At 38.0% G+C, this 72089-nt stretch overlaps 2 protein-coding genes and 1 non-coding gene across 7 annotated transcripts; 2 read left to right on the forward strand and 1 right to left on the reverse strand.

The window, feature by feature from the left end:
• Positions 1 to 2397: 2397 nt before the first annotated feature.
• LOC132625331 (small nucleolar RNA R71) lies at positions 2398 to 2503 on the forward strand. The gene has a single exon (XR_009576768.1). It is a non-coding gene; the product is annotated as a small nucleolar RNA R71 (small nucleolar RNA).
• Positions 2504 to 22673: 20170 nt separating this feature from the next.
• On the reverse strand, positions 22674 to 36432 carry LOC132624930 (LOB domain-containing protein 38-like). 5 transcript variants are annotated; one of them, XR_009576572.1, is made up of 3 exons: positions 36157 to 36427; positions 24727 to 27537; positions 23338 to 23363 (listed from the first exon to the last, which is right to left on the reverse strand). XR_009576572.1 is itself a non-coding variant. In XM_060339698.1 (2 exons), the coding sequence occupies exons 1-2, from the start codon at positions 23954 to 23956 to the stop codon at positions 22963 to 22965; spliced, it is 585 nt and encodes a 194-aa protein (XP_060195681.1). In that variant the 5' UTR covers positions 23957 to 24629; the 3' UTR covers positions 22674 to 22962. The 5 variants fall into 5 exon arrangements, 1 of the variants encoding a protein (XP_060195681.1); XM_060339698.1 differs by lacking the exons at positions 24727 to 27537; positions 36157 to 36427 and adding an exon at positions 23773 to 24629 and having other exon boundaries at positions 22674 to 23363; XR_009576570.1 differs by lacking the exon at positions 24727 to 27537 and having other exon boundaries at positions 36157 to 36432.
• A 3338-nt stretch (positions 36433 to 39770) lies between these two features.
• LOC132624303 (uncharacterized) lies at positions 39771 to 41519 on the forward strand. The gene has a single exon (XM_060339104.1). It carries the CDS (start codon positions 39771 to 39773, stop codon positions 41517 to 41519), a length of 1749 nt encoding a protein of 582 aa, XP_060195087.1.
• The last annotated feature ends 30570 nt before the right edge of the window (positions 41520 to 72089 follow it).

Consider the following 72089-nt stretch of genomic DNA (forward strand, 5'->3'; position numbering starts at 1 on the left):
TTTGCATTTGGCACAACAGTGATGCCGCCCTTCTTAGGAACACATTGGACCGGGCTCACCCATTTACTATCAGCAATCGGGAAAACCACGTCTGCATCTAGCCATTTGATGATCTCTTTCTTGACGACTTCTTGCATATTCTCTTAGTCGCCTCTGATGCTCTACACTTGGTTTGCTGCCCTCCTCCAACTGAATTTTGTGCTCACAGATCCCAGATGGGATACCTCGAATATCTGCTATGGTCCAACCAATAGCACGCCTATACTCCCTCAGTACCTCCAAAAGCTGCACAATCTGCTCATCAGTCAATAAGGCTGAAACAATCACCGGTAATGTATTGTCGGGACCAAGGAACTCATATTTCAGATGTGATGAGAGCTGCTTAAGCTCCAACTTGGGTGGTTCAATAATCGAAGGCTTTGCTGGAGGAGTTGTTCTATTTTCCAGATCAAGACTCAGCTTCTTTGGGTGGTATGTGTATGAGCCCAACCCAACAAGTGAATTTACTGTCTCCTCATAACCTTCCATGTCTTCTGCATCGAAATTTATCAAAATACCAGCCAAGGCCTCACCCAAACTCTCTTTTTCCATCTTGAACTCCACTGCTTCATCAACAACATCGAATGAATCAATTACCGAAATACTCTCGTAAGCACTTGGTAACTTTATCCCCTTGCTATCCTGAAAGGTCACTTCTTCATTGTTGACTCGGAATTTTATTTCATTCTTCTCCGAATCCATCAGAGACCTCCCTGTAGCCAGGAAAGGTCTCCCCAGAATGATAGGAATATCCCGATCAACAGCACAGTCAAGAATAACAAAATCAGCGGGTAACATAAAATCACCAACCCGCACAATAACATCATCAACTACCCTAACAGGTCTTTTGATAGACCTGTCGGCCATTTGTAATCTCATCGTAGTCGGCCTTGGCATCCCCAAACCTGATTGTTTATATATAGCAAGGGGCATCAAGTTTATGCTCGCCCCATTATCACACAAAGCACGAGCAAAGTCATGGTGCCCAATAGAACAAGGAATGGTGAACGCCCCAGGATCTCCTTTTTTCTGCACAATTGTAGTTGAAATGATGGAACTCACAGTATGAGTCAAACTCACGATGTCATGCTGCACCGTCTTCTTCTTGGTCAGCAATTCCTTCAAATACTTCGCAAAACCCGGTATTTCCTTGACAGCTTCCAAGAAGGGAAAATTTAGAGATAACTAATTCAGCTGATCATAAAATTTCTCAAACTTAGCATCTGCCTGCTTCTTCACCAACCTCTGAGGGAAGGGAGGTTTGGATTTGAAAAGCTGTGTCAAAGGGCGGAGAGCCCCTTTTACAGCCTGCTTGCTTGTGTCATCAGCTTCACTAATCATCTCTGGAACATCAGCAACCTTCTTGTCAGTAGGACTCTCATCAGTAATAATGGGTGCTTCAGACTGCACCCCATTCTCCTCATCAATCGGCTCAAGACCAATCACCCTCTCAGCAGCTCCCTGTATTGTTTTACCACTTCTAGTAGTAATGGCAAAGACATTGTTCAAACCGCCTCCCCCATTCTTCGGATTTGGGATGGTGTCACTTGGAAGTCCTCCCTTTTTAGGAGGGTGCTGCTCTTAGAAATATCTCTCATCTGCGACTCAAGCTTCTGAATAGCCGCTGTATGAGAACCCTCTGTTTCTGTCAGCCCAGATAAAGTCCTCTCAGACTTCGATTGATTTGCCAGAATCTTCTCCAGCATTGCCTCAACTTTCAAACTACCTTGCTCAGATGATTGCCCTTTCGGTGGTATATAAGGATTGGAACTCTTGTTCCCAAAATTGTTGCTGTTGTTGTAGCTCCCTTGGTTCGCACCACCATAGTTATTGTTGTAGTTCCCAGAGTTGTTGTAAGCACCTTGACCTTGCTGAGGTCTCCATTGATTCTGATTCTGATAGCCACCTTGATAATTCTGTCGTTGATAACCTCCTTGAGGGTTATTAACATAGTTAACATCTTCAACCTGCATAGGTGGCCCATCAAGGAACGGACCATCTTGAGCATAGTACATCCTTTTAGGCAAAACTGCATCATCCTCACAAACATTTACCTTCTTGATTTGAGATTCATCAAACTTCTTTGTCAGCAAAGAAATATTTGTAGCAAGTTCAGCCAATGTCTGTTGGGTATCTTGATTCTCCTTCACTATATTCTGGATCATAGCACTACCATACGGTACCACATCAGCATTGTTTGAGTGCCAAGCCTGATTATGAGTCGTCAGCTTGTCAAGTATGGTGGTCACTCGTCAAAAGGTCTTGTTCATAAAACACCCGTCAGCTGCATTGTTAGCTACTGACTGTGACACTGGATCTAACCCTCGGTAGAACTTCTCCATCAATATATTTTCCGGAAAACCATGATTTGGGCTTTTCTGCAAATACTCCTTGAACCTCTCCAAGGCTTCATATAGTTGTTCCCCCGGCCGCTGCTTGAATTCATATATCTTGTCGCGAATCTCAGCCTTCTTGCTAGGGGGGTACCACTTTTTAAGAAAAACAGTTACCATCTCTGCCTATTTCAAAGTGAAATTCATCATTGCTTACTTTTGAATGAAAAAAGGAATTGGTAATACTTGAATTGATGTTTGAATCTTCAAAAACTAGTGAGAATTTAATGTTCTAAGTCAAGGGACAAAAATATGATAACTGATGTATGTTAAAAATCCTACAATGACTATTTATAGGTTTTGAAAATACATAAGTTACAGATTTTGCACTTCAGTCCCGTCATGTTGAAATACGGTCCGTAAACTGGTTTACAGACAGTAAAGTCACTTTACGGCCCAATCGTCCTTCAGCTGCCTCTTTTGAAATACAGACCGTAAAGTGGTTTACGGTCCGTAAACTGCATGCTCGTCTTTCACTTTGCCAAAACTCAGCCTTTCTGGCAGGTGCTTGAATGGTTAAATACGTGATGGAATACGGACCGTAAACTGCAATACGGTCCGTAAACTCAGCTCGTAAACCACCATCTTTGCAGCTTGACTCTCTGTTGCTGAGATCCTTTAATACGACCATGAAATACGGCCCGTATTGTAGAATACGGACCGTAAACTTCAATTTACGACCTGGTTCTGGACTTCAACTGTGAATGTGCCGAATCTGTTCCTTTACCTGAAAAACACTAAAAACCACGTAAAATCATCTAGGCTTGCTTAAAAACAAGTAAAACTTATAGTCAAAAAGTGTCGATTGTGGCGTAAAATCACGCCATATCATGCTGCACTCCACACTTATAAACTAGAGGTTGCAGACATTTTAGGAATAAATGACCTTCTTTCTTCATAAGATCGTGCGATAGATCCATGATATAAGGATTTTTTTTCCTTTAATCGTGTGTTATGTATGTTAGAAATGCCTGTAAAGAGGAAAGCTACGGCAGCCCAAAAGGGAAAGACGGTGGTAGAAAAGCGGGGTGAAAGAGTACCGCCAACGGTTATAGAGGAAGGTGAGTCCCAGAATGAGGTTCAATCTCAGTCGTCTCACTCATTGCCTATTTCTGAGGAGCGTGAGGGAGCCTCAGCCCCAGCTCCTCCACTAGAGGTTTCGGGCCAAGAGATGAAAGAGGCCATTCAATTGTTGACTCAATTGGTTGCCGCCCAGGCCCAGCGGCACTGGGTCATGGTGATAGGGCGGTTAGTGCAAGAGCCTATGATTTTATTAGCTTGAACCCTCCGGAGTTCTTCGGGTTAAAGCCGGATGAGGACCCTCAAAACTTTATTGATGGAATGTTGAGGACACTTTGGTTAATGCATGCTTCCGACATTGAATCGGTGGAGTTAGCATCATATAGATTGCGGGATATTGCGGTTCATCGGTACACAGTTTGGTTGTCTTCTAGGGGAGTCAATACACATTCCCCGGTATGGCAAAAATTTGTTGATGCTTTCTTACGACATTACTTGCCCCCAGAAGTTCGGCAGGCTAGAGTCGACAAGTTTTTGAATCTTAGGCAAGGAAGTATGAGTGCCTTAGAGTATAGTCTCTGCTTCAATTCTTTGGCTAGGTATGCTCCGGCCATGGTAGCGGATATGGGTGATCGAGTGCACTGATTTGTGAGTGTCTTAGGGCCACATTTGATGGATAAGTGCTTGACTGCATCCCTTCAGGACAATATGGATATTTCTCGCATTCAAGCCCATGCCCAGAATTTGGAGGAAAGCCAACAATCGCAAATAGGTGAGCGTGAGTTTGACAGAGGTTATCACAAGAGGGCTAGATCTTCTGATCCGATTGGTGAGTTTAGAGAAGGGCAAAGATAGCAGTTTTCTTGGCATTTAGGACATTCTATGACTAGTACGCCTCCACGGTTTATGGGTCAAAGATTTGATAGATTTACTTACTCCGGGCTAATTCGGAGTTTTAGAGCTTCAGGTTCTCATTACAGAGGCGACTCGGGTCAGGCAAGGCCACCCATGCCACGATGTTCCCAATACGGGAAGTCACATTGGGGCCAGTGTCGATTAGGCTTAGATGTTTGCAATGCATGCGGCCGACCAGGCCATATCATGCGTGACCGCCTTTCGATTGGTGGTAAGGGTAGGATCCAACCTTCAGGGTCGGCAGCCGGGTCTTCATCATCTATACGCCTTCCGGGGAAAGGCTTTCAGACACCAGTTAGTCGCGATAGAGGTAGAGGAGGAGCTCCCAGTTCTAGTGGTCCCTAGCACCGTATTTATGCTTTGGCTGGACAACAGGATCTTGAGTCCTCCCCTGATGTTGTTAAAGGTATATTATCGGTATTTTCTCTTGATGTATATACATTGATAGATCCGGGCTCCACATTGTCATATGTTACTCCATATATTGCGGGTCGATTTAGGGTCAAATCAGAGTCAATTAAACCTTTCGAGGTATCGACACCCGTTGGTGAATCGGTAATAGCTAGCCGAGTATATAAAAATTGTGTAGTTGTGATTTGTGATCATCGTACTATGGTTGATTTACATGAGTTGAAAATGATGGACTTTGATGTTATTATGGACATTGATTGGTTAGCTTCTTGCTATGCTAATGTCGATTGCAGAACAAACATGGTTCGCTTCCAATTTTCGGGAGAACCAATTTTGGAATGGAAAGGAAATACAGCATCTCCGAGAGGTAGGTTTATGTCCTATCTGAAGGTGAGGAAAATGATTGCTAAAAGTTGTATTTACCATTTAGTCCGGGTTCATGATATAGCAGCCGAATCGCTGACTCTTCAGTCTGTCCCTGTGGTGAATGAGTTGCCGGATGTATTCCCGGATGAGCTTCCAGGCCTTCCCCCAGAGCGGGAGATTAATTTTTCTATTGATGTGCTACCGGATACTAAGCCCATATCTATTCCTCCTTATAGAATGGCTCCTGAAAGAGTTGAAAGAGTTGAAGGAGCAATTGAAGGACTTGCTTGAAAAGGCTTTATTAGGCCTAGTTCATCCCAGTGGGGAGCACCCGTGTTGTTCGTGAGGAAGAAAGATGGCTCCTTACGAATGTGCATTGACTACAGGAAACTGAATAAGGTGACGGTCAAGAGTAAATATCCGCTCCCAAAGATTGATGACTTATTTGATCAATTATAAGGTGACAAATGGTTTTCAAAGATAGACTCGAGATTCAGGTATCATCAGGTGAGAGTTAGGGAGAAAGATATTCCTAAGACAGCCTTCAGAACCAGATATGGCCATTTCGAGTTCCGGGTAATGTCGTTCGAGCTAACCAATGCACCGACAGTGTTCATGGACTTGATGAACAATGTGTTCAAGCCTTTCCTAGATTTATTTTTTATTGTGTTCATTGACGATATCCTGGTATATTCTCGGTCTGAGGCAGAATATGTGGATCATCTACGCACCATTCTTAGAGTTCTTCAAACTCGAGAGTTATTTGCAAAATTTTCAAAATGCGAGTTTTGGTTGAATTCGGTGACGTTTTTGGGGCATGTTATTTCAACCGATGGTATTCAGATGGATACCCAGAAAATTGATGTCGTGAAGACTTAGCCAAGGCCTATGACACCTACGGAGGTTCGTAGTTTTTTGGGCTTAGCAGGTTACTACAGAAGATTTGTAGAGGGATTTTCTTCTATTTCTGCATCATTGACAAAGCTAACTCAGAAATCAGCTAAATTTCAATGGACGGATGCTTGTGAATGTAGTTTTCAAGAGTTAAAGAATAGATTAACTTCGGCCCCGGTCCTGACACTTCCAGAGGGATCGGAAGGCTATGTTGTCTATTGTGACGCGTCAGGCATTGGATTAGGGTGTGTGTTGATGCAACATGGTAAGGTGATTGCGTATGCTTCAAGGCAGTTGCGAAAGCATGAGAAAAATTATCCAACCCCGTGATCTTGAGTTAGCTGCGGTGATTCACGCCTTGAAGATGTGGAGACATTATTTGTATGGTGTCCATGTAGATATCTACACGGATCACAGGAGCCTTCAGTATATTTTCAAGCAGAAAGAGTTAAATTTACGACAACGGCGATGGTTGGAGTTGTTGAAAGATTACGATGTTAATATCCTATACCATCCCAGTAAGGTGAACGTTGTGGTTGATGCTCTCAGCCTTAGATCTATGGGAAGTTTATGTGATGTTCAGCCAGAGAAAAGAGAGTTAGCTCGTGAGCTCCAGTAGTTAGCTAGCTAGGAGTCCAGGTAATGGATTCGGGCAATATGAGAGCTACCATTCAGAATTCAGTTATCTCGTCACTGGTGGTTGAAGTGAAAGAGCGCTAGTACGAGGATCCCATGCTAGTTCATTACAGAAATACATTCCCTCAGAAGAAGAAGTCATCCTTTGAGATTTCAGGAGATAGAGTTCTCCGATGTCAAGGCAGGTTGTGTGTTCCTGATGTTGTAGGATTACGCCACCAAATATTGAGAGACGCCTATTTTTCCCGTTATTCTGTTCACCCCGGAGCAACGAAAATGTATCATGATCTTAAATCCATATATTGGTGGAATGTAATGAAGAAAGACATAGCGGAGTTCGTGGCTCAATATCCTAATTGTCAGCAAGTGAAAATTGAACACCAAAAGCCCGGTGGATTGTTGCAAGCTATGAAAATTCCGAGTTGGAAATGGGAAGTGATAAATATGGATTTCATCGCAGGCTTACCTCGTTCTAAGCACTAATATGATTCTATATGGGTAATTGTGGATAGACTTACGAAGTCAGCTCATTTCCTACTGGTCAGAACTACATATGTAGCAGAAGATTATGCAAAGCTTTATGTCAGAGAAATAGTACAACTCCATAGTGTTCCAGTATCTATTATTTTTTATGGAGGGACACAGTTTACGGCTAATTTCTGGAAATCCTTTCAAGAATGTTTGGGGACTCAGGTGGTCTTAGTACAATATTTCATCCACAGACTGATGGGCAAGCTGAGCATACCATCCAAACTCTTGAAGATATGTTATGGGCATGTGTATTGGATTTTGGAAGTAGTTAGGATGATCACTTACCGCTTATCGAATTTGCTTATAACAACAGTTATCATTCCAGCATCCAAATGGCCCTGTATGAGGCTCTATATGGGCGAAAGTGTAGATCACCAATTGGGTGGTTTGAAGTAGGGGAGACTAAACTGATAGGGCCAGACTTGTTCCAGCAAGCTATAGAGAAAGTCAAGCTCATACAGGATCGGTTATTAACAACTCAGAGTCATCAGAAATTCTATGCAGATAATCGTCGAAGGGACTTAGAGTTTCAAGTGAAAGATTAGGTATTCTTGAAGGTGTCGCCAATGAAGGGCGTCATGAGATTTGACAAAAAGGGAAAGCTTAGTCCTCGGTATATTAGACCTTATGAGATTGTACGCAAGGTAGGCCAAGTGGCTTATGAATTAGATTACCTTCGAATTTGGAGTCAATCCATCCTATTTTATATGTATCGATGCTTCATAAGTGCATTAGAGATCTTTTTAGAGTTGTACCGGTAGATGATGTTCAAGTCACTGAGCAATTATCCTATGAAGAATTTTCCATTACCATTCTAGATAGGCAAGTACGGAGACTCAGAACCAAAGATGTAGCTTCAGTTAAAGTCTTTTGGAGAAATAAAAACAGAGAGGAAATAACATTGGAAGCGGAAGAAGACATGAAGTTCAGGTACCCATATTTATTTCCACCTTCAGAGGAGACTCAAGCAGAGACACCGTTGCCCCAAGGTATATAATGCTTTCTTCGATGTTTTTCTTGGTAGTGTGTGGCTATGGCTGTTGATGTTGTTGTTAGCCCTGTGAGGCGATATATTTTGGGTTGCTGTGACAGGATGTGCCATATTATAGGGGAATATCTGGTGAATTTTTTTTAGAATCCTCAATAGTCTATCATTTGAGGATGAATGTTCCTAAGAGGGGGAGAATGTTACACCTCGTAGTTTCGCTCGTTGAGATTCGTTAGGTGTTAGTTGTCCTAATCATGTAAACTGGAGTTATCTTCTAGGATATATGAGATTATATGTTCCTATATTATGGTTATGGGGGTTTAAGCTCATGAAATAATCTATGGAAGGATTTGAGGACAAGCGAATTAAGGAAATTAAGTTTATCGGAACTTTGGGAAAACTTGGAAAACTTTTGGGCAGGATTTTGGTCCAAATTGAGAGGGGCATATATCCTAGAATATTAGGAGTTTTGGTGTGTTTCTTTTGTCCAAATTGAAGTTCATTGAGTCTAGTTTCCAACGCAACAAACCATTCATCAATGTGACTTCGGAGTAAAAAGTTATAGGTGTTTTAAGACAAACTGCTCGGGCAAAACATTTTGACGGATCAGTTTGACGGACTGCAGAAATTTCTGCGGCCCGTGAAATTGTATTTTCCCAGTCTAAAACATATCCTTGAGCTCTCCAAAACCCTCTCTCTAGGTCTATAAACTAATTCAAGCCAAAATCCAAGAAAATCTAAAAGAAGTAAGAGGTTCAAGTGCTAGGAATCTTGCTAGCGTTTTTGGAACTCAAGATTTCTTATGATGTTGATATTGGAGACTTCACTTTAGTGGAGTAAGTTGATTCAAGACTTGTTTTTAAGGTAGGATTTCACATCTTTTACATATGGTTAAGGTTATTTGATTGTTATGCCATGTGGGTAAAGGAAGAAAAGAGGAAATATAGTTCAAGTACGAACTTGGAGATATTATGAGCCATAGGTTAACTTGAATTGTAATTCTTGGCATGTTAGGAGTATAATCTTGTTGTGGATGTTATAAATGATGTTGAGGAAATATTGTATGTAAGCATATATGGTGTTGTGTTGTAGCCATTGTTATGAATGATCATGAAAAAGAGTTTTGCGATTCGGTGATGCTTAACTTGAATGAAATCCCTTGATTGTGGTATTGTTGATAATGTCATTGTTGATTGGGAGTTGTTTTGGAATTTGGTAGAGGTAGATGAAATAGGGGAAATGCTGCCCAATTTTCGCTAGCTTATGAATTATACTCATTTGAACTTAAGGGTGCCTTTGAAGCCTAACCTTGGTATGAACCCTCTTAAATGTAGATTTCTCGGGCTTTGGAGGTGAACATTAAGTAGTTAAGAAGACATAAAGGTATGTAAGGCTAACCCTTCTTTCTTAAGGCATGATCCCATTGATGTATACGTTCATGTGAAATCCATAGTATCTTCCATGATGATTTCATTCCTAGAATCACTAAAGCTCATGATCTTGATATTCTCACGATACCATTGGTCCCATCCTACGATAGTTGATCCTCTAAGAAATGATATAATGAAAAGGATGGTGATGATGATGATGTTGAGGACATGTATTTACTCCTATGGATATGTATTTATTTATTAAAGTATGGCTACTAAGAACACCGAGCTTATATAGCCGGGTATGATATCTATCGCGCGCATACCACTGCAGTTGGGTTCGAATGACACTGAGCCTTGGTAGGGCCAAGTATGTGTAACACCGAGCCTTGTCATGGTCGGGTATATGACACACCAAACCTCTATGGTCGGGTATGATACTACTATATCTATAAATGGATGAAATGGAAGGTTCCCATTAGAAAAAGGATAAGTAAATATGATGAATGTGTCTAGAGGTATAAATGGCTCTATCAGCCCATGACTCTTCTTTCTTATGTCATCGCTCATGTTTCTATTATGTTATTGATTATGCCTTACATACTGAGTACATTATCCGTACTGATGTCCTTTTGTTTGTGGACGCTGCGTCATGCCTGCAGGTGGACAGGGAGATAGACTTGATCCTTAGGCTGCACATCCAGTGATTGCTTAGAGGAGTTCCATTTGATCCGGAGCCGCAGCTGTTGGTACTATTCTTTTTTGTATATATATGGGTATGGCGGGGCCCTGTACCATCCTTATAATGATGTTTCATACTTTTCTTAGAGGCTCGTAGACAGTCATGTATATTAGATGTCTTTTGCCTTGTCGACTCATATTTTTGGGTATATTATTTTGTTAGCCTCGTCGGCTTGTGTACATATATATGGGGGTAGTTGTTGATGTTGATATAAAAAGTGTTTAGCCGTTGGAAATGGTATTATTGAGGCATAAAGTTTGTTGATAAGTCATGTGGCTCACCTAGATATGAATGTGAATGTACGACAAGAGGTGCCCGGGTGGGTTAGCTCCGGGTGCCCGTCATGGCCCTCCAGTTAGGTCGTGACAGAATCTCCTAAGATCTTTAAACCAACTAGTGTTGTATTTGGGGTTTACAAACCAATGCTTGTATCTGCGAGAAATTAGAATAAGAAGAAGATTCAAAATGAAAAGAATGAGATTCATAACCCTGCGGTGGTGGAGCAAAAGAATCAAGTTGACACAAGTTGTGAGAAAGATAGTGATCAGATTGTACATAATAAGGAGACTCAGCAGGTAGAGGCTGAAACTCAAAGCAATCTGAATCCAAGGGAGATTGAGAAAGATTTGAATAACTCTACAAAAGACATGATGATCAAGAAGAAAGGCAGACCATTATGATAAATAATCCCAATGAGCTAGTAGTTGATTTGTTTGAAGGAAAATGGGAGGAATATGGATATAAGAATTCAAATAACAGATCAGGGAAGAAAAAAAGAAGCCCAAAGGAAAATGGTAATAATGATAAGAATAATATCATGATTACACAAAACAGTTTTGATGAGCTTATGCAGGATGAAGAAAATATCAGTGCTAACAGTGTTGAGGGTGATACTAATAAAACAGTTGAAGGAAAAGCATGACCAATGAACCTCACAAAGAAAATACTGATGAATGGACTGATATAACTTCATCTGCAGAGGAGAATGCTTCAGATGAGTCTAAAGATATGGAAGGGGAAGATGATGAAGAAGAGGATTCAGACAATGATCAGGAAGAAAATCAGAAAGAATCAAGCAAACATGATACTTCTAAGAAGAAAAGCAGTATGCCCTTAAAAGATCAAGGAGGGACAAGGGAAGAGATAAATAAGGAACCCCATAACTCTAGAAGACAAATGCCGAAACTACAAAACTCTTCCAAAAAAGGGTTTAAATGATCAAGCTTCTTAATTAGAACACTAGAGGCATGAAATCCTATGCCTCTACAGAAAGGGTAAAGTTTCTTACTGCAACACATAGAATTCAACTTATTGTATACAAGAGCCTTTTATAACGGAGGATAGAATTGAAAGCTACAAAAGAGATTTAAATATGCATGAATGCTTTTCTAACTGTAGCAACAAAACATGGGTTTTTTGGAATCACAGTCTAAATTGTTCTATTTATGCTAATGAAGAGCAGATGGTTCCTTGTAAAGTCTATGAGAATGACAAGGAATTTTACATTTCTGTAGTCTATGCAAAATCCTCAAGTACAGGAAGTGAAGATTTATGGAATTATATGATAATTTTTGCTTCTACTATAAATGCCCCCTGCACTGTTACTGGGGGTTTTAATAATGTCCTGGATGGAGAAGAAAAGATTGGTGGTAACCTAATAAGTTGAGCAAAAGTATTCCATTCATGGAATGCCTTTAGTGATTATGGTTTAAGGGATAGTGGTTACACTGGAGATTGGCGGTAGCCCAATAAGTTGAGCAAAAGGATTCCATTCATGGAATGCCTTAGTGACTGTGGTTTAAGGGATAGTGGTTACACTGGTCACATTTTTACTTGGTGCAATGAGAGAAAAAGCCAGGATATAATATCGAAAAAGCTTGACAGAATGGTTCATAATGAAGAATGGGAAAATCACTTCTCAAATGCTAATGTTCAACATCTTCCTAGAGCTGGATCAGATCATTTTCCTCAATCTATCACTATGGATAACCCCCAAGTTTCACATATCAAATACTTTAGATTCTTAAATCTTTAGGTTGATTGTGAAGGTTTTCAAGATGTTGTCAAAACCAGCTAGAAATCCAATATTAAAGGTAATATTTTATGGGAAGTTCAACAGAAACTCAAGAACACTAGCTCTGCTCTTAGATCTTGGTCCAGGAATAATATTGGTAATATTTTTGAGAAGACTCAAACTTTAGAAGACAGAGTTAGTATCCTGGAACAGAAGTTTGTTGAGAGCTTGGATCCAGATGCTAGAATACAGTTGAACAGGGTCAAAGCTGAGCTAATCTCTCATCATAAGAAAGTGAATGAATTCTGGAAACAAAAGGCTAATTTGAAGTAGAACCTTGAAAGGGAGGAGAACACGAAATATTTTCACTCCATTATGAAAGGTAGAAGAAAACACCTACATGTTCAAAGAATTCTGGATAATGATATATGGGTTGAGGGAAATGATGAGATTGGGATTGCTGCAGAGAATTTCTATAGGAATCTGTTCTCTCAAGGTGGACAATGCATTAATATGAGCATTATGGACCATATCCCTAAGAACATCACTGAAACTGTCAATCAGATGCTTCATAACACTCCAAATGAGGAAGAAATCTTCAAAGCAGTTTTGGATATCAATCCAAATAGTTCCCCAGGTCCAGATGGCTTCAGTGCTTTATTTTTTCAAAAGACTTGGGAAACTTGTCGAATAGATATTACTAAGTTGGTTCAAGCAGTTTTAATGGGGATCAACTTACTAGATACTACACAAACACTTGTCTCATTCTTATTCCCAAGGTTAAGGACCCTCAGAATTTTTCAAAATTCTAGCCCATCAGTTTAAGCAATATTACTCAGAAGATTATCTATAAAATTCTTAACTGCAGACTTGCAATTCTTTTACCTAAAATTGTGTCCATCAACCAGAATGGCTTTATAAAAGGAAGGGCAATTGGAGAAAATGTATTATTAGCATAGGAATTGATCCATGATATGAAATACTCTAACAAAGGGGGAATGTGGTTTTCAAAATTGATATGAACAAAGCTTATGACAGAATTTTTTCGCATTTCATATGCTTTGCTATGAGAAAGATGGGCTTTGATGAAAAGTGGATTCATATCATCTGGAATCTACTATCCAATATATGTTATTCTGTTGTCATAAATGGTAAAAGACATGATTTTTTCAAATCAGAGAGAAGAGTCAAACATGGAGACCCTATATCACTTTCGCTATTTATAATTGCTTTTGAATGTTTATCTTCTCTTTTAAATAACTTGTATGAGAATCATGAATTCAATTGTTTTAGTACGGAGTCTAATTGTCCTCAGATTAACCATCTTGCATATGCAGATGACTTGATAATTTTTTATTCAGGAAAATCTCATATTTTGAATCTAGTTGTAGACTGTCTAAAAAGATATGAAGATAACTCTGGTCAACTCATTAATAGGAATAAGATCTGTTTTGTTATGAATGATGAAATTTCTCAAAACAAAAGAATAATAATTAGAATAGTATCTGATATTCTACAGGTGAGAAGGGAAACTTTTCTTATAACTTACTTGGGGCGTCCTTTGTTTGCAGGAAGGAAAAAGATTCAATACTTTGTAGATATGGCCACTAAGATCCTGAAGAGATTGAACTCTTGTCAAAGTAAACAATTATCTACAGGAGGGAGGATTATACTGGTGAAACATGTTTTAAGTGCTATACCAGTACATCTTCTATCCATATGTCAACCCCCCAAAACTATTTTAAAGTAGATGGAAGGGATGTTTGCTAACTTTTTGTAGGGAAATTATAATGGGAAACCCAAATTTCTTTGGGTTGCATGAAACAATATGTGTTACCCAAAAGAGGAAGCACGAATAGGTTTTAGGTCCTTGCAGGATATTGCTGAATGTTTTGGGGCAAAATTATGGTGACAGTTTAGAACCAAAGATAATATATGAACTCAATTCATGAAGGCTAAGTATTCCAAGAGAATACACTCAATGGCAAATAAATGGAGCTATAAACATTCTCATACTTAGAGAAGATTATGGAAATTAGAGATAAGATTGATCATTATATCTTATGGAGAATTAATAATGGTAGTAGCAATTTCTGGTGGGACAATTTGTCAGGACTTGGGAAGATGAGCCAATATACTTCTGCTCTACTTCTATCAAAACTAGGGTATCAGAATATATTGAAAAGGGTCAATGGAACATGAGCAATATTAGGCAAAATCTACCACTGAACATTGCCAAAACTATTCAAGATGTACAAATTCACTCTACTGCTGATGATGATCACCAATATGGACTACGGGAAAAGATGGGAAATTTAGCTGCAAATCTACTTGGGATATAGTCAGAAAGAAATAGATGGTTACCATGGTCAATAGAATGACATGGCACAAAAAGCTTCCTTTCAAAACCTCTTTTTGTCTATAGAAGTTACTAAGACACAGTATTGCAGTTGATACTAATCTTATTAGATTCAAAATCCATTTACCATTAAGATGTTCCTGTTGTATCAATCCCGACCAAGAAGAAGGGGAACATCTATTCCACAAAGGCATGATAGCTCAAAACCTATGGAAATTTTATAACAGAATATTTGGTATTTTACAGGGTAAAGGATGTTTGAGACAACAAATAATATCGTGGTGGATGGCAAAAGCTGGGAACCCAGTACAAATGATGCTACTTCAGATTCTACCAGGGATTATCACTTGGCAAATTTGGAAAGCAAGATGCAAGCAGAGATATGAAAACAAGAAGATGAATCTAATCAAAATCAAGTATAACATCAACACTCAAGCTGTTATAACAGTCCACAAACAATTCAACATGATCAGTCCATATTCAAAAGGAGAAGAGCTTTATCATATTACGGACCAAACTACATAAAAGATGTGTCACATTCTTGTGAAATGGGAGAGACCTAAGGTTGATTTTGTTAAACTTAATTCTGATAGTTGTGCAAAAGGGAATCCAGGACCTAGTGGAGGTAGGGGCATTATAAGGGATGAGCAAGGAAACTTAATAACTGCTTATGGGAAATTCCTTGGCCATATTACTAATAATATGGCAGAAGTCTAAGATGTTGAAATTGGAATTGCTTAGTGCAAGGACAATGGATACAAGAAATTACAGATTGAAGTTGACTCATAACTGCTTGTGGAATGGATACAAGACATTGCAAAAGCACCTTGGAGTCTTTGGAATTCCATCAAACACTCTAAGGCTGTTCTGGAACAGATGGAGGAATAGAGTATTAAACACTGCTTCAGAGAAGGGAATAAGTTTCTAATGGATTGACAAACTGGGGTTTGAGATGAAATCACACTACCTGGATTTCTAAATTTCACCTACTTCCTAAAGAGATAAGGGGTTTACTCAACATGGATAAATTAAACTTGCCTTCCTTTAGGACTAAAAATGTTAGAAATGCATTTTCTCTGAATAGAAACATGTATAGAACTTACTCTTTTGATGTACCTTGAGGTTGAATATACTTAGAAATCCTCCTCAATTTTTTGAAAGCTTAACTGAAATCCTACTTGTTCTATAATTGGAGCATGTTCCAATTGAGTAGGTGCAGGGAGTTTCTACTCCACTGTTGTGTAAATCACTTTTGATTAATGAAAGGCATCCAATCATGGAGGTGGATAAGTTAAAAAAGAAGTGACTATTTGCCCTCCCCTCATATTTTACGTAAGAAAAAAAGCAAAAAGTAACTCATGACTTCTCCAAAATCAACATGGTATTGTTAGAAAAAACTCAATTTCTTTTTAAGTAGAAGCACAAGCAAGTCTTAACAGAAATATCCAAACACAAAATTATTTCTTAATTTTTTTAACCCAAAAACTATTCGTAAAAACAAAATTGAGGAGACCACACCCACAACTCACCATTTAAATCAGGCTAGCAGAAGGCTCTTGATAAGATATGATACGTTCTATGTTTTGATGATGACTATCAAACCGTGGAGAACCAGAGCGAGACCTAGTCTTCTATCTGTTCTCTCTGTACACTTTGCAGTCAACAGTCACAGTTGTAAAGCTGCAACTGTTCACTATGTGCAAGGACAGCAGTGTTGCAGCGGACTAAAGGTCAAACATAAAGATGAGTTTTGTTTTTTAATCAATTTCCCAGTAGCTGGGATTTCATTATCAACCAGAATCAATTCTTTACATAGAGGTGGATTTACATCCAAGCCTCCACTTTGTCAACTGCATAACAAAATTAACCTACTATACAGAGGTTCTTTTAATAGCCTACATTAGTTAGTTATTTATCGGCTTTATACAATCACCAAAAGTTGAGTTTCCTATGTTTGAGTCTCAGCGAGGGCATCTATACTTGGTCCAGTCTGTAAGGTCCTCTCGCACTTGGTGGTAGCTCCTCCAAGAAGAAGAAATTATGGTCCAATTTTTTGAAGCTCTATTTTGCTAATGCATCAGCAACTTGATTTGCCTCCCGAAAACAGTGATGAAATTAACAGTCCATGGTTTGAGCAAGTCTTTGAGCTTCAAGAATAGTATCTTTTATATGCCAGGGTGGGGTTGTTGTGCCTTTCAACATGTTGATGATCAACAAAGAATCACCTTCCAGGATCAGCTTCTCAATACCATTTTGATTGCTCCATTTTAATCCCTGAAGAGCAGTTTTGGCCTCAGCATGGTTACTATTTATATTTCCCAGTGAAGAAGTAAAGGCTGTAATTATATTCCCAGCTTCATCTCTATATATGTCCCCTGCTCCTGCTAGTCCATCTTTAATTTTACTTCCGTCAGTGTTCAACTTGACACAAATTCCTTCTGGCTTTTCCCAAGTTATCATTGTGCACTCAATCCTCGGAGTCAACTGCAAAATCTGATCACAAATAGCAAACCAATTTGTCCCCCAATCTCTATTAGGTTTAATCTTGTTTAGGATCCATTTCATATGAGACAAGATCTGGTATTTAATTCTCTTCATAGAGCACTTGGTGTTGCTGTATCTCTCTGCACATCTAGCCTTCCAAACTTCCCAACAAACCACTAAAGGGGTGGTTTGAAGGAAAATTTGATGCATTGTATTTTTAGGCTTCAGGTTCCACCATCTCTTCAAATAAACTCTAATAGGAATCTCTTCCCATCTAATACCAAGAGGACTCCCATAGAATTTCCAAAGTTCTTTAGCAACATCGCCAGCAACAAATGAGTGATGGATACTTTGCAGTTGAGGTATTCTGCAACAAAAACATTTTGACACTACATTTTGCTTAAAATTTCATCAAAAGGCAGCTTATTCTTCAACAATTTCTACATAAGAAAGGACATTTTGAAAGGTACGAACTTATGCCGAATTTTCTTTAAAAGAGGAGATTTCTCTTTTCTTTGCCTTGCCATATCCCATGCTGAAGAAGCAGTAAAGGTTCCATGACCAGTAATGGTCTAAATAGGCGAATCAGACTCCTTAGGATTCCCAATATTGATAGAAAGGATTTGTTCAGCTACGAATTCTGGAAGCTGCATATGCTTAATATTCCATTCTCCATTATTCATGATCTCTTGGACAGGAATGTCTAATGGCGGATTCTTAATATTCATAGTTAGAGCCATTGCCCCTATGTTTGTCCAATTATCCGACCATAAATTGCAATTGCCTTCATTGATCTTCCACAACATCTTGTCCTCCATCTGGTCCCTGCTTCTGAGCATCTTCTTCCATATGAGTGATTGGGTAGGTATAATCCTCTTAGCCACTGGTGATATGAACCTACAATGTTTGGCTTTTAGAAATTTGGTCCACAATGTATCTGTGGTCCTAAATTTCCACCCTAACATAAAGATGAGTTATCTCCATCTCACTTCTCATGTTTTCCTAGTATATAAGCAAACATGTTACAAGGTCTTATGTGAGCCGTGAAAAACCTAATTCCACTACATTAAAGATCAGCCGACACAAGGTTCTTCAAGTGCCTCCAATTGCAAAGCTACAACAAACTACAAGACATGTTCCCTATAAGTGAAGATGTCTTAGGTCTTTAAGTTTGTTGAGTCTTTGTCTTTTGTTCTATAAATTGTAAACCTACTTTTCTCTAAAGGAAGTTGTTGTGTAGGTATTCTGAATTCTCAAAAGTTGCTTGTAGGCAGTTTATCTTTACAAGTTTTTGAGTGGTACACCTGTCTAGAGATAGTCAAGTTGTATTAGTTGGTTTGGCTAGAGGTAGTCAAATTTTGTTGGGTGCTTGGCTAGAGGTAGTCAAGAGTGTGTAGCTTACAATAGGGTTATTGTAAGGGTGAGGGATTAAGAGGTTAATGCCTATATTGCGAGAGGTTGTAATATGAAAGTTGCTCAGTTAGTGGAATTGAAATCCTATGTGGTAGGTCTTGGTTTTTAATCCCTTGAGCAAGGAGTTTTCCACAGTTATATCCTGTCTATTTTACTTACTGCACTGCATAAGGGAGCTGGTAGATAAACAGGTCCCTCATATACTGTTTGGTGGACGTATAGCCTACATCAGCTCTTCATTCCCGGTTTTCCTCGTCATTTTTCAGTTTCTCTTTCATAGTTATATAATAATAGTTAACCTTAGTTTTGGTTAACCTAAACTATGTAAGATGAATTGAATTGTGTAACTATTCTTTTTCTTGGCCCAAGCACGTGAAAAACCTTTTTCATAATGGGTGATTGTGCGACTTAAACGCAGGACCTCTCTCTGCTCTGATACCATGTTGAAGTGTTTGATCATTTCATCTTAAATTTTAAGTTATTGAAAAAATATCATTACTTTTAAAAAATATAAGAACTTAAGTTACCTCTTCTCATAATAAATGTCAATTATTGGCCAGAGATTCAGCAGCTTGAGCTGGGAATGGGACTGGTTTAAAGTGTGCAATGTGGTGGAACACTACAAACCTCCTATTTTTAGCAAGATGGTTCTCTGGCTTAAACCTGATCACAACTCTTAGAAGCTCAATACTGATGGAAGTTACATGGCTAATGGAAATAGAGCAGGGGTAAGTGGTATTCTTAGGAACCACCATGGTCATATGATAATGGCATTTGCTTCTCCTATCCAAGCAGTTTCCAACAACTTCTCAGAAATTCAAGCTGCTCTACAAGGCATCATATGGTGTTGTGATCATAATTTTACTACACTAACTCTTGAGCTAGACTCTTTGCTTGCTGTGAATAGGATTCTAGGTACATACAAGGTCCCATGGAAAATTTCATAAAGACATTGCAACCATTCAAGGAAAAATGCAGCAATATCACTTCAATGTAAAGCATACATACAGAGAAATGAGTCAACAGACTTACTATCCAAGCACGCCACAAGCCTAAGTGTACAAAAGATTTTCCTGATGGAGATGAACTCCCACCTGACATAAGAGGGACCTTGAGGATGGAAAAAATTCAAGTCCCCTCTTTCAGGATGAGACCCAAGAAACACTCACGGTGGCATTTTGAACCCCCTTGAGTGAGCTAGGAAGACAGGATGTTGTGCCCCGTCCCCCTTTTTTTGGTGCCCCATACTCTAAGCTACCAGTACTTCGGATTGTGTAAGCTTTGAGTTTTATCCTTTGGAGGTTTTGGTCTATGTCCCCCTCTAAATGTAATTTCATTTTGTTGATTAATATACAAGGTAGGGGTCAATGTCTAACCCCCAACACCTCAGGAATCATATCTTGGGTGATTGGATTAAAAAAAAAAACGTCAATTAAGGCTTACAAATTTTTTCGGACAAAGTTATAAAATGTAAAATATGCAACAAGATACAAGACGATTTGTCAATATGTGGAAAAGGGGCCAAAAAAAAAGGTGAAGGGGGCGTAGGTCTAGAAGTATAGATTACCCACAAGTTCTATGTAGTAAGTCATTACACAGTTAGTTGTCAGTGTATATAAATATTTATCCTATCAGATTATTCAAAGTATAATTAGAGATAAACTTCCTTAATGAAATTTGAAATTTTAAAAATAAGTTAGGTTACTTTTTATAACAAGTAAAATGACGTTATGGTTTTAAAAAAGTTCAAAACTTAAACCCATAATTTATTGGCTTTGTGTAAAGAAAGAGTTGTCGTAACGCATATAAACCAATTAGTTTCTTTCCATTTTTTTCTTTTAAGAATTAGTATAAGGAAAGTTTCAATGCGCATTTTCCTTTTCAGCAAAAGTAAAAAGGAACGTTTGAATATGCATCGAGCATCTCAAAAGATATAAATTTCAATGGAGGCAACCAGCAAAGAAGTTTCCATGCATGCATACTGATTAGCTGAAAGAAAAGGAGGAACTAATTCTGGAATGATTCCCAAGTTGAAGTGATGCAAGATGCGTGCTTAATGAACAGTATTGGAATATCATACAAAGAAAAACTCATCATCTAGGATTTACAATCTAGATACAACTCTATTTTGGTCATTTTCCCTAGATTTAATACTCCCTGTAGTTCAAAATTAGTGTTCACTTAGCCTTTAGTACATCTCTTAAGAAAATACTAATTCCTAAAAAAAATAGATATTTTGATTAACCATTCTTAATTAAAATTTGCATATTACTATTAACTTAACACATTTGGTCACTTAGCATATAATAAGGGAATATCTAAAAAAAAATAATTAATTTCTTATTGATTATGTAAGTGAACATTTATTTTGATCAAAATAAAAAGCTAAGCGCACACTTGTTATTACCGGAGGGAATAGTAAAAGAGCCATAGATTGCGCAGCCCAATCAGACAAAAGAAGGAAGAAGCCCTTACTGCAAGTACTATATGATATCGCTAAAAATAAAGGGAGTAATATATAGTACTCTTTCCATTTCAATTTAAGTGTCTTAGTTTCTTTTTTGTTCTGTTTTTGAAAAGAGTGTTTCTTTTCTATCTTTAATAATTTTTCAAGTACCAACACTCTACATGGCATATTTAAGAACACAATATTTAAAGAACTACACGCATCTTTAATTTAAGACTACAAGATTCAAAAGTCTCTCTTTCTTCTTAAACTTCAATAATTTGTATACTGCTACTCTTTCACTTTTATCACTAAGGATAATACCACTGAGTTCTGAATGGTAACTCTGCTATTATCTTAGTCAAATGCTCTATTACCACTTTTGTGGGATACTCTTCCGTTGTAGTCTAGCTTCCGAGTCGTTTCCCTTTCGAGGGGACCATACTCCACTGTATTATCTTATCTCATCTTTACAAATTTCTCAATTAAGTGGATATTGTAATCTTTTGGTCACTTAGAACTACTTAGAAGTACAATATCCATCTCGATAACTTAATTCTTGGGCTGTACTTAATTTAGATCAGGCTTGTACTCTACGTTTGCTATGAAAGGAAAAGGTGAGCTAAATATTAAGATTCTTTTTGTAGCTAGGTACTGAAGAAATTATAAGCACTTGTGAAATCAAAATCGTATTTCTTTTTTCTTTAACTAAATGTTTTGGATAACTATGTATGGATTCCCCAATGCCACAATTGTGTCGCCACGCAATTCCTCATAGTCATTGGCTATGATCAAATTAGAATTTTTGTGTTATCAGCTTGCTCTTAACTAATTAAATTGAAAACATGGTTGGTAGTTTCAGCCTAACGACTGGAACACTAGCTTCTGGCCTTTTTTCAAAGATAAAACTGGATTAAGATTACTTTGCGGACAATGAATTAATTAATCCCAAGCTTTTGGTAATGTAATGGTGATCGACTAATGTCATTATATCCAACATTTTTATATCTTATCTAGGACTGGGTAAACTTTAAAATTTATAGATAAAGCATCTTAACTTTATATTAGCACCGTCCCCTTCTATTGTTTTCTTCCTTTTGACATATCAAGTAGTACAAAATCTGTTTTGAAAAACGTTTTTCTTGAGTTGAGTGTCTATCAGAAACCCTTGAGTTGAGTGTCTATCAAAAATAACTTTTCTATCTCACAAAGGTAAGAGTAAGGTCTGCATACACCCCGCGACTAGATATGTTGTTGTTGTACACAGAGGCGGACCCATGTAGTAATATTTGGTGCTCGAGAACCCATTAACCGTGGCGGATACTCTATGTTGACATATAGAAAATATTGAAATTTTGGTATAAAATAATAAATAGCACCCAAAAAGTAATAAAAGATCATGGTGCTCTGGTTAAAAGTTGGTAAATTTTAGGCTAAGTCACGGAGGAACATTTTTGTTGATTTTCAGGTGAGCACCCAGGCCAATTGAATCCTGAGTCCGTCCCTGGTTGTACTTATACATATCAAGTAGTATTTCTACTAGATCTCTCTATAAAATATCGGCAGGGAGAACATAACATTGGGTTATATATACGATATAGCTAAAACCGTAAGGACAATAGGATGCATTATGTCATAATTTAACCATATGATATTTGAAACTCACTGTATCATTTCTATTTATGTCCAACATTCATTATTTCATTAGACTGGTTATACAACACCAAACGAAAGAAAAAAATACAAAAAACAACAAAAGAGAATAAGGAATCACTGGGAAACTTTCATTTCCCCCCTTGTTTCTGTATTACTATTCATAAGAAAGAAAGGGGAATCCTGCGCCAGTGATGTACAAAAAACTCACCAGAATCTATTTCTGTGGAAAAAAAGAAAGATTTAACCAAAAAAAGAAAGAAAAAAAAAGGAAAGGTTAATAAAAACCTATGTGAACAAGCTCAGTAGTGCGGGTTCTTTTCCTTGTTGATCTGCACAACACATAGTCGTTACAACAGATTCCTCTGAGTTCCTTGATGGAGGATCATACACCATTTGACTCTGAAAACCTCGTGTTAATAAACTGAAATCAAGATCTGCCGAACAACACCGTTTTTGCATCTTTGGTGATCGCATGTTTCGACGAAGATCTGTGCATTCAGATGTCTCATCGATTGGTGGTGTCTTTCCGAGAAGCTCAGGGATTGGCTGCAATGTGCTGCCTCGGAGGACAGTTTCCACTGCCGCTTTACATATGTGCCAATTGCCTGTCCATAATAGTCCCACAACTCCATTCACTGGGTTAACTGTCCTTCCAACTGCTTCGTATAATAAGGACTGAAATAGACCTGTCAAATAGATCCAATTTCTCAGTTCAGAAACAAAGGAGGGATTGAATGAAGAAAAAATACAAATTGATTAAACAGAATTTGGTCAAAATCCCCCTAAACTGTTGAAAATAGAACAACAATGTTAAACTTTGGTTCAAAAATATTCCTAGACTGTTAAAAAATGGATAAAAATACCCTCACTCTTAGCAAACTGACCCAACAACAACAACATATCCAGTGTTAGCAAACTAACCCAATTATCTAAATTATACTAATAGTATAAAATAATTGTTACACCTAAAAGCTGATTATAGTTAACACAAAAAATAAGGAAGACAGCCACCTATAACAGATTAAATTCATTGATAGTATAATAAAAATAATAAACTTGGAGTGTAAGTTAAATCCGAAGAAATTCAGCACGTACTAGGCCGTTGGTTTTCTGGGACAGCGGAAATGAAGGACATGAGGCCAGCACGTCCGAAGAACTTAGCAACGAAAATGGTGGCATGGCCCTGAGCTTCAGGAGTTTCAATCCATTGTATACAAGGTCTGAGAATACAGTTCTCACTGCATCTCTTTCGAAGCACTCGACAACCATTACAACTCATGACTCTATACAAGGAAAAATGGGATAGGCTTAATTATATACCAATGCCTCACTAGGGCATAGAAAAAGATTAATTAGGACTTGGTAATAGGGAGGGTAGGAGACAAATTATATCAAAATGTTTCTGGTCCCAACACAAGAACTTAGCAAGAAAGAGGAGAGAGAAGAAGAAGAGTACAGGCATGAAAGGAGAACGAAAGGCCTACATATAAAGAAGAGTAACCACTAATTTTCTTTCGTCACTTAAGTATGCAGTTAACTAGAGTTCAGTTGTGTTAATAGTTTTTAGAATTTAACTTATCAGGTCGCACCTTTACCTATTTCAGTAGGTAATTTGCCATTTTAAATTATAACTCACTTATCATGGATGATGATTTAATAGTATAAACATTATTTTATATACCATATTATTGGTATATAAGTAAATAAACTCTTTCTCTTATTACACCTTCAAAGAATGTGGTAGGATAAATAAGATTTTGTATCTTAATAAGAGTTTAAGTATTCAAATCATGAAAAATTATTGATCTTTGGTAGAAAACACTTTTCCTTTATTGATTTCATATGACATTAATCTTAATTAGTTGAATTATAAAAATTTAAAGAGTTTAAGATATATTACTTGCTACAACTAAAAATGACCTGACCTAATATGACCTAATAGTATAAATGTTTTCTGCACTGAATATATATTACTTAAACTCTCGTAGATAACCGGGAAAAAAAAGAAGGGGGGGGGGGGGGGGGGGGGTGGCGTAAGTTGATTATTACCTTGCATATAATTGGGTTAGATTCCCAAGTACTGGGCGAGCACCGTGTCACCGGGGATGATTGCTCCTCAACCGTTGGATTCTCCTTTTCTTGTTTAACTTTACTTACTCAGAATATTGATAGCCTATCGCTATCAAAATCTTATTTTATTCTGTAAGAATACTCAACTATATCCTTCATTTTGCAATTTCTGTTTTCCGAGTGAGTGAAGCAAGTGGCAAAGTGGATGAGAACTAAATTGATCAATGATATATCAATATCACAGTTTAAGAGATTTTTTTTTCCTCTCTCTAAATATTCTTTTCCGATTATAAGATATACCAGTATATAGGAACAATATCCAATGCTGAAGTTTTATTTATTTTTATTTTTTTGTGAAGTAGAAATTGTATTTGGATAGTTATAATAAGTAGGTATTTTGAAGATATATTTAAGTTGAAATTGAAGAAAAAAAATTGAAGTTGAAGTTAGAAAAAACGTTTATGAACTTTTTTAGAGTACTATGACAGCTGAGGTAGATGATTTGACTTGGTTCCTCTAGAAGAGTATCTTAGGAAGATATCATTTTGATGATATAGTATATGTTTATTGATTAAGACATCCATATAAGTTATGACAACTGCTTGAAGTAAGGCAATATGCAGCCAATATGCTGCAGACAGTGGTAATTAGAAGACAGTTTTAGATGAAGACAGATTAATTTAAAATGCTACTCCATTGGCTAAATAATATGTTAAAAGAAGACATTTAACACATAAATCAATTAGTATATGCAAAGTATCAAAATTATTCTTACTACCGATCGACACAAGTAAATGAGATGCTAAGAGTTCCATATCTCCCTTCATCTTATTATGTACTAACAACAAACAAGTGTTATATTTAGTAAATAAGATCCCAACAAGTCATGCCACTATATTTAATATGTGAACTTTTAGATTAAATAGTTTTCAAATACTAAAAGATATTAATCTTTACGGATCAGACTAGCATGAAAAAAGTGTCATACAAAATCAAATAAGAAAGTAAAGTAACTTTCAGAAGATTTAGTTCTAATTAATATGTTTGAGAAATATGTTTAGAAATAAGTTTTGCAGTGTCGTTTAGATTAGGTTGTTTAAAAACAACTCGTTGGTTAGATTGTTTTCACCAAACAGAATAACTTGATTTACAAATAAAGTGTAAGAATAATTCTTTTTTTCATGTTTAAGGAGGAAAATATATCTTTAGAAATGAAAACTTATTATTGAGAAGAGTTGTAGTTATATATTTGAGTGTTTTACTAAAAATGTCGGAATTTTATCTTCGATCTATTGATTATATCGCTTATTTTACTGATACCGCTTATAAGAAATTATTTGTACTTCGCTGATCGTTTAAACAGAAAAAGAAAAAAAGAAGAAGAGAGAATTCAAGCAATTTTCTCAGATAAAGTTGAGGTGATACTATTACGTGGTACTCTAAATGGATAATGTTTTAGAGTCGCCACATAATTTTTAGGAAATTAGGAAAACCAATTCGAAAAGGGTTCATTTAAAATGGTTAACTTTTAAAATAATCCTAATCTAACCAAAGTATGGGTAAGGGTTCTGGTGATCCTCCGAAGAAAGTGTTAGGCACCCCGGTATTAAGGATCCGTGAAATACGATTGACCTACGGATTCTAATAGTATGCCTTTGTAGATATAAATTACTTGCGATAAAAACAGTTTTTGTTTCATATTTCCGCAAATAGAAAATTAGTTATTCATGCCAAAAACACTCATTTTCAAGAAACGAAAAATGGTAGAGTTTTGCCCAAAATTGAGCCTTTTTTGGATTTTGGACTAGAACACCTAGGTTAAAACCCGAAGGCGTTAACCCAAGCAAAACACTATGTAAGCCCACCCGAGTTTAGAAAAAGGTTTTTTAGAAAAAATATTTTTAAGTATAGAAAATAGTTTTTGAAAATAGTTTTTATAGGCATACTAATATACTCCATAGGTTAGCCATATTTTTAGAACTTTTATCCAATTCTTTGTTTTAATCTTCACAAAAAGTCTCAAAGTTAACTCATTAGCATTTTTAATAGTCAAAACAGTTCACCCAAAATGATAATCCAAGTTTAACAAAACATCTTTTCCAACTCAAGTTTCAAATCAATCATATTAGTCTTAAAGTTTGCCTATAAGTCCAAAATCACATCAAAAGTATCCAAAATCCTCAAAATCATCTGCAATCCTAAATTTGCCTAATTGTTTTTTTTTTTTTTTAATTTTGAAAATCAATTTTAGCAACTCTTAGGCATGATAATCTCATTCAGGGTTCCAACAAGCATACATATATATAATCAAGTAAATAATATAAAGAGTAGGGAATTGGGCCAACCAAGCCCAATAGAAAAATACATAAGTAAATATTGGAAAATTTACCTGTCATAGCTACCTCTAAGACTTATTTATAAATAATAACTACCTTATTTTTTATTAATTTTTGTAGCTTTATTTTTCCAAAATTACATTTCATAACTGGTCCAGTAACTTTTGAAATACATGTACCTCTTTATTCTCCCTCACTACACATTTAAGATTTATCATCTTCTCCAAACTCTAAAAAAAAATTCTCTCTCCTCTTTCCTCTTCCCCTCACTGCCGCCTCGCTCCCTCCCTTTCTCTATCTCCAGCCTCTATTCTTCTTCCCCTCACGTACCCCTCCATCCCTTCTCTATCTACACCACCCACGCCACCGTCAACACCACTACCACCACCACCACTATTACTACCATCTCCATCTCCAAACTCTAAAAAAACCTTAAACTTCTAGTTCTTCAGATCTGAAATCCATTTTGCTTCAGGTATTAATGTTAACAAAATGCCAACCCCAGTAAAATGTAAAATACAAGTTTTCAATTGAGACACTGGGGATTCTATACACAAATTTTGGTTAGTGTAATGATGCGTTCCGAAGTTTTCAATTCCACAACATCAACTTGAAATAGACAGTTTCTTAAGAGGCTTCTTCGTGGCCTTAGCGTTCTCCTTAAGGAACTTCAAACATCAAATTCCCCAAATACTTACTTCTTCTTTTTTTAATTCCCCTTTCTTGATTGAATTTTTTCTTTATTCCTCTATCTGATTGAAACCTCTTTGTTGGCATGTGATGTGAAGCTAGTGATAAGTAATTATCCAAGCAGCATGTTAGAAAAAGGACACTGCAATGCACATAAAAACTCGTAGCTTTTAGAAGTATCAAGGTAGAGTTGTGGTGGTTCGGTAGGGTTTGTGGTTGTGGAGGTTGTATTTTTTTTTTTGTTATAGTGTATTTTTTTGTATTCGCTTTGTATTTCGAAGGAGAAAATGTATATTCGTCATTTTTTTAGTGTATTTCAATGTACTGTTTTGGTATATTTTAGTGCACTGTTTCAGTATATTTCGCTATATTTCAGTGTATTTCTAATTTACGAAATAGTTTCTGATACATGTCATTGTATTCCATTGTATATACGCATACTACAATTTTATATTTCTTAAACAATCAACCATATTTGATTGTATTCCAGTGTATATTTTTCTGTATTTGGAAGTATTTCTAAAAGTCTGGAATGGAGTAATTTGGAGAGAGAAACGTGGGTTGTTATGGAACTTCAGCCGTTATGCGTGATACATGGTTGATTTAATTTGACTTACCATTTAAAATGAAAGAAGAGAATATGTTCCATAAATACAACCTATTTTTACTCTGCCAATTTTTGTATTTTCGTGTATTTCAAAAACGCGAAATACAAGCGAATACAACAAAAATCAGCAAAAAACTTTTGAGTGGAGTAATTGTGATAGAGAGACGTTAGCTGTAATGGAACCTCATGAGGTTTGCGTGAATCATGGAACCATTAATACAAATTACCATATAATTTGAAAAAGATTTTTATTGCCATAAATATAGCCTTTTTTTTATTCAACAGCCGCTCTGTATTTCGCTGTATTTCACTATATTTAAAAAACGCGAGATACAACTGAAATACAGCCAAAAGCAGCTACGAATTGTAAATCTTCAACTTGTAGCTATAACTTGTTAGAAGCTGTTAAAAGGTAGTTATTTGTGTAAGTTTTACATAAATATTTCCGCTCCAAATTATGATTCAGTGTCTTAGTCCATCCATGATAGGGGTTGACTCGATCTAGAAATGTTACTGGGCCTCAAAAGACCCACCAACAAATTGGGAAGGTCACAAAACATAGGTGTACAAAACATTAGTAATAGGCCGAGATCAATTATTTAATTTACAGAACAAAAAAAAAAGAATTACAATACTTTTAAACCAAGCCCATAATTATCATACTTATAAATAAAAGGACAATTTATGCAAAAGGCCCAATAGTTGCTATGAATTAGTAACAAACTCACAAGAACTAAGGTTATATATATATATATATCAAAAGCTAACAAGAATGAATAAATCACACTAAACCTATCAACACAATGTCAAAATTCTAACTTAAGCTACTATTTTTCTTATTTTTATCAATTTTAATTAACCTAAAATCACTTAACATTGTAAAAAATAGTAATAAATCCATAGGATACTCACTTAATCATGTAAACAAAGTTAGGCTAGCACATATTCCTTTTCAACTACACAAGAATTATAGGGGTATCATAGCCTCTCTGGACTCAAGTTAGTCGTGCTTACTACGACACAGAAATTTACGAGGTGTAATACAAAGGGTCATACCAATTGGAAACTAGAACTAAGGTTTTATATATATATATATATATATATATATATATATTAAATCACACTAAACCTATCAACACAATGTCAAAATTCTAACTTAAGCTACTATTTTTCCTATTTTTATCAATTTTAATTAACCTAAAATCACTTAACATTGTCAAAAATAGTAATAAATCCATAGGATACTCACTTAATCATGTAAACAAAGTTAGGCTAGCACATATTCCTTTTCAACTACACAAGAATTATAGGGGTATCATAGCCTCTCTGGACTCAAGTTAGTCTGCTTACGACGACACAGAAATTTACGAGGTGTAATACAAAGGGATGCACCAATTGGAAACTAGAGAAGGCCAACAGCTGTACAACAACTGGAACATAGCACACTTGAAGAAATATTATTGCTAAGGTACGATCCACTAACCCTTTGTGAATTTCAATAATTCTCACCCCCTTTTCTTTGCAGGGCCAAACTGGAGTAGAATTCAAAGATGTTAGAATTAGGTCTGAAAACACGTGTTGCACTTTTTTCCTTAGCTCGATTTTATCCCCAAGTGGGTTTTTCGGAAAGGTTTTTAATGAGGCAACAAGTACAACGTGTCACCTTAGTTTTGAAGAACGAGACTAAGTGTCGTGAACTCGAAGACCAGCTAAGTACTGGGGACTGGGTGTTCAACAACATCGTTTTCATACAGTGTTTCTCCGTTCATGCTTCACGAGCAAACACTAGGGGACTATGATACCCTCGCCAAGACCAACAAGTCCGGAGAAAAGCTCAAAAAAGCAAAGTAAGAAATGAAGTCTATGTCGGAACAATTTTTGTTTTCTTTTGTATTGATCGAGCCTTCTGCATTAGGATTCGTTGTAAGGGCCAAACGATCGAATGAACCATGCCCAAGTAGTGTTGCTACGGCAAAAAGCAGAAGGGGTTAGATGAAGTCCTTAGTTTTTGTACGAAACGAATATTTGAAATATGAAATACTTCGGCAAAAAGTATGCTTCAAATATATCCTTTTATGAACTTTACCCTCGACTGTTTATAATTAACCAAGCCAACTTACAAAGAATCTAAACATTCGGAAGAGGGTCAATTAATTAAAGACCTTGACTTAAATGCCCGAGGTGATTCGGAGACGTCCGAATTTATAAAGCATAAAAGGCTCCCAGGCACAAGCCATCAATAAGTTATCGGTCAAACAGGAACCGAATAAAATAAAAGACCAAAACTAAAAAGTTAAGTTGGCTCGATTTTCTAAGAGAAAATTTGTGAAGGGATTAAGGTCAAACCTCAGCCACTTTTCACGAAGCAAACATCAATACGAAACAATATCATCAATTATAACCGATTTAAAGATCGAGAAAAATACTGGCAAAAGGAAAAAGCCCATATGAATTTTATATATAGCATAAAGGGCCGAAGCTTTACATTTGTGAAAATCACAAGGATCAAAAACAAAAACAAAGGTCCTACGAGCCCTATTTACTCTGTCGAGGAAGAACCCAAGTCATCAGAGCCGGACCCTTCAGGGTCTTCCTCGGAGCTATCCTCGAGTGCTTTCCTGGCCCTATCCTCGATCATTTTTGCATCGGTTAAACGAGCAGGGATATCTTCAATACCCCGATGAACCACCTCAAGTGTACACCTTCGAGACTTCCACTTCTCGTGTTCTACTAGAATAGTGGAACGAGCCTCGGTAGCCTCAATTTCTTTGTGGGCTTCCTCCAGGTCGGCCTGAGCTTTCTTTAATTTTTTATCCAGTTCGGACTTCATGTCACTCAGAGTGACCTAAACCTCGTTGAAAGCTGCCAGCTCGGCCTGAAAGGCATCATTGGCTTGGAGAGAGGCCTCGAGCTCACTCTTGAGCTCATCACAGATCCGGGCTCGAGTCTCGACCTTTTCTTCAACAACCTTTAACCTGTCTTTCTCTGTGGCCCTCTTGACTTCGAGTTGCCTGAACTTCTCCTCTGTTTTGCAGCCTTGCCTTTGACGGAATCAAGCCCTTCCCTCAATTGGGTTATAGTAGCTTCAAACTCACCAAGTTCGGTGGAATACTCGGCGTTCCCTTGATTGAGATGCTTGTTGCCCTCTTCCAGGACTTTGCTCTTTTCAACTGCTTCGTTGAGCTCAGTTTTCAACCGGAGGTTCTCTCTTTTAGCTGCTTCGAGCTCGGCTTGGAGAGTTGGAGGAGCAATGACTTGGCTCAGTTGATCTTCTTTTTGTTGCAAAAGAAGTTTGAACTTCTCTGTCTCTCAGCCCTGGGTATCTAACTAGGCCCGTAAATAATTAGGCTCATGGGAGATGCTCAAATTTTAAAAATAAATCAATCACTTTTTATATCTTTTGAAAAGGTCAAGACATAGTCAAGACTTGGTCACATCTAAAACAGATCAAGAGGAACATATCAAGAGGTATTTATGTTAAGCTATGCTGTGATTGAAAAAGAAAGGTCATGCCATGGATGAAATAACAAGCGTCTTAATATTCAAACAAAAACATGCTTTAAAATAGTAATTGATTGGGAAATACCTCAAGAATTATAGAAAGAATTAAAGCACCTAACTTTGATGGACAGCTACTTAGATCAGTGTAATGACTCGTTTGGTCGTTTTAGTGTTTTGACCCATTTAACCTTGTTGACCCTTCACCAAGTCCCGTTAGTATGATCTATGACTTAATGAATTCATTGGGTTGGTTTCCGCAAGGTTCGAGTGTAAATTGAATCATTGATGGAGAAGCTAGTTAAGTTAGCGAGTTAGAGTTGACCACGGTCAACGTGGGGTTAGGATGACCCCGTGTCAATATTTTGGAAGTTCCAACATGTTAATATGATAATTTTGAACTTTTCCACAAGTTTTGGTGAGGTTCCAAAGAGTTTCAGACGGGTTTGGGTTTTGTCGCGCTTGTATTCGATGTTTTTGCCGTAGGTCTGTGATAGAAAAGGCTCCAAATTGCTCAAATGACCTTTTTTTAGTGAGGTTTGAACCATTATATCGGTATCGTAATTACAAAGTCATAGCAAAAAGAATCATCGCGTTTCGCCTCCGTATGAGGGAGTTATGACCATTTTAGTGCGATTGTTCCAGCAGGTCCGCTATAGCGACCAAGAGGCCGCTATAGTGGTACCGCTGCAGCGGTCTGGTGACCGTTTCCTATGACCGATGGGGGTATAATACGCTACTTTTATATTTTAAATCCTACCCATTACCCCCAAGACCCCAAAGTCAGTTTTCAAGAGAGAAAGAGGCAAAATTCATTCCATTCTTTGGTGAAAGCATCTTGGAGGGTAAGTCCCCATATTTATTTGTTCCTTTTCCTTTCTTCTTCAATGTTCCATGATTATTTTAAGGTCCACCAATAGGTGGGTAAAAATCCTAGAACCCTAGAATTAATAAACCCTTAAATAATTAGTGGGTTGTTGATTTTGTTATTGATTAATCATCTAGGAGTATAGATTATCACTTTCTAGGAAGGGAATTTGATTTCTTATGATTGGAATTGCATGTTGAGACTTAGGGTTCTAATAAAAATGGAAGCTTTATCCTAAAATCTGTTTTAAAGGGTAAAATTGATTAGAAACCCATGGATTGAAGGTTAATGATTGTAGAGATAGAAGTTATGATAAATTCATCATTAAAAGATGGTTTCATCCATTGAAAAGGGTAGAAGTAAGTGGGTCTTCTTCCCCAAATTGTTGTTCTTGTTTAAATACATGGTTTGTTGCTTACTTAGCATCATATTGTTAGACTTTAACCATTATGAGGCGCTTCGAAAATAGAAGGTTCGTGTGGAGTAGTTCGTGGCTCCTGTTCTACATTCCAGGTAGGTTATGGCTTACTTAGTTAGACTTTGATTAGCGAAACGTATGTATTGTGTAGAATTGACGGGAGAAAGCATGATTAGGTCTTCGGACATGGTGTTTTGGTTAGATATTAGCCAGGTTGGTATGACTTCTGATTTTGTGGGCTCGTCGCCATTACGTTATGTACAGGAATATGAGGTGTAGTTGTATTCATACTGTGGTGATTCGGGATGGATTTCTATTAGGTTGATTGTTGCCCTATTATTGTGATTAGACTTATTGCCTAAATTTTCATGTTGTACTCAGCTCTCTCTTATTGTGACATGTATTATCGAAGAAAGGAAGGATAATGAGTTTAGGCTTGAATTGTGATATAAATGTATGACGGTACGTATGTGAAAACTTGATGTATGATTTACTGCTGATGAATATATAGAAAAGTGGAGCTTCTTGGTGATACAAGACTTAGCTGTGAGGCGTACTTGCTACATGTGGAAGTAAAGAGGGACATAGACTCTTATGTTGGTTGAGACGGTTTGTATAATTCATTTCATGGTTGAGTTGATCCAAGTCTTGATATGACTTGTGGCTTTGTGACTTGTACCTTCACTGTTGCTTTATTGGTTTGCATTGATTTACCATGCTTACACTCATTTATGCATTCATACACTCATACATGATGGAAATGGTTCGGAAGACTTGTGGCATATGCCTTGTGTTTGACATTGATATTGCTAATTGTTCATAGTCCATACATACTAATAAACTGGAATACGTTGAGGCATACATTGTGATGTGAAATTAGTAAAAAAGTTAATATAATCTTCTTGTGATGCTATTTAATACATGGTACTTGATGAATTGATCATTGAGAGTGATGTGACAGTGTTACTATACATATGAAAAGGCACATTTGACCGGGGGTGAGGATGTGGCCTAGTTGTGAGCTCGTGTTCCGAGGTTCGTTCCGAAAATAAGAGGTACATTGATATGGCCCGCGTCTGAGGTTTGTTCCGGAGCGGAGGTTTAAGCTCGGGTCCGAGGAGTGAATCCAGAACGAGTGGTACATGGATACCATAGGTCCCCTGCAGGTCATGACTACTGAGCAATGACATCAGTTAGCATGTGTGTACAGTTCGAGTGATTGGTCAGTGCATTGCATTGCATTGCACATTATCATATTTTGCGTTGCACATCATTACATTTTATTCTACATTATTATATGCTCGTTTGTTTCTGATTTTGATATGGATGTTGAATGCCTATTGTGATATCAATATGACCATTGACTGAGTTAAATTGTGAATTAGTGACTCTACATAGGGACGAAACTTGGACTTGTGCTTATTAGGTGAGATTATTGAGACTAGACAGACTTGTGGTTTAGAAGCCTCATCTTAGGTTGTGACTCTGTTATGGGATATTCTATGACTTGGATTTGAGTATTAAGTGTCTATCTGTTTATCTTGTTGATTTTATACTTATATGCGTGAACTAATCTTAGTCGGTCTATGATTCTTACCGGTACATAGTGTTTGTACTGATACTACTTTATTGCACCCTTTTTTAGTGCAGATTGTGTTACAGAGATTTCATCCAGACTACATCTCTAGCTTGAAGCTAGTTTGCTCGATCGGATCCGAGGGTGAGCTTCTACCCACGCCATGCCACCTGAAGATCTCTCTTACCAAATGTCTAATTTAATTCTAGACATTATTTATTATTATATTTGAGATATACTTCATTCTTTAGACATTGTTGGTTAAAGTCCTTGTACGATGACTTTTAGATTTTGGGGGTGTAATAGTTAAGACTTCCGCACTTATATTATCTATTAATGATGACTTGTTATATTTATTTATTCATTCACATTGGCTGTTAATAAATGATAAAAGAAGTTAAAATTTGCTAATGATTAATAAGTTAATGGGTAAGAGTTCGCCTACTAGTGATAATAAGGTAGGTGCCCACACGATCGGTAATTAGGGTCGTGACAATCAGATTTCAAAAGTGTTGGTTTTGATATTGAGAGAAAAAAAGGATTTCCTTTGAGAAGTGGATTTAAACAAAGTCAGGATTTCAATCTCTTTTGCACTTAAAATAAAACAATCTCAAAGCTAAGTTCAGGATAGCAAGTTAAGATTGACAACAAGTCAAGTAGATTTAAACATAGAGGAATTAAACAAGCGGTGGATAATGACAACTTCAAAGAGATTAAGCACACAAAAAGTTCAACATAGAGTAGAAAGTGCAGGACTCTAAAAATAACTCGGGAACACATATTTGGATTCAGCTTCATGAAACACTTCTTAATTATGGAGGGGCTTGGAAAGGACATAAGGTATTTCATGACTTTTAATCATACAAAGATGCATCTTAGAATAAATACCATATCATTTCACCTCTCTAAACCAATTCAAAACAAAAACAAGACAAAATCCACTGACACAAACAAGATTTTTACTTTTAAGCTATCTACAAACAAACAAAATCAACAGCTATGTCCATACAACTACAGACTTAACCTTATGGAAGTATACTTTTAACTACTAAAGGAAACCTAAAACTATTCAAATAGTTCAAAACAGTTTGAGGTAATCGCATACTGTTTAATTAAAGACAGAAGCAATATTCAGAATGAAGAGCAAACCTAACTCTAATCAAAAACCAAACAAAAAAATTTTCTGAACTAAACAAGGAAGAGAAGAATTGCTACACCTAATGACTCAGTTCAACTAACTTAAGTAAGCTAAAAACATAAAAGGAATTCAAACAAAAAAAAATGGGGATGGGGACACTAAGAATACTTAAACATACTTTGCACACACCAAAAGCAAAACTGATCAACTAATACTTTAATGAACAGATCAAAAACGAAACAGAACTAAAGAACTAGCAAAATATTAAAGAAGATTACCTTTTTGCCGAGCAGCAACGGGGGTGACGAGAATTGAGTCAATCACCTTTCACCCAAATAAACTATTCCGACGAATTGGAAAAGACCGAAAATTTAACTTTGATTAAGAACTTCCTCTAAACTCAAGGCTTAGCCGAGTTTTTTGAGTGTTCAAGCTCTTGGGGTTGTCAAAAACCTATTTGAGGTGTAAAGACCAATTTTTTGGCCTCTCAACCCTCATGAAAAATGAAGAGAGTGGGTTCTATTTATAGAAGAACAAAAAGTCCCAATTTTTAGAGTTCAACGATGTGGGACACTTTGCAAAATTGAAATTTGTTTTTAATTCCCTTTCCAATCCGAATCCTTTGAAAATTCGAATCTTTTTGCTGCAAAATAGGGGGGGGGGGGGGGGGGGGGGACATCAAAAGAAATTTGAAAAAAAAAAGACATTACCATTTGTTGAAGAAGAAGACAAAGGGGCATTAATTGTTTGCCTGAAATGGACAAACCAAGACTGAATCTCACAAAAGTGTGTTGAAATTTTTTGTCAGAAAAGGGCATTATCTAGCTGTAGTTAACGTTGGGAATTTGAAGAGGATTGTTAGAGTTCCTTTTGTTGTTGTATGAGGTGAAAAAATGTAAAAAGGAAAAGGGGACACTACCAGAAATTGAGCCTACGGCAATGGTATTATTTGCAACGTTTTGTCAACTGTTGCTATAGACAGTATATTGCAACGGTTTCAACTGTTGCCAAAAGGTTTTGGTGCTACCAATACGGTTTACTAATCAAACTGTTGCCACTGTACAAAAATCGTTGTTGTAGGTACATCTATTGCAACATTTATATTAACCGTTGCTATTAATGTTATCTGTGGCAACACTTCATGAAATGTTTTATCTATTGGGACGGTTTTAATTCCCTCTACACATTCCCCGCTCTAATTTTTGCTGAGCCCACCAAAATCCTTTTATGATTATTTTCTTTTTACTTTTGTTTCATTTCATAGATTTATATGACATAAAACAAAAGTCATGTTTCTTCATCTAAACCAAATTTCTTTTCTCCATCAAAGCCCTCACTTTGCCACCGTCCTCTCTCATTCATCTTCTTTGATGAAGTAACTTTTCACCTTCTTTGTTTATTTATATTATTATTTGGTTCAGTTAAATTCTATTGTTGAAGTTGTTTGTTTATATTATTTTTTGGTTCAATTAAATTCTAGGGCTGAAGTTGCTGAATGGTTCAAAGAAGTGATTTTCTAAGAAATCTAAGAAGAAATTGTAAGTTTTTTTTTCTAATTTTTTTGGGTTTCTTCTTCAATCTCTCCTCTTTTCTTTAATCTTTGAGGTGTGGGTAGTGTATTAGATATAATCCAAGTTCATAAAACTGCTATACAGGCTAAAAACAACTGTTGCATGAAACATTTTAGAACTCCCTTGCTGGTATTCAACAAATTATTCAATTGGGTTCTTTATTAAAGTGGGTTTGAGATAATTTTTAAGCTTTTTGGTTGGGTCTTTGCTTTGCTTGATTCTACAATTTTACTTTCTTCTCAATTTTAGTTGTCAAAAGAAAAATCCGAGATTGGTACAGTGTGGAGTATGTAATATCTGGTATATGAACAAATGGATTTTGACATGCTTTTGAGTTGAATATATTAGTAAATCTTACTCATGCTTGGGGTTGTGGGTTATTTCATGCCTTATATGAAATTCTCAAACCTTAAATTAATGTTAAAATCAAATATCCTTCATTTTCATAGTTCCTTTTGACAGACAAAAATAATGTTCGTTTGTCCTTGTCTCATGTCTCTATCTTCTTCACATGGCTTTTAAGATTTCCCCCTCTGAAGTTGCCAAGACTTGGTAAGGGATTTTTTTGAATATTGGGTCTTTTATGTTTCTGGTTTTCCTTATAAAAATATATCTTAGGCATTTTCAAGAATTGTGCATGTGTGGATTGGATTAGAACATCATGACTGCAAATGGTTTATTTAGAATAATTTAAAGATTCAATCTTCACTGTCCTTATTCAGTCATGGAATTGTTTGATGTGATGTGTTTTTTTTGGTTAAATTTCTCTACTTCTAGTTTGTTTTGATTGCAAACTTTAATTGAACTATTTTGCTTTATAAATATGATCTCTAAACCTTGGTTCTGGAATGCCTTTGTCGAGGTGAAAACAATACTCATTAAGATTTTTCATGTTTACTAGCTGTCAAATTGGTATACACATATCTGTGTGTTAAATAGTTCCTCTGCAATTTCATTCTTTTTCGGTGCATTTTATTGACCTGATGTTGGATTCCTGTTGTCTGAGCTGCGGGTAGTGTGGATCTAAACTTGTTTCTTCTTGGAGTTTCTGTATAAACGTTAATTCTGATCGACAATATCGGAAGTGATTAAAAACTACAATGGAACTGGCTATAAAATATAGAGAATTTGTAGTCTCTTTTTCTTGGCATGGGTTTTTCCCTTTTTCTTTTGGTGCTTTTGAATGCTTGAAAAGATTTAGTTAAAAGCCAGATTATTGCTGCTCTACTTTGTAAATATAGTTACGGAGGAACAATACGGTTGGTTTCAGTTAGTGGAATAATGCACCACCTCGTGACATATTCTTTGACCTAGTCATTAAGCTTGAGCCTTAGTTTGGAACAATATTCATGTGATTAAATCCAACGGAAAAGTTTTGTCAAGTCAAATAGTAAATGAAGAAATCTCTTTAAGTATAGGCAAGTGGAAGATATAGGAAAAAAGTTTATGAAATGTTGTGTTCCCGTCCAAATAAAAAAGTTCATATAGTGCAGATTATTGCAATTCTAGATCCTAAAATTTATAATAAGTCAATTGCAATATGAAAATAAGCATATATATTGTCATATAATTGCTTGACCTATTGATTTCTTGTTGAAGATGTGAAAAACTTCAATGGTATTGGCTAACAGGAAAAAGAGAGTTTTTTCTTTTAAGGTTTTGATATGCTTGCTTGTGCTAATTTTTATTTTAGTTCCTTTTTTATTGGGTGCATTTTCATACTACAACTAAATACAATTTTACAATTCTATTGATATCACCTATGAAAAAAGTGAGCAGTGATGTTATTTGTGTAGTCTCAGTTATTTGCTAGGTTCTCTATATATATATATATGAACCTGACATGATATTCCTAACAAGGATTGTAATAGCTGAATGTGTATTTTATTTAGCAGAGCAGTCCTTTATCCTAGATGTTAGTTTATTATACTAAGCAAAACTATGAAATTCTTCTAGTCTTTAACATTTTTTAAAAAGAGTAGCTGCTACATTATGACATTTTAGCCAGAGACTGTTTGCTAAGTTAGGTTAAATAATCAATTAGATGCTTTATGAGAAAAGAAAAAAAGAGCCGGGTTAAATTATAATTATTTGCTAGATGCTTTCTGCTAAGTTTGGTTATTGGATGCTCTAATTTCATCTTTTTAAATTTTTAGTGAAAAATATATTTTAACTTTTTGTGCTTGCTGTAAATTTTAAACTGCATGATTTCGGTGTACATATTGAGATATAATTGTTTATTTGAACATTATTGCCTTTTATTTATCACAATTTACCATAAATCTTTTCTTTTTGATTTTCTTGTGTCACATAGGATTTCAATGGATAATATTGATAAAAGTTGGATGAGCCCTAGAAGAAGCACCAACGAGTATGTGAGTGGAGTGAATGATTTCCTTGATAAGGCGTTTGAACGAGCTTCTAAAGGAAATGAAATATTATGCCCTTGCAAAAAGTGCATTAATCGTTATTGGCATTATAGAAATGTGGTGGAGGGTCATTTGGTTGTAAATGGATTTGCATATGGATACAACAAATGGATTTATCACGGGGAAGGATTTTCCTCAAGGAATACACCACTTTCAAGGAATAATGATAAAGATTCTAACATGCAGGATGATATTGATGGACTGCTTCATGATACATTTAGAAATGCAGAGGGTGACTTAGGGCATGAAGGAGTGAGAGAGGGTCTATCTGAAGAAGCAAAGAGATTTTTTAAATTATTGGAGGAAGAGAAACAAGAGTTATATCCTGGGTGTGAGAAATTCACCAAGCTGAGTTTCACCATTCGGTTATACTTGCTTAAATGCCTGCATGGGTTGAGTAATGTGGCCTTTTTAGATATGTTAGACTTGCTAAAAGAGGCATTTCCCTTCGCTCAACTACCTGAGTCTTTCCCTAAGGCTAAAAACATAATAAACGATTTGGGTCTTGGTTATGATGAAATACATGCATGCCCTAACGATTTCATAATGTTTTGGAATGACAATGCGAAGGTAGATAATTGCTTTGTATGTGGATCTTCTAGATGGAAAAATGTTGGTGTTGGCTCCGTGAATGCAAGCTCTAAAATTCCTGCGAAAGTTTTAAGGTACTTCCCTTTGAAGCCTAAGCTTCGGAGAATATTTATGTGTTCTGAAATAACTATTGCAATGAGATGGCATGCTACTGAACGACCCAAAGATGGGAATATAAGACATCCTGCTGATGGAGAAGCTTGGAAGGATTTTTATTCTTTGCATCCAAACTTCTCGGCAGATCCTCGTAATGTTAGATTGAGTCTTTCAAGTGATGGTTTCAACCCGTTTCGAACCATGAGCATTTCCCACAGCACATGGCCTGTTATGTTGATGAATTATAATTTATCACCGTGGATTTGTATGAAGCCAGATTACATAATGTTTTCAATGATCATTCCAAGTCCATCCTCTCCAGGAAAGGATATCGATGTGTACCTACAACCATTAATTGCTGAATTGAAGGAATTATGGGAATTTGGGGTAGAAACATATGATGCTCATACAAACCAGACATTTCAAATGCGTGCAACCTTATTGTGGACAGTTAGTGATTTTCCAGCGCTAGCAATGGTTTCCGGATGGAGCACCAATGGGAGATTGGCATGCCCCACTTGTAACTGTAACACATGCTCTCTATATCTCAAACATAGTCATAAGATTTGTTACTTAGGTCATCGGGCATTTTTGTCTCCTGATCATCCATTTCGAAGAGACAAGAAATCATTTGATGGTAAGGAGGATCATAGATTTGCACCCACACCCTTGTCAGGCATAAAAGTGTTTGAAAAGTTGCGTGATTTCAATAATGTTTTTGGAAAGGGCCAAAATAAAATACCTCGAAACAATGAGGGACCTTGGAAGAAAATATCTATCTTTTTTGAATTACCATATTGGGTGCATAATAAGTTGAGGCATAATCTAGATGTGATGCATATCGACAAAAATCTATGTGATAGTTTGCTTGGGACTTTATTGGATATACCTGGAGAGTCAAAGGATCACATTAATTCTCGCTATGACTTGCAAGAAATGGGGACACGGAAGTAGCTTCAACCAATAAAAGATAATATAAATGGAAAAGTTTCTTTGGCTAAAGCTTGTTTCTTCATGAAACCAGAAGAAAAAAAGTTGTTTTGCACCGTTTTAAAAAATACCAAATTGCCAAAAGGGTGTGCCTCAAATATATCACGACATGTGCAAGTGGAAGAGATGAAAATATCTGGGTACAAGAGCCATGATGCTCATTTTATAATGCATTACTTGCTCCAGGTTGCGGTTCGGAAAGTGTTGCCCAAGAATGTTTCGTTAGCCTTGATTAGGTTAGGGAACTTCTTTAAAGCCATATGTAGTAAGGTTATAAGGACAAGAGATCTCGAGGAAATGCAGGCTGAAATCAAAGAAATAGAATGTGAGCTTGAAAAGATTTTTCCTCCAACTATTACATAATGGAATATTTGCCCACCCATTTTGTAGATGAAATTAAGTTGGGGTGTCTAAATAATCTTCGTTGGATGTATCCCACTGAGAGAAACATGTGTAAGTATAAGGGCTTTGTTCGTAATCGATCTAATCCAGAAGCTTCAATAGCGGAGGGGTTTGTTGCCGAAGAATGCTTGACCTTTTTTTCGAGATACCTACATGATGGAGTGAAGACAAGGTTCAGTACGCACCAAATTGAGGATGATGAGAGTATTCAAACAGAGGGAGATGATTTGTCACCTATATTCCCTAAGATAGGCCATCCACTCGGAAGTGGGAAGAAAAATAAAGTAGAGATTTTTAAAATGGATTTACAGTCATCTTCTGAAGCACATCGATATGTTCTGTTTAATACTGGAGATGAACAAGTGAAGAATTTTATCAAGTAAGATAAAATGTATATGAATCATTTATTTTTTTGAACTTAATTTATTTTGTTATTATAAGGTACTTTAAACTTCAATATAAATTCCTAATGATTGAATTTGAAATATTCATACTTGCAGGGAACATAAGAATCTAATTGATAGTAATATTAGAACAAATGCGTGGACAAGGGCAAGGAATCGTAGTCGAGAATTGGACACTTCGTTCAAAGAGAAAGTTAAAAATGTTGAAGTGCCCAATCATTTAACATGGCTAGCTAAAGGGCCTAATAGGCTGGCATCCAAAAGACACACTGGATATTTCATTAACGGATACCAGTTTCATACAATAAATCGGGATTCCTCACGCAAGTCTCAAAATAGTGGAGTGACTTTATCTGCGACAACCGATAGTTTTACTAGTGCTAGGGATCAAAATCCAATTGATGGAGAGGTTACCTATTATGGAGCTATTCGAGATATCATTGAGCTTGATTATTACGATTGTATTAGTGTTATACTATTTGAGTGTTATTGGTTTCATAATGAAATAGATGAATATGGTTTAACCCGGGTGTACTTCAACAGATTATGTAGTATAGATGACCCTTTTGTGTTGGCTTCTCAAGTGCATCAAGTTTATTATGTGGAGGATCCAATTGAGAAGGATGTTTACTATGCAAGGAATAAAGTTTCTATTGATTTGTATGACTTGGAGGAAGAGAATTGTTCTAATATAGGAGCTATATTTTGAGGGGAGCCAAATGAAGACATTGGTCCCTCAGATAGATTACTTGATGTTGACATTAGGTGGTCTAGAGAAGATATACCCGTTGATGTTGTTGATATGCCATCTGATGCCCAATTCTCAGAAGATATAACTATGGAAACGTCGGAAGAGGAGGATGATTTTGATGATACTGATTGGGATTGGATGGAGGCAGATGATTAAATAAGGAACTTCTGTTAATAGTGTTGACATGTTTTTAGATTTTGTAAAATCCCTAGTGTTAGCTAAAATTCCAGATACTGGTTCTACAAGAATATTTTTGCCTTTCTAGTACTAGAGCAACAATCTGCTTTCTGTTGTAATCTGACATCATCCCCTGAAATGAAAATCTTTTACTTTATCAAAAAAAATAATAATAAAGAACTTCTAAAGTTCTTTTCAATTTATATTCATTTTTGTTTTAATATTTTTTTAGTGAGTGATAAATGCCCTTTCCTCAGAAATACTTATGATTATCCTTCTTATTTAGTTCTTTCATTCGTTCTATGTATTTGTCTTGTGTCTTTTATAATGTAAGATTTAAGTGATTTCTGTATATTTGGCTATTTAAAGAGCATGCATGTAAGTTATAATAATCAATACCACATAGAGATTTAAGTGATTCTGAATATAGAAATGGAAGATTTAAGTAACTTACAATATATCTCTATTTTTTCTAGTTCATTAATTGTTGAGTGGTATTAAAGTTGTCTCTAAAGCATTATATGATTTTAATGAGTGTTCGTGATTGATTACTGTTATAATTTTTCTTCTCTAGTTGTTGTACAAGAGAACCTTTTGTAATGTCCATTGTTGTTGTTGATCTACATTAGCTGTCTAATTTAGAGGGTCATTGTAACCATTGCATCAATGTTTCCCACAACTTTTGACAGATTCGGATAGTCATGAGTCAAGAGGAGACTTCAAGAAAAATCAAAAAAGTAAAAAGCAAGAAATATGTGCAAGCTGGATCACTTCTATCCATGGCAAACAAAATGGCTTCGTCATTGACAACTAAAATGCCCGTTCAACCTATATGGTCAGTGCCCTGCGATTCTTCCACTCTAGTAGCACAAGTTACACAGAAACAAGTGCAACAACTGCCTCTGAATTCTTTCACTCTAGCAGTACAATCTATACAAAAACATGTGCAACAAGTGCCTCAGAAACAGGTTGTACAGGAACGAGTGCAAAAAGTGCCAAGAGATTCTTCCACTCTAGTAGCACAAGCTGCACATGAAAAGGGGTAACAAGTGCCATTGGATTCCACCACTCCTACAGAAAATGAACGATCTGGAGAACAAGGCAAGAACATATAAATTTTACTTCTAAATGTTGAAAACGTATTTTAATTATAAACTAACTTACATTATTGATTTGTTGTTAACTTTGTTTTGTATTATTGTAGGCCCCTTGGCTCAAAAAAGAAAAAGAGGTCCAACAATAATGCAAAGTGTACATGGACGACAAGAGCGTATGACAATTGTGCTGAATAAGCACAATCAACCCATTAGTCCCACTAAAGCTATTGTGAAAGAGTTGGGTAGCTTCTTTGGCACACTAGCAAGGAATGCAACGCTTTGTCCCCTTAATATATATATATATATGATTGGAGGAAAATAGGTACAAATTTGAAAGACGATACGTGGAAATATACCAAGGTTTAAGTTCCTAATCTTTTAAATTTTAGTTAAAAACATTTCGTATTTCTTTACTAACCCCAGGAACAAATTGCAGGAGAAGTATGATATTCCTGATCGTGCAAAAGAACGGACTTTGGATGCAATTAAAAGTGCTTGGAAAAGGTATAAGCATGATTTGAAGAAGGATAACTATAAAGCCTATGCTAATGACGAACTTCGAATGGCAAAAAAGCCTCCACGAGTTTCAGAATCTGATTTTAAGGATTTACTCAAATATTGAAACTCCAAAGAATTCAAGGTAAGATATAAATTATGATCAACTTTCTGGTCAACCTTATAGAAGATTTTGATAAAATTTTGAAATTCACGAGATTATTCATGGTTGTTTAGTTGTTCATGCTGCTGTAAAGGGAGAAGGGACAACTTATGTTCATTTATGTTCTCACTAGCTTTTATTCTTTGTTTAAATAGATTTCATTTACTCATTTATTTGCAGAAAATGAGCGAAACAACTACTGAGAATCGAAAAAAGTTGAAGAATCCACATACTGTTGGTAAAACAAGTTTTGCGGTGATCATCAACGATTTTGTGTGTTCTCTTCTTAATCATTAAATATGAATTTTTTGTCATTACAAGATTTTTGATACCAACTTTCATGTAATTAGGAAAAAGATAAGGAATCACCCGAAGATCTAACACTTAAAGAGATCTTTGTGGCTACAAGATCAAGGAAACCTGGTCGATCATACAAGGACTCTAATGAGGATACAATTAGTAAAATTGTAAGAATTTTATTTAATTTCCATATTGTTGACATCGTTTATTTGTTCTTATTGGCTTAGTTTTTTTAACTTGAATTCTCTTCTATTGAATTTGATTTTTAGGCTGAGATGGAGAAAATACAAAGTCAACAGAGTGAAGATGGCAATCAATCAGTTGACGCATTCACATTAGTCATGGGACCTGAACATTCAGGGTGAATGAGATTGTATGAGCGAGGAGTTACCAAAAATAGTTTGAAAGGGAAAGGAAATTTTAGAGCCTCTTTAAGTGCTAATGATGAGATGATGAATAAAAAAATGGAAGAAATGGAGGAGAGGATGCATCAGAGGATGGAGGAAAAATTACAGCAACAAAAGACAACCATATGTCAGGAAGTTACAGTTGACATCCTTACACGACTTAAACATATGTACCCAGGACTTCCAATTGATGCTGATATGTTGGCAGCATTGTGTGCTCAGCCTCCGGGAGAAGGTACCTCTGTGCCGCAAGCAATTTTTCAACCTAGCAATCGACCATCTGCTGGTAGCACCAATCAAGGTTAGGGTCTTGCTGTTCTAGTGCTTATTTCTTACCCATTTTCCTCTTCCGCTTCTTCATTTTCTCTGTTTCAATTGGACTTTCTCATGGAATTGTCAATATGGATAATCAGCAAGTTGAACCAATTTGCAATTTGCACTAATTCACAATAAGTATAGATAGTTGGTTTATGTCCCTTTTTGTGTAATTTGGCAAGGGAAATTAAAAATTCAATTATGTATTTGCTGATAAATTGTCATTTAGTTGTTGTTGCAGTGTTTTGTCCAGTTTTGCTGCTATTTTGGTATGGTTTTCTTGCTGTTTTGGTCCAGTTTTGCTGAACTTTTTGGTCTATTTTTGCTGCAGTTTTTTGTCCAGTTTTGCTGCTATTTTTGGTATGATTTTGTTGCTGTTTTGGTCCAATTTTGCTGCACTTTTTGGTCTATTTTTGCTGCGGATTTGTGTCTATTTTTAATGCAACTCTTGGTCAAATTTGGGTGTAAATTTGGTCTATAATTGTTGCAGTTTTTTTGTCCATTTTTCCTTTAGTTTTATCTAGTTTTTTTGCATTTTTTTGGTATGATTTTGCTATTGTTTTGGTCCATTTTTGGTCTATTTATGCTGCAATTTTAAGTCTAGCTTTTGTGTAAAGTTGATTCACTTTTTGCCATTCTTTTGTCCAGTTTTGCTTCAGTTTTGATGTAGTTTTTTGCATTTTTGGTCTGATTTTGCTTCTGCTGTAAGTGCTAATCAGCATTTACTTTTGTGATTAAAGTTGAACTATGTAACAGACGGGAGACCTAACTTACACAAATAGAACTCCCGGAATACTTATTTCAGGATATTCGTAGTTGCTAATTTAGAAAGAAGTCTTAGATATTTAAACAAAGAAAGGAAAATTCTTCACTAAGGAATCAACATAAAATACTCTTAGCCATAACTACTACTTATTCAAGTTCAAATTCAAGAAATGTGGATTTACGCTGTTTGATTCTCTTCAACATACAAATAGGACAACAGAAAAGGAAATCAAAACAGAACAGTTTTCCTTATAACATTTGTTTGAACCAGCAGGACTAGAACTTAGACAAAACAAAAAACTCATATAACTGTAGAAACTTTCCAAAAAGGGCTTGCATATCAAGGAAATTATTTAGATAAAGGGTATGAAGAACTACAATAGAATGATTTCGGGTATGAAGAACTACAATAGAATGATTTTTTCTTACATTAATGTTAAAGGTTTCAAATTATGACAATTTTTGAGTTCTTGAATCTAGGAGAATACTCATTTGCCTAATATTATAAGCAAGCAAGGCACAGTTTTGAAAAGAAATGCCAATAAATGTAGTACCAAACAACAATAATAGAAAAACGATTAAACATGTTCGCTGTGGCCCTCTTGGAAGTAATACACAAGGCATCCAAGCTGAGGCAATGTTGCTGCAGTTTTTTTTGTCTATTTTAGCTGCAGTTTTTTATCCAATTTTGGTGTAAAGTTGGTCCATAATTATTGCAGTTTTTTTGTCCATTTTTGATGTAGTTTTTCTGCATTTTTTTGTTGGTTTTGCTTTAGTTTTAATGTAGTTTTTCTGCATGTTGGTCTAGTTTTTGTGTAAAGTTGGTCCACATTTTTCTGCAGTTCTTTTTCTGCACTTTTTGTTCTTATTTTTCTTTTATTTTAAGTGCCTATAATCAGTATCTACTTGGTTAATAATTGCTTTTATAGTGCTTTCTCTCAGAAATTTCTTTAATTCTTTCATTTCGTAGTGTAGTTAGTTATCTTTAATTCTCTGGATTTTGTTGAAGTGGTAGGAGCTTCCACATTTTTCTTTGCCTGTCTCATTGGTAGTTGCCTTGGAACAAATTCCTCAATCCTTGGACCTCCACTAGTTGGTATTGCTACTTGTAAATTTCCTTGGATCTTTGAGAGTGCATCTTGCTGCTGCTTATGTGTAGGTACATTAGGACTTTGAGACTATGTATTCTCTGTTACACCTCGTAGTCTTGTACGTGGAATCTATTAGGCATTAGTCGTTTGAGTCTAGATGAGGAGCATTTCCTAGGATATGGGAAGATTGTATGCATCTATCTCATGGTTACGAGGGTTTAAGTTCATATAATAAGCTATGGAAGACTCTGGGACCAAGCAAATAAAGGAAAATAAGTTTGTCAAAAATTTGAAATAGGATTTTGAGTCAACTTTGGAGGGGTATATCTCCATGTATATTAGGAGTTTAAGGTGTTTCAAAATCCTAAAATGAAGTTCGTCGAGTCTAGTTTCTAATGCAACAAACCTCTCGTCGATAAGAAATTGGAGTAGAGAATTATGGACGTTACAAACTGAACTGACAAAGCTGAAACAGAGCTGCTACAGTGCTGCTACAGTACTGCCGACCCAACCCACTATAAAAGGGGTAAAAACCCCATTTTTCTTCATCAAAACTCTCCAAAATATTCCAGAAATTTCAGCCAACAAGAGGGCTCTTGAATCACATAGAAGTGAGGATTTTTAGCAAATTTCAAGCTACGGAATACTAATCAAGGTCCGGACAACGCGTAGTCTCGTTTATAATTTCATTTTTGTGTTGAAGTTAGCTTGGGAACAAGTAAATATTGAAGATTTTGCTACTTTAGTAAACATAAGGTATGAATCATTGAATCTCTCTCTTTATCAACCTTGATTAAGGAATAATTGCAAGAATAAAAGTTATAGTTGTTGTGTTGATGTTGCTGGCTTATGAATTGAGGTTTGAAGAGAATTTTGGATGAAAATATATATAATTATCTTGTAGAATATTGAGGATGTTGTTGTTGATGTTGTTGGTATTGTTTGGGAGTTGTTTTGGTATTTGGAGGAAGTCGATGATATAGGGGAGATGCTGCCCAAATTTTCATAACCCAAATTAGACTTCCATAAATTAGTGCTTATAAGTTGATGGAAATATGATGAAAGTGTGATTAAGGATGTGTTTCTCGATATATGGGTTCGGGTGAAGGGCAAGCTTCGGCGTAAGGAATTCTTTAAGTAGTGGCTTGACGGATAAGGTATGTAAGGTGTTCGTTTCACCTTTTTCTTTGGCACGAATCCAATGAGAACATAGACATGAGCGTTCCATAACAAATCCACTCTATTCCCATGCTTTGTATTTCAAATCTTAATATCTTGTTATCTTAATGATTCTTAAAGTATTATTTTATTTATCATCATCGATTACTTCTTTGGACTCGATACGAATTCCATAAATTATTCGGAGGCTACCGACCTTATGTCACTCCGAAAGGCCAAGATCAGATCATTAAGTTCTCATCCAAAATCAGCTCCAGGATCAGGCTTTCCTTCCGCGAAAACGGAAGGCCTCAGAACTTTGCACTTTCCGTCCGCATCGCGGAAGGAAAGCGGAGTCCTGCACAGTTTCTTTTTTTTTTCCGGTCCAGATCAATAATGGTATGTGCGTATGAATAAATGTAATGCACTATTTTACTACACAGTGCCGCACTATAGTCGGCCGGGCATGGCGCGTAAATGTGCACACCACTGCAGTGGGCATGTTATGATATTGCCCCGGACGCGGGAGGCCCGGATGCGGGCTAATGATGATATAACACCGAGCCTTAATGACCGGGCATGATTTTACACGTATAACACCCAGCCTTACGGCCGAGCATGGATACTATCTATTACGTATATATATGTAAGCATACCAATGATTTTATCATGCATAGTCTCTTGTGCTACTTCCAGATGTTTGGTTTTCTTTTGCATTTATTAATGTTACATTATATATGAATTATGTTGTCACCCTTCTGCCTTACATACTTAGTACTTTTATCCGTACTGACGTCCCATTGCACGGGACGCTGCATTTCGTGCTGCAGGCTCTGACAGAGTTATTGAGGAGCAACCGCAATAGGATTTTCCAGCTTCAGCGGTGTTAGCAAGTACCACTACTCCGGGCTTGCTATCTTTTGGTACTTTTCTGTTAGTATAATATATGTTCATATTTATACTCTTAGAGGCTCATGGACATTGTGGGATATGTAGATATTATGTATGGCCCTGTCGGCCTTGTTTTGGCTTCTTGATATTTTTCTGATAGCCTTGTCGGCTTTATAAAATACTTTATGTTGTAGCGACCTTGCCGGTCCGCATATGCACATATGTGTTGAATTATCGAATATTTCTAAGTTGTCCCCTTTTCCGCGAGCAGATGTTCTTGAGTTATGGTATGTGATGTCCAAGTAACGGTTAAATCGGGTGACTTTCGGCCTACGGGCTGGAGTCTGTCATACTCCTCGCTGGGGGTGTGACATTCTCCTTTCCACGTATTTTAGTAGCACTTTGTTTTTCTTGGCACTGCTTTTAGTATCCTGCACTGTATCCTTCTCCTTTAATGTAATTTGCTGATGAAAGTGACCAACTGCAGTTGGATAGCCTACTGGAATTTTGTTCACATCTGCAGCTGCATCTCTCTTGTTCTCACCATCATTATCCTGTACCTTTGCAGTATCATTATCCTGCACAATTGCAGGACTCTTGGCTAACTTCTTGCAGACTTGGAACATCTATTTCTTGCACCTTAGTACTATTGTCTTGTACCTTGGTGCTTGCCTCCACCTAGTTTATCATAACCATTGTGGCATCTGTAACCTTGTCTATACTGTTAATAGCTGTATTTGTCCCAAGCATAAAATGAACCCCCTCTTATGAGGACTCTGAAGAATTAAAACATTGTTCCTGACCCTTTCTTTCACCAGAACTTTCACCCTCTTCCACATCCTCCTCCATTGGGTCACCCCACAATTTCTAACCTCATCAAAACCATTAGAAAAAGTGGTTGAAGGGACCTGTTCACAACCTTTATTGACAGTAACTTCAATTGGTTTGTGAAATGAGGCAGACTTCAGCCATTGCTTGGTAGATTTAGGTGAATTTCTCTTCTTTCTAGGGATAAACACAATTGCATTAACATTTAAAGGTTTCTCCATCACAATTGCATTAAGAGTCAGTTGTTTCTCTGCATTTCCTTTCTCTTTTGTCAAAACCAGTTGTTTGTTGCTTGCAGTATTATCACCAACAACATTATCAGTAACTGGAGCAATATGTTTTGCATTCTCTGCTACAACTTGATGAAAGATGAAGAAGATAAAGAAATCCAAGAAAATCAAGAAACACAAGACTGAAATTCAAGAAAAAAGAAAAGTCCAAGAAGCTCAAGTTTAAAGATTATTTCCCATTCTTGTTTCTTGAATCCTTTTCTAAATAGGTTTCTTGTTTCTTGATTTATATTATAGTAGTATTTAATTTCCTATCATTAGTAGGATCTTTATCCTAGTTCTAGTATGATTCTAGTTTTCTTTATTCTTTTTCTTATAGGATAGGGATTTTACTCTCCTTGTTTTTAGCTATTTCCTTTCTAGAGTAGAATAGGGATTTGTAGTCATCAAAGAAGAGACCCTAGGCCTATATAAAGGGTTCTTATTCTTTGTTAAACACTATTCACGTTTTTAGCATAAACTTAAGTTTTGTAATAGAGTTAGAGCCTGTTTGGATGGGCTTATGCCTATAAGCTGTTTGCAGCTTATAAGCTAAAAAAAATAAGTTGGGGTAGTCTAACTTATTTTTTTTGGCTTATAAGTTGTTTTCAGCTTATAAGCTGCTTTAGATAAGCTAAGTCAAATGGGCTCAATTATTTTTTTGAGCTTATTTTAAGCACAAAATGACTTTAAGCTGGCCAGCCAAACACTCAAAAAAGCTGAAAACAGCTTATAAGTAACTTATAAGCCAATCCAAACGGGCTCTTATTTTCTCTATTTCTTGTTCTTTATCCTTGTTTTTGGTTCCAAGCAAGGTGGTGATAGTTTTTATCTTGTTTTCAATAGCGTGTGGTGCTTCTTTATCACGTAAGTTGATTTCAAGTGGTGACTTAGGAATTTTTTTTCTTGATCATTCAAGAACGCGTTTCTTGATTAAAATTCGTTCTAGTTCATATCCAGAACCCTAATTTTCTTTCCATAATTGGAGTAAATGTGGAGAAGAAGGGAGATCCAGGGGCTTTCACCATCCCTTGCATCATCGGTCATCATGATTTCGCTCGGGCTTTATGTGATAATGGCGCTAGTATTAATTTGATGCCACTAGCCATATATAAGCAAGCTTGTCTGGGAACACCTAGACCAACGAGCATGCGTCTCCAAATGGCCGACAGAACCATAAAAAGAACGGTAGGTGTTGTTGATGATATCTTTGTTAGAGTGGGCAAATTCTTATTACCGGCAGATTTTGTCATCTTGGATTGTGCAGTTGACAAAGAAGTCCCAATTATCTTGGGAAGGCCATTTCTCGCCACTGGAAGAGCCCTGATGGACTCGGAAAAGAATGAAATAAAATTCCGTGTCAATAATGAAGAAGTAACCTTCCAAGATAGCAAGGGGTTAAAGTTGCCAAGTGCTTAGGAGAGCATTTCGGTCATTGATTCATTCGATGAGATAGACGAAGCGGTGGAGCATCAGTTAGAAGAAGAGCATTTTGATGAGACGCTTTCGGCTATCCTGGTGAACTTCGAGGCAGATAATATGCAGGGGTATATTGAGGCAGTTAATTCTCTCACTGGCCGGGGTTCATACTCTTATGAGCCGAAGAAACTATCTCTTGATCTTGATAAAAGAACCACTCCTCCGGCTAAGCCTTCGATTATTGAGCCTCTAAAACTTGAGCTCAAGCTACTACCCTCTCATCTGAAGGATGCTTTTCTTGGCCCAGATAATACTTTATCGGTTATTCTCTCATCTTTGTTAAGTGAAGACCAAACTCAGAAAGTGCTTGAAGTGTTGCTGGAGTATCGAAGATCTATCGGGTGGACTATTGCAGATATTAGGGGAATTCCCTTCGGTATTTGTGAACATCGAATTGAGCTTGAGGAGAATAGTTCATCAAGTGTCGAGCATCAAAGGAGGCTCAACCCTCCTATGCAAGAAGTGGTGAAGAAAGAGATAATCAAGTGGTTGGATGCGGGTGTTGTGTACCCAATTGCAAACAGTTCATGGGTTAGTCCGGTGCAATGTGTGCCAAAGAAGGGGGGCATCACTGTTGTCCCTAACTCTCAGAATGAGCTGATTCCTACAAGGACAGTCACCGGATGGCGAGTGTGTATGGACTACCGGAAGCTGAACACCGCAACTTGTAAAGACCATTTCCCTATGCCTTTTATTGACCAAATGCTTGATCGGCTAGCTGGAAGAACTTACTACTGCTTTTTGGATGGGTACTCAGGGTACAACCAAATCAACATTGCATTAGAGGACCAAGAGAAGACCACCTTCACCTGTCCTTATGGCACTTTTGCTTTCAGCCGCATGCCTTTCGGCTTATGCAATGCCCCGGCTACTTTCCAACGGTGTATGATGTCTATTTTCTCAGATATGGTAGAAGATTTCTTGGAAGTCTTCATGGACGATTTTTCTGTTGTTGGTGACTCTTTTGATGAATGTCTTGCCAATCTCGGTAGGGTGTTAAAGCGGTGTGAAGAAACCAACCTTGTACTTAATTGGGAGAAATGTCATTTCATGGTGACGGAAGGGATTGTCCTAGGCCATAAGATTTCCGAGAAGGGCATTGAGGTAGATCGAGCAAAAGTTGCCGTAATAGACAAGCTCCCTCCACCAATCTCTGTAAAGGGGGTTCGCAGTTTCTTAGGACATGTCGGTTTCTATCGGCGATTTATAAAAGATTTCTCCAAGATCGCCAACCCGATGTGTAAGCTTCTAGAAAAAGAAGCTAAGTTTGCATTTGATGAAAAATGCCTTAAGGCATTTAATGGTTTGAAGGACATGCTCACCTCCACTCCAATTATTGTATCACCGGATTGGTCAATGCCATTTGAGCTCATGTGTGATGCAAGCGGCTTTGCTATTGGTGCGGTACTTGGGCAAAGGCACAACAAAATCATGCACCCAATTTATTATGCTAGCAAGATCCTCAATAGAGCTCAAATGAATTACACTGTCATCAAGCAAGAGCTTCTAGCCATTGTCTATGCGTTTGAGAAGTTTCGGGCCTATCTACTTGGGTCCAAGGTGGTTGTTCATACAGATCATGCGGCTTTGCGATACTTGATGACAAAGAAAGATGCAAAACCAAGGTTGATTCGTTGGGTCTTGTTATTGCAAGAGTTTGACTTTGAGGTCAAAGATCGAAGGGGATGTGAAAACCAAGTTGCGGATCATCTATCTCGACTTGAGGAAGCTGGGAGACCAAGTGGAAATCTTGAGTTGAATGATGTTTTCCCGGATGAGAGGCTTTTGGCTGTAACTTGTGATGTTGCTCCCTGGTACGCAGATATCGCCAACTTCTTGGTGACAGGTCTTATCCCCGATGATATTAAAGCTTATCAAAAGAAGAAATTCCTAAGAGATAGCCATCAATACTAATGGGATGAGCCATATTTATTCCGCACTTGTGCCGACAACATCATTCGGCGATGTGTGGCCGAATCTGAGACCATGGAAATTTTGAAAGCTTGCCATGACTCCCCAGTGGGGGGGCATCACAGTGGAAACCGCACAGCAGCTAAGGTGCTTGAGTGTGGCTATTATTGGCCCACAATTTATCATGATGCAAATTTGATGGTGAAATCTTGTGACCAATGTCAATGCCAAGGATCCATTGGGAGGAAGCACGAAATGCCAATGAATTTTGATGGAGGTTGAACTGTTTGATGTATGGGGCATCGACTTTATGGGCCACTTTATAAGTTGTCGTGGTATGCGATATATCCTTGTCGCGGTTGATTATGTGTCCAAGTGGGTTGAAGCTGTAGCATTGCCCAACAATGATGGCAAGAGTGTCACCAAATTTCTTAAAAGGAACATATTCACCAGGTTTGGCACTCCACGGGCAATCATCAGTGATGGTGGCACTCACTTTTGTAACAAACAATTCGCTAATCTCTTGGAAAAGTATGGAGTGCAGCACAGGGTGGCAACTCCTTACCACCCCCAAACCAGTGGGCAAGTTGAAGTCTCCAATCGTGAGATAAAAAACATTTTAGCAAAGACGGTTAATGCAAACCGAACTGATTGTTCATCCAAGCTTGATGACGCACTTTGGGCTTACAGAACAGCGTTCAAGACACCCATTGGTACTTCTCCTTACCGGTTGTTGTTCGGAAAAGCTTGTCATTTACCTGTGGAACTCGAACACAAGGCTTTGTGGGCATTAAAAAAGTTGAACATGAATTGGGATGAGGCAACCAAGCTGCGGTTGTTTCAAATGAATGAAATGGATGAGTTTCGGCATCATGCCTATGAGAGTGCTAGTTTGTACAAAGAAAGGATGAAACACTATCATGATGTCTAACTTCTGAAGCGAGATTTTCAACCGGGTGATTCAGTGCTGCTGTTCAATTCAAGGTTAAAACTCTTTCCGGGCAAGTTGAAATCTAAGTGGTCCGGACCTTTTACTTTGGTGAGTGTGTCACCCAATGGGTCAATGGAGTTAAAGTCTGATGACGGGACGCGTACTTTCAGATTCAATGGCCATCGAGTCAAGCACTACCATTGGATGGTTGATGGTGACAGGATTGTCGATGCTCACCGATTAAAACATGGCACCGGACCTTAGCCTCCAAAGTGGTATCACGTCGAGCTGTGACGTTAAACCAAGCGCTGTGTGGGAGGCAACCCGCATTTACCGCTTTGTAAGTAGTTTAAATTTTGTATTTTCCTTGTGTTCTTTGGTGTTTTTGATGTGCTAATGTGGTAGGATTCTGAGACCTGAAGAGGCCAAATAACTGCTGAGTTTTTCCCAGACGAGACGCTCCACGTTACGGCCCGTAACCCATGTTACGGTCCGTATCATGTAGCGTAACCAGCGATACGAAAAGGGCAGAAATCACTGAAGGATGAAGAAGAGTATTACGGTCCTATGTTACGGTCCGTCATACGTGTTACGGACCGTAACACCGGATCGTAACTTTGATACAAAATCTGGGCATTCACTGGAAATTCTGAACACGTTACGCCAGGTGATACGGACCGTAACACGAGTTACGGTCCGTCGGCTGTAGTGCCAAGTCATTAATGAATAAATAAAATGAGGTCGTTTGGTTGACCGTAACACGTGATACGGTCTGTACCTCGTGTTACGGTCCGTAACAGGGAACGTAACCGTCGGTTATGTTTAAATACATAACCCGACGGTTACAATATTTTTAAAAACCAAACGAACCGCCTCCTTCATATTTTAATTCCCTCTCCCTCTCATAACTCTCTATCCCTCATAACTCCTCTTTTTTCCTTTTCATTTTCCCTCTCTACGTCCCCCACTCTTCTCTTCATATTTCTCTAAATCTCGTTGATATTTTCTTGTCAAAATCACTGCTTTAAGTTCGAGTTTCGTCCCACAAATTTCCAACGATCAGGTATTACATGTCGTGACTCTCTTCTTTTAACTATCGAGGTGATTACTATGATATTTATGAGTAAATTCGTATGATATGTGTTGAAATTAGTACATTGATTGTCTTGAATGAATTTCAATTTCAATTGATAAATTGTGCGGGATTTGACAAATGTTGGGGGTTGGGATTGATATGTGTGTTGTTTAAAAGACTCGTGGGCACAAGCATATTGTTTCCCACTGAGTCGGAGGGCATCCCGATTGAAGGTTTCATTCGTGCAATTCCAAAATCGGTTTGCCCACCAACTGTTCGATAAAAGTCCCCAATGAAAACTTTGATAAAACCGGGTGAAGTCTGAGTAACCCGAGGCATGTGAGGGGACAAAATATTGTTTTACAACATACCCATGGAGCATTAAGTCGAAAATCTTGGCCTCGTGCTTAAAACGAGAAAATTTGGCCAAGCCATTTGTTTGTTAATCTGTTGCCCGTCATTCTGTGTTACGGACCGTAACGCGTGTTACGGACCGTAACGTCTCATCGTAACACCGATGGTTTCCATGAAAACTTTGTGGAAATTTGGCTGATGTTACGGTGGGATGTTACGGACCGTACCTTATGTTACGGACCGTAACACCACACCGTAACATCGATGGTTTCCATCAAAACTCACTGGAATTTTTAGAGACGTTACGGCGAGGTGTTACGGACCGTAACACGAGTGACGGACCGTAACATCATATTGTAACACCTCTCAAATTTCCAGTAACTTTTCTGGAAATTTTGGTCATGTTACGGTGAGATGTTACGGGTCGTCGACTGTGTTACGGTGCATCTGCTAATGAAGCCTTTAACTTCCACCAATAAAATGTATAATTGAAACGTTTCTCCCCTATCATATCTAACTGTTCCTTACGCATGTATGGGTAAACCACGACAATCAAAGAAGGCTTCACCTAAAGTTGTGGAAAAGGGAAAAGGTCATGCTGCAAGCAAAGTAACCTCAAGGCTGCATGACGACGATCTAATCAAGGATGCCAGGCCTACAAAGAGGCCAGTCGCACCTAGCAAGCCAGCCCCGCCAGTCGCACCCAGCCGGCCAGACCCACCATCAGAAAGTTCCTCCTCGGCTGAGGAGTCGAGAGAGTCGAGCTCTTCGAGTTCGTCGAGCTAGAGTGAACCCCAGCGCGCTGTCACACCAACACACCGACCTCAACCACCCATTAGACAGGCTTCTGCGGAGGAGCGCGAAAAAAAGCGCGAGCAGGAAAGGAGAGAAACCGACATTCGAATGCAGGCTGTGTATGAGCAGGCCCTCCAGTTTTCTGTGGAGGGATCTGAAGACTTGTACAACAAGGGATGTGAGCTGGTAAAGAGTGAGGGGACGGACCCAAGGCGGAGTATTTTCGAGGAGAGAACCGTCATTTTTTACGGTCTCGATGGTTATTCAGGAATTCGAGACACTATCCGCTTCCATAAGTTAGAGTTTCTGAAAAACTCTGTGGGGTCTTACATCCCGGTTTTTGTTCAGGAATTCTACGCTTCGTACGGGGCTGCTATATTCAAAGCACTAAAAAGGGGCAGCGCGCAAGTCAAGTGCCGGCAATGACCGAGGTAATAATGCGGAAAAAGAAGATAGACATCTCTCCGACGGCTATCAATAGAATACTATTCGGGGAGGATTATATAGAGCCTACAGCAACGGAAGAAGGGGAGTTTGTATACAAAGTTGAACAGAAAGATACAATCTCCGTCCTAAAATGGGTGGCTTCAGTTATTGCACGAACAACAAATCCCGAATGGGCCATGGTGCCAAAGTTGACAGCCACTACGCGAATTTGGAAAAACACCCTCACGCCAGAGGCAAATTTTTGGTGGCAGATTGTTCTATTTCGCATCCGTCCTACCCAGACAGATAATATTTTGACTCCGGACAGGGTTGTTCTTGTAGCTACCATTATGTCGAGGTATAAGATCAACTTCGGACGACTGATAGCAGCAGATCTCCAAGAGAGAGCCACTCAGCCGGCCACTTCCCTCATTCATCCATGTCTACTTACGCTACTATGCTTGCGTACAGAACCAGAACCCCTACCCCATATCGATCACAGTGTGATCGCCAGCCATATTTATGATATCACAAAGGGGAAAGATGATGTGTTGAGCCAGGGTTCAATGCCCTCTGCATCGTCTTCTGAGGTGCCGGAGGGGCCAACGGGATCCGATGTTATACCCTTGGCTATTATGGGTGTTGAGGAAGCTCACGGGTCAGCCCACAGATTCTGAGGCTCCACCGGCTGATTATGCTACACAGCCCATGCCAGCTCCAGCCGCACCTACTTCGGGTGGTCCTACCTCTTCCACTGGAGAAAGCCCAGCACCAGCCCAGCCAATACCGGGAGTCCCACCCGAGCTTGCGAGAAAAATGATGTTCAATCAGGAGAATTTTGGGGCAGTGGTCCTACAAGCAGATCACACAGATAGGCAGGTCAAGCAGCTCATGACTGAGCTGAAATTGTACACTAAAAGAGCCATTGATGCTGCGTTGCGGCCAATTAAAGAACAGCTGGCTGATGACCACCTACAGATCCACTCTCGGATAGATGGTATTGAGAGCAGGATGACGGAGCTGACTAGGACACACCCTGCTATCGAATTGGGTGCTATTCGGAGTGAATTGTGGTCTGTCAAGGATGATCTGCAGAAATTAAAGGCACGGGATGTGGCTGTGGTGACTGACCAGCTTCCGAAGGTACACACAGAGTTGGTGCAGAGCTTCTACCAGCCGGTTCAGAGTCTACTTGCAGATGATGACATCGAGGACACGGTTGAGGAGGAGCACGATGAGGAGTTGGAAGAGGATACCCCCTCTTTGACAAAAGGGAAGCGCAGGAGAGCCTCGCCAGATGATGAAAACCTCGACCCCATTCTCCAGAGTCTTGATCCATTTGCTGCTTTGCGCCTGCCTAATGAGGAAGAGGAGCGGCGCACCTTGAAGAAGCTCAGACATGAGTCTCGCGTGAGTACGGACACCACTGGAGCTACTTCTAGCTCAGCCCATCCAATTGAGCCAGCTGGAGCTACTTCTCCCCCACCCTCTGCGACTGGGATTTCCAGTGTTGAACGGCCTGACACCACCATTGCTCCACCTCATGATGCTGCTACCGATCCGAGTGCCTAGTGCGCTCCAGGGAGACCCTCCATTATTTTGATGCTTTATATTGATTCATTGAGGGAAGTGCATGTTTCTAAGTTGGGGGTGTGGGTAATTACTGTTTTTATTTGCATTGTTGGTATTGTTTTGGTATTATTTTTGTTTTTAGTGGGTATTTTATCCCAAATTGTGATATTAAGCATGTGTTTCGGAAAATTGTTATTGTTTGTGTTTGTTGGTATTGTGTTTATTATTAAGTATGTGCTAGGACCTTCTTCGGCTAGTCTTTGCTATGTGTTCTATTCCCGAAGAAATGCGATGTGTATGTTGAACCTGATATGTTTAGGATGTTTAATATAGAAGTAAAGTAATAATGACTTAAGTGGTGGTGGTCCGTGTTTCTAGCATAGATAAAAGTGGTTTTTACAGTTCAATGATATCCCTCCGAAAATTAATTTGTGATGTACATCAAGAATGAGTTGTTTCTTTTGACATGTAGAGTTCTTTTAATGACATTGCAAAGAAAGGGTGTTCATGCATGTGAAATCTTCAAACGGAAATGAAGTCAAAGTATTTAAACAATCCTTATGCCATTGTGTTGTGAGTTCTTAGTTTCTATTTGCATATGATGCTTGTAATCTAGAACTTGCCCGGTTGGTCGTGCGTGAATTCTAAGGAGAGTTTGATTGTGAAGTGATCTTAGGCTTTCTTTGTATTAACCCCAAAACCTGTTTATCTTAAATGAGCCTAGCCCGTACAGAAAATGATCCCTAGTCTCCCATTTTGAGCCTATAGACTTTTTCTTCAATTAACCATAAACTAACCTCTTTCCCTTCTGTGAATAAACCCATTTGGCACCAAGTCCCTCCTTGACACTGAAGAATGGAAAATGAGGCTAAAAGCCTAAGTTGGGGGTGACAAGTAAAAGATGCGGAAAATGAGGCCAAAGGCCGGTTGGTGGTGATCGCGAATATTATGGGGCGTAATTCAGCGTGGATATATATATATATATATATATATATAAGCTCTAAATAAATTCACGCTGAAGATGGAGGGTCGGAAATGATAGGAAGAATGGTGAATGAAGTCAAAAAGAAGTGTCGAGGAGGGTGAGTCACCGATATCCAAATATTCATCCTACCCGTCCCTAAGCCAATGTTACAAGCCCAAAAAGTCCTAATGTGATCACAATCAAGTTGTTCAAAGTTGAAGGCATGGAAAATAAAGGCAAGCCTATGGTATGTGCACGCATGGTATGCAAATTTCTTTGTGAGTGTGAGTGTTCTTCTGTCACTTTAGTCTTCTTTCCCATTTATGTTGAAAATGTGTGTTGGGACATTCGTCTATGTAAGGGCGTAAGGATTGTAGGTTTCAAAGTAACTGGCTTTCCGGAAGTTGAAATTCATGTGCATAGAGACCCCCGTACTATGATTATGTAGTTAATTGAGGTTGCATAGTGAATTGAAATTTTTCTGAAATGTGCGTCTTGTGTCACAAATAGGAGATGGATAAGAGCCTTAATATTTTTCTTGGATTGAAGAGTCCGTGATAGAAACACATGCCAAAACCACCGTAGTCATTCTTATTTTGCTAAGATGTCGTGTGTTAGTAGTAAGTATTGTTGAAGTTGCTTGAGGACAAGGAAAAGCTTAAGTTGGGGGTGTTGATGTGCCGTGAATTTCGACACATTTTATGCCTTTGTAACTATAAGTGTTGCTTGCTTTTAAGTGTTTTTACATTGTTTCTTATGTTATTTTTGTGCTTTATAGGTTTGGTTAACTAAGGATCGGAAATGAGATGAAATGCTGAAAAACGGACAAATTGGAGCTAAATGACGGTCCGTAACTCATGTTACGGACCGTAACTGGATCCGTAACTCATGTTACGGTCCGTAACATGGAACCGTAACAGGAGCCAAATTTCCAGAAAAGTTTTTATGGAAACATCAGTGTTACGATGTCGTGTTACGGTCCGTAACTCATGTTACGGTCCGTAACATCTCACCGTAACATCAGCCAAAATTCCAGAGAGTTGCCAAGTAATTATCACCAGTTACGCTTCAGAAGGACGGACCGTAACACAGGTTACGGTCCGTCGCATGGTGGCCGTAACAACAAGTGGACAAATGACGAAATGAAGGACGAACCGTAACCTGAGTTACTGTCCGTAACGATGCGGTGTAGGGCATTTTTGTCCAGAAACTTGGCGCGATTTTTGGCTCTATAAATACTTAATGCAGGGTTTTAATTCATTATTCAGATTTTCTTTTGGAGGCACAAACCCTAGGTCTCTAATCTTAGAAGTGGTTGGAGCATTTAAGGCAACAACTTCACTCTCATTCCATCTTGTATTTTGCATTGTAAGTTCATTATGTTTACTTGTAAGCTTTCTTTGTTATCCAAAATCATGAGTAGCTAATTTTAAAGCTAAGGTTGTGGAACCCATGATGGATATTATGTGAATGGGTTTTTCTATTATTGATATATGCATAATGGTTGTTGGTATTCATTTAGTTTTAGTGATTTAACGTTGGGTGATGATTGCAAGCATTATCCTAAGCCATTATATTAACTATTCTTGGGAAAGAGAGTTAATATTGGTAAGATTGAATGACAATGACTCGAGACGTTAACCCTCGTTTAATAGACTAACTTAGGGATAAGAACAAGTCTAAATTGGCATTCTTGGTCATTCTTCGATTGCAACTCTTTTACATTCGGAAGAATCATAAAGAGGAAATACGACTTAACTGTTGGAAAACATTAAGAAGTCCTTAAGAAACCAAGTGCATATTCATAGAACAACCATTAGAAGTATATCACATTGAAACCTGAAGCATAATATCTATTCAAATTGGGGAACACAACCTTAGTCTCTATCTCGCATAAAATACAATTCCGGTCAAAATATTCAATTACATTATTCAACAACTATTTCCAACTATCCGGAATAGGATTAAAGCCTTTAAAGACTAGTATCGCATACGATTAGTATCTTTTTCTCTCCATATTCCCTGTATGATTCGACCCCAACCTTGTTGGGTTACTATATTTGACAACATCCGCTTGTAATTTGAGCGTATCAACAATATTTTTCCTTTTTTTTCTTTGTTTTTGCTTTTGAGCCATCGCCTTCCTAAAACACAACAAAAACACATTAAAATGAACCAGACTTACTTGAGAACACCCAAAATCCATAGTAAAAAGGCGTCGAATGTGCCACAAATCCGCAGCACATCAACACCCCCAACTTAGGATATTTGCTTGTCCTCAAGCAAGTCAGATAAAACAACTACAAAATAAAAACTACAACTAAACTAAAATAGAGTAAAAGTAACTACAATGGTGTTTGTTCATCACTACCGGCATGTGCATTTTCACATCAACTTCCTCTTTCCTCATTTCAAAACAAAGTTCTTTCATCATAACTTATTAGAATTGACCATGACGCCTCAATCAATGACATCACAATATCAGAAGCATTTATACGTGCGAGTATTCACCATTATGCCCTCACTTAGATCAGAGAATGTCCCACACACAATTTTAAGATAAGAACCGGGACAAGGATAGATGAGAATAGAAAGCACTTATGCTCACAAAGAAGTTCATGATGTACAAGTGCAGATACCATATGCTTACCTTTAATTTCAATGTTTCACACTTTAGGATGGTTCAGTTATGATCACTATAGGACTTGTTCTTGGGTTGTATGTAGGCTCGGGGATGGGTAGGATACTTATTTGGGAATCAGTGACTCATCTTCCTCGACACTACACATTTTCACTTTTTGCACGCCCATTCTATTCATGATTAATTCCTCAACTTATGATTATGATGTGATTTGATTCCTACTAGAATTTACAATCTTTCTATGAGACAATTATTAGGGTTGTTTTTTTGTTTTGTTTTATATCACATCTAGTTCTCAACTATGTAACTCCCACACCCCCATCTTTAGGCTCTTAGCCTCTACTTTACATCTATACCACCCCTAACTTAGGCGATTTGCCTCTTTTCTCTCGTAGCGTTAAGGAGGGAACGGGTGCGAAGATGGAATTGATTCATAAAAAGGGGAAAAGGTTTGTTACGGCTAATCAAGAAAAAATGGGTCAAAGGCTTAAAAGGGGGAACTAATGATATTCATATGGAATGGGTTTTGGGATTTTTAAGGCTAAGGTGACTATTATAAGAAAAGTCTATGATCACTTCAAAACCAACCATCCTAAGCAATATAGCACGAGTAACCAGGAAAGTTCTAGATCCACATATGCCAACGATAAACACAAGAAGTTCTCACACGCACAATGGCATAAGGATTTGAACACTCAACCAATACACACTCTAATATCTATGATGTCACAAAAAGAACTATACATGTCAATTCATTACATCTTATGATAGGCAATAAGATCTCGGAGGGGTCAATTTCAAATAAATTCATTTCCAAGTTCAAAAATATCCTTTTCATTCCAATTTGTTCTCAAAATTCATGTCATAAGTTCAAAATGCAACACCCACTAAAGTCACAATTAATATAAGCAAGATTTAACACATATATACACTATAAAATACATTAGGTTACCCCACCCCCAGCAAAAAGAGGATGCATTGTCCCCAGTGCATCAAAATCATACCATCACCCCATAGTGGAGGGGCCGACCTGAGATGATCTAATCCCTCTGTTGCTGCTGAGATGTCTCCTCCGCATCAGTGCGGATGGAAACTCTCTCTACTTATGGCTCAATGGACCCGGGAGGTAGGGTTGACTGGTCCTGTGGCTGCAGGTCCTGAAGAGCTATCGTAATCGGCCAGAGTGGTGCTGGGATAGCACTGGGCTGGAAAATGCTCTGGTGAACCTCGTTTCTAGGGTCGACCGACGCATACTCTCCTAAAACTCGGGATCCTCATCATCATCCTCATCATCATCATCATCAACTAGTGTCTTAGTTGTCGCCTCTTGTGGCACGCGCGCCCGAATAGCTCTATTGATCAACTCACCCAAGTTCATTAGGTACCTGGATAACATGGCAGCCACAACCATTTCTCTATCCGGTGTGACTATGTTATTCGCTCCCGTAGGCAGAACGTGATATATGACGAAATTCCACCAGAATTTAGCTTCTAAGCTGATATCAGCCTTATGTATCTTGGCAGCCAAGTTACTCACCCATGGGGCTTTGTCCGCCGGATCTCGAGCTATTATTTGATTTCAAAGGCAATTGTAATAAGAGATAGGTTATGCTCCACAATGACTAATCATAGGTTTTGAAAATGTGAAAAAAGTTTCAGATTTGCATTTTGGCCAGTCGGTCGTAAAATGAAATACGGACCGTAAAGTGTTATACGGACCGTAAACTGCCAGGTCGTATTCCAACTTACAAAACTTCAACTTTCTGCTAAATTTTCAAATGGTTAAATACGACTGGGAATACGAACCGTAAATTGAAATACGGCCCGTAAACTGCGATCGTAAATCACCATGATCCTCAGCATACCTTTCTGGTTTTGATATGCTTAAATACAACCACGAAATACGGCCCGTAAACTGGAATACGGACCGTAAACTGGGTTTACGACCACTATACACTTCAGCTACTGTTCATTCCGGATCAGATTTTAAGTCATTAAAAGGAGACCCAAGCTCATAAAATTCATTTCATCTCCACGACATTTCTCTCTAGAAACCTCTAGAATACTCTCCACTCTTCACTTACAAGAAAACAAAGGAAATAAAGGATCAATATAAAAAATCTAAGTGAATCAAGTGTATGAGACCCATCAAGGTTCATCAAAGTTAAGAGATTTCAAGAGAAGCAAACTAGGGTTTTGGGTGCAAGAAGAACAATACCACTCAAGGCTTGTTCCTACAACATCTAAGGTAAGTTTTATGGCCTTTACATGTTATTTAGGGTATAGAAGAGTTGAAACACTTGGATTATAGAAGGATGTAAGAAATGGGTCATTAATGAGTGAATAGTGTCATGGTTGGATGATAGTTAAATTGAACCATGATCATTGATAAATTGTGATTATAAAAATGCTATGAATGACATTTAGAACATGGAATAAGTGTCCTACACGAGAAAAATGCAACAATGGACCATGGCCATGATTATGGAGAAATTGAAGACAAATTATGAAATACGGATATTGTAAACGAATGACGAGTGTTGTCTATCATACTGTAATGTTGTTATGAATATTTGAGAGCTAATATAGAATATGGGAAGAGTTGTCTAAACGAAGGAAAAGCTGCCCAATTTTCCCTAGTCGATTAACTGACGTTGATGCGAATTCTCTTGAAGGTAAAGACGCGAATATTGAAGAGGAACGATCAAGCGGTAGAATAGCTAAAGGAAAAGGTATGTAAGGCTAGTCCTTTCTTTCCAAGGCATGAATCCTATGATATGATATTATTTCCCTACATTTCCATGGCTTCCTTATATTCCGGAACCAAGAGCCTATGTTCATGGATAGCCACGTGAGATAAGGATAACAGACATGTTATGAGCACGATAACGGAGATGATAAGCGTAAGACTAAAGATTCTAGAGTTCATGGTATAATGTTTAAACAAAGCTAAAGACATTAACTACGATCTATTGGTAATGCTTGATGTATACACTCACCTTATATACTAATTTGTTCAAGGTGGGGCGGAATACCTATGAATGCTCCATAATGTAAGCGGGGGCTCTCGACCTTACGTCACCCCAACATTGTTATAGATTGTCCATAAGCCTCAATGCATGTCCTATGACCAATGTTTCGGGAAACTACGAGTCTATGTTCATAAGGATTTCATGTGAGATAAAGGTAAGAGATACGCCATAGAAATGATAATGGAAATGATGAGCTTAAGCCCAAAGATTATAAAGACTATCATACGATACTTATACGAAATTCGTGCTACGAATATGATGTGATTTTCATAGATTGTCTTTAAATGTAAATGTGTGCATTAATGAAAGGTTACGCTAAGCTTATGAGATGTATGTGATGGCAATGATAATGATGAGATATATTGATCCTTGTATGATGCATGTGATATGGTCGAGTCGCTACGTGGCCGAATACGAAAGATATGTATGTGATATTGTCGAGCCACTACGTGGCCGAATACGGATACTGTCGAGCCACCACGTGGCCGAATACGGATGTTGTCGAGCCCTACGTGGCCGAATACGGATACTGTCGAGCCACCACGTGGCCGAATACGGATGTTATCGAGCCCTACGTGGCCGAATACGGATAATGTTTTATGTGTATGAGAAGCTACGGTACTACGATGATGAATTATATGACATGATGATGTATACACTATGATGGTTCATGTACGACGATTATGTATATGTGATATATGTATGAAATGTATTCATCCTAAAGGGTCGCGCAGGTTTTGCCTTCACCTCATGACTTATGATTTCTCTATTATGTTTGTTTCATTCATGCCTTACATACTCAGTACAATATTCGTACTGACGTCCGTTTTCTTTGGACACTGTGTTCATGCCCACAGGTAGACAGGGAGACGGCGCAGACCTTTAGGAGCTATCAGCAGATTTGCAGAAGCACTCCATTATTTCGGAGGTGCTAATCGGGTTTATACTTTTGTGTATATATATATATGTATGAGTATTTTGGGCACGACGGGGTCTTGTCCCGTCCATATGTCTAGTACTCTAGTAGAGGCTCGTAGATACGTATGTGTGGGTTATATGGTCTCACAAGGTCACTACTGTATATATGTAGATATGTGCACATTATCTTTTGATAGCAAAAGGGCTTATGTATATAAAACTAATTATGTTCTTTAATGAAAATGATTTTCTTGTGATTATGAGTTTATGAACAAAAAAGGAGGCTTAATGAGTATGATGAGTAGTAGAACGAGCGGTGCTCGGTGGTCAGCCCCGGGTACCCGTCACGGCCCCTAGCTGGGTTGTGATATGGCACTAATTCCCTGGAGGCTGTGTGAATGCCTCAAAATGATAGTGCTGGATAAGATCAGTAATCCGAGGGTAACTCTCTAATCCGCACTTACTGATTTGTTCCTCTTCTTGAATATTCCTCATCGGGTTACCCCCGGTGACTGTAGTCGCCCCCTTTATGTAGTACTTTCTACACCTATCATAAGGGAATCAGATTGCAGCTATCTCCATCTTCTGCAGTCGCAGCCGCTCTTGTTCCTCATCTGAATTCTGCTCAGGAGCGGCTTGTTGCTCTGTTGCTGCCTCGCTAGCACTAACGGATGTGGAGGATAACTCCCCCTCTTCAGACTAGGAGGAGTTTGGGGCAGGTAATGTTGCGCGGGGAGTGGTGGCCCGTGCTCTCGTTCTAGTCGTTAGTACCACCTCTTGACGTTCAGAGTCTAAGGGTTCATCTATAAGAGTAAGAGTCGATTGTCCCTGACCTCGGCCTTTTTTAGGACCACCACCCTGCTTGACTGGATTCTTTGGAGGCATATCTGCAAAAAGAACACCCTTCGTCATTGAGACAACCATAAAAATATAGCCAAACTAGAAAAAAATTGCAAAACATGAGATGTCTTTAAAATTGCCAGTGGTGCCGTCGATTAGCTAGAAGAGACGTCGAACAGATCGACGGCCCATCAATCCCTCTTTGGTCACTAGAAATTTCAACTTAAAGACGGTGGAAAGGATGCTCCGTCGATTGATTCGACGGACCATCAAGTCCACCGTCGAGTGTGTTTTGCCTCAAACCTTTCGGAAGAAACAGTCATCGTTAAGGACGGTTCGTCGAGTAAATCGACGGACCGTCGAACTCAGCGTCGAATGGACTTCTGGCCTAGGCAGATCGTTCTCGGGTCGTGGTGAAAACCCTCTCGTAATTGGGGTTACTCAGACTTCACCCAACATTGGCTCGGGCTAGATTATAGAAAATAATTGGCGGGCAAAACAATTCTTTGGTCGTGATGCCCTCCAAGCAAACATTTCAAACAACAACAATTTTACATTTGGGCATTTCATCAAACAGGTGGCGGGCAAAACAACAACAATCTCATAAATGAGGTGTGTTTGTCGTAATGCCCTCCGACTCGGTGGAAGACGATGCACTCGCTCCCCGAGTCTCAATTTTCAGCACTCAGTTACACCCAATGAATCACACATCCACACAAACCACTAGCACAACTAAACTAACAACAACAATACATGGAAAACGAGCAAACAACTACAAAACAACTATCATGAACAAGTGAACAAGAAATGCATGATCTACATACCTTAAAATGGAAAGAAGACTTGATTTTAACACTAAAGGAATGATGAATACACAAGCAGCCACTACTAGGGTTACACACAACAGAAGGAGAGAGTACTCTAGGGAGAGAATTATGGTGAATGAGAGGGATGGTGGTTCAAGGGTGTATTGAAGAGAGGGGGAAGGGTAACGGTTATAGGAGAGGGAGAGGTGGAGAGAGAGAAAATTTGAAACAAAATGAACGGGGGAGAGAGAGAGACGTCGTCGGGTTATATTTCTAATACCCTGAATAGACGGGTCAAAAGGACGGAGCGTCGAATGGTTCGACGTTCCGTCAAGTGAAACGTCGGGCCCCATTCATTTATTATTATTATTATTATTATTATTATTATTATTATTATTATTATTATTATTATTATTATTTAAAATCGCCCGTCGAGCTGACCGTCGATCAGTTCGACGGAGCGTCAAACCTGTCATCAAAATGCCATTATTTTCAGTGATGAATCTTTCATATGGTCCACTTCGACGGTGCATTCTACGGCTCGTCAAACTGATCGACGGTCCGTCGAATGCGCACCGTTCATCTGCTTTCCTGGCAATTTCTGGATTCAACACTTAGGTTCCTAGACATATCAACAAACATCAAAACAACACAAAAAAAAGACCAACAAAACGAAAAACATAATGCAAAAATGAACATGGGTTGCCTTCCAAGAAGCGCACAATTTAATGTCGCGGCACAACGCAGTACCACTTCTGGTGTCAAGGTCCGGTGCCATGTTTCAACCGGTGAGCATTGACAATCTTGTCCCTATCAACCATCCAATGGTAGTGCTTTACCCGATGGCCATTCACCCTGAAAGTATGAGTCCTATCGTCGGACTTCAATTCCATCGAACCATTGGGTGAAACACTTACCAAAGTAAAAGGACTGGACCATTTGGATTTCAATTTGCCCGGAAAGAGCTTCAACCTTGAATTGAATAGCAACACCGAATCACCCAGTTGAAAATCTCTCTTCAAAAGTTTGACATCATGATAATGCTTCATCTTCTCTTTATACAAAGCCGCACTCTCATAGGCATGGTACCGAAACTTATCCATTTCATTCATTTGAAACAATCGCAACTGGGCTGCTTCGTCCCAATCCATGTTCAATTTTTTTAATGCCCATAAAGCTTTGTGTTCAAGTTTAACCGGTAGATGACAAGCTTTGCCAAACACCAACCGATAAGGAGAAGTACCAATGGGCGTCTTGAATGACGTTCTATAAGCCCAAAGAGCATCATCAAGCTTTAATGACCAATCGGTTCTATTTGCATTAACCGTCTTGGCTAAGATACTCTTTATATCTCGATTGGAGACTTCGACTTGCCCACTAGTTTGGGGATAGTAAGGATTTTCCACCCTATGCTTCACTCCATATTTCTCCATGAGATTAGTGAATTGCTTGTTGCAAAAGTGAGTGCCACCATCACTAATGATTGCCCTAGGAGTACCAAACCTTGTGAAATATGTTCTTTTTGAGAAAATTTGTGACACTCTTGCTGTCATTGTTGGGCAATGCAATAGCTTCGACCCACTTGGACACACAGTCAACTGCAACAAGGATGTATCACATACCACGAGAACTCACAAATGGGCCCATAAATTCGATGCCCCACACATCAAAGAGTTCAACCTCCATGACAAAATTCATTGGCAATTCGTGCTTTCTCCCAATTGACCCTTGGCGTTGACATTAGTCACAAGATTTCACCATCAAATTTGCATCATGATTAAGGGTGGGCCAATAATAGCCACATTCAAGCACTTTTGCCGCGATGCAGTTCCCACTATGACGACCCCCCACGGGAGAGTCATGGCAAGCTTTCAAGATTTTCATGGCCTCGGATTCGGCCACACATCGCCGAATGATGTTGTCAGCATAAGTGTGGAACAAATAGGGCTCATCTCAATAGTATTGACGACTATCTCTCAAAAATTTCTTCTTTTGATAAGCTTTGATGTCATCGGGGATAAGACCCGTCATCAAGAAGTTGGCGATATCCGCATACCAAGGAGAAACTTCACAAGACACGGCCAAAAGTCTTTCATCAGGAAAAAAATCATTTAATTCAAGATCTCCACTTGGTCTCCCAGCTTCCTCAAGCCTAGATAGATCATCCGCAACTTGGTTTTCACAACCTTTTCGATCTTTGACTTCAAAGTCAAACTCTTGCAATAATAACACCTAACGAATCAACCGCAACTTTGCATCTTTCTTTGTCATCAAATATCTCAATGCTGTATGATCTGTGTGAGCAACCACTTTGGATCCCAGAAGATAGGCCCGGAATTTCTCAAAAGCATAAACAATGGCTAGAAGTTCTTGCTTAGTGATGGTATAATTTATTTGAGCGCCATTGAGGGTTTTTCTAGCATAGTAAATTGGGTGTATGATTTTGTTGTGCCTTTGCCCAAGCACCGCACCAATAGCAAATCCATTTGCATCACACATGAGCTCAAATGGCATTGACCAATCCGGAGAGACAATAATTGGAGTACAAGTGAGCATTTCCTTCAACTCATTAAATTCCTTAAGGCACACCGCACCAATAGCAAATCCGTTCGCGTCACACACGAGCTCAAATGGCATTGACCAATCCGGAGAGACAATAATTGGAGTACAAGTGAGCATTTCCTTCAATTCATTAAATTCCTTAAGGCACCTCTCATCAAACGCAAAATTAGCCTCTTTTTCAAGAAGCTTACACATCGGATTGGCGATCTTTGAGAAATCTTTGATAAATCGCCGATAAAAGCCGGCATGTCCCAAGAAGCTACGAACTCTTTTGACAGAGATAGGTGGAGGAAGCTTGGCAATAACATCAATTTTTGCTTGATCTACCTCAATACCCTTCTCGGAAATCCTATGGCCAAGGACAATCCCTTCCTTTACCATGAAATGACATTTTTCCCAATTAAGTACAAGGTTGGTTTCTTCACACCGCTTCAATACCTTACCGAGATTGTCAAGGAATTCGTCAAAAGAGTCACCAACAACCGAAAAGTCATCCATAAAGACTTCCAAGAAATCTTCCAACATATCCGAGAAAATAGACATCATACACCATTGGAATGTAGCAGGGGAACTGCATAAGACAAAAGGCATTCGGCTAAAAGCGAAAGTGCCATAAGGACAAGTGAAAGTGATTTTCTCTTGGTCCTCTAAGGCAATGTTAATTTGGTTATACCCCGAATAGCCATCCAAAAAGCAATAATAAGATATTCCGGCT

This window comes from Lycium barbarum, chromosome 12, assembly GCF_019175385.1.
Source record: "Lycium barbarum isolate Lr01 chromosome 12, ASM1917538v2, whole genome shotgun sequence".
Lineage (NCBI taxonomy): Eukaryota > Viridiplantae > Streptophyta > Magnoliopsida > Solanales > Solanaceae > Lycium > Lycium barbarum.

What these genes read in the sequence shown, in the direction of transcription:
- LOC132624303 (XM_060339104.1), top strand. Translation starts at nt 39,771, where the DNA reads ATGGATAATATTGATAAAAGTTGGATGAGCCCTAGAAGAAGCACCAAC.
- LOC132624930 (XM_060339698.1), bottom strand. Translation starts at nt 23,956, where the DNA reads ATGAGTTGTAATGGTTGTCGAGTGCTTCGAAAGAGATGCAGTGAGAAC. An exon ending in CCCAGAAAACCAACGGCCTA is followed by an intron (nt 23,364 to 23,772) that starts GTACGTGCTGAA and finishes TCTATTTGACAG; the next exon opens with GTCTATTTCAGTCCTTATTA.